Below are 68981 nucleotides of genomic sequence, written 5' to 3'. Positions count from 1 at the left end.
CAAGCACAGCCACCCATGGAAGCCTGATCCCCACATGGGCTCCCACCGCTAGAGCGGCCTCAGCGACCCGTGTAGGCACAGCAGCTTCCGGGCACAGACATGGTGCCTGCTTCCTCGGGGTCTCGCCTTTCAGGGTGCAGGGACCCTTCTGGAAACCCCTGCGGGTCTCACGCACGCTCCTGAATCTGTCCCCAGGAGAAGGGCTGCCTTGGGCTCGCCTGCTCTGCCCATGGGGGCTGGAGCAGGGGCCTGCGTTCTCCGGAGCCCCCGGCAAGCGGAGGGGTGGGTGCCGAACAAACCCTGGGCCTTGGGAAGAAAGTTGCGGGGAAAGGATGCCCTGCAGATGGTCTGCTGTGGCGTCTGTTATTGTATAACTTCAAAATTAAATTGATTTTTAAAAAATTAAAAAATATACCCTGCATGGTTAGAACCACCGTTGGGAGCTGTGTGGACGGGTCTCCTCCATCGATGAAACCTCACTGCTCCTAATGGAAAATAAACTTGGCCTAAGTGGGAATGAAAGCTTGTCCTGTTTCAGCTTCAGGACGTTTTGTTTTATCTCTGGGAAACATCAAGAATCGAAAGGGTCTCACCTGGCAGCCATGGAGCCCAAACTTCTTCAGGTGTGTCTGTTGCAGGGGCCGTAGGAGCCAGACCACTGGCTCGGACTCCGCGGCTTGGCCAGTCAGGTCCTCTCCTAAGCTGTCATGGCTCAAAATGAAGTGTCCTTAGCACGGAGGGCACAAAGGTTTTACCAGACGCGAGTGGGCAGAGACTTCTGAAATGTGTCAGGGCTGGGCCAAGATGAACGAAATGGCCTCGAAGGTGACTCGGACCCCAGCATCGCACACCTGCAGGGGGAGGGTGGTAAGGCCGCCACCGGGAGGCACCTCGGGTTTCCCTGAGTTCACGGACGCTCTCAGCTTCCCTCCAGCAGGTCTGAACCCGCCGCAGGGAGGTCCTTGGCTCCTTTCAGCTTGTGTACAGTGGCTTAACTGTGCAGAGCAAGGGGCGCAGCAACCAGGACAATGGGCTCGATGTCCTCCGTCAGAGAATAGCCTCACTTTGTGTTTAGACCCAAGCTGACCTTGCAGTCTTTGCTGCTGGGACGCAACCGTAACTGGATTTAAAGAAAAAGAAAAGAAAAGAGAAGAAAAAGCCCCAATCTATTCCTTTCACCAAGCTAAGGGCACGTTTAATTCGGCCTTCTCAAACTCAAGCTCGGTCCCTGGCTTTCGAAGGTGCCGGGCTTCCCCCCACATTGTGTCATACGCTCGGCACCCGGGCGCTCCCTTAGTCCTGAGCTCAGAACAATAAACGGATGAAGGAATAAATGGGCCATTAAAGAATCGTACAGGTTATCACCACTTGCTATTTAAAGAATTTATGAGTCCAGCCAATTCAACCTTTCACAGGGGCCACACGGGGATATTTTAAGGCTGGATATGTTCTTGTTTTGTCAGCTCAGCAGAGTGTCCGGGAAAGCAGAGGGACCGGCACTTACCAGGAGCCCGCGCCTGGCCCGGGGGGCCGGCGCCTGGGCCTTCCACACGCCATGGGGGTGCCGGTGGGGGTGGGCTTTTCCCCACGGCACCTGCATGTACTGGGGCGAGGCAGCCCTAAGACAAGGGGTGCCTGGGGCCCCAGAGACTGTGAGAGGCAGGAAGCGTCCTCCCCTGGAGCCCCGGAGGGAGCACAACCTTGCCACACCTGGCTTCCACCTCTAGGATGTCTGGCCTCCAGGCTGAGAGAATAAGAGTTGGGTTGTTCTCAGCCACCCAGTGTGCGGCAATTTGTTACCATCGCCCCAGGAAATAAACGCGCCAGCGTGGGCGCTTCCTGAGCCCAAGTGGAGAAAAAAAATCCCCTCTCCCTGCCATGTCAAGTTCAAAGGTGTGCCCTGGGACGCAGAGGGTCGCACAGGCTCTTGGTTTCTGAGCCAGTGTAGCTGCCCGTTTCTGGCAGCGGTGGCGCCCAGCTGATGTCCTGGAGGCAGCTGTCGGTCCTGCCTCGTGCTGAGCACATGCCTGTCGAGGCCACCGCGGGAGGCAGGGCTGGCCGGCGGGTCCCTCTGAGAGTCAGGTGTGCTCTTACGCTTCGGCATTTCAGAGTCGGGTGTGCCCTCTGAACTCGAGGGTGGCAGAGGCTGCCGGGCCCAGCTAACCACGATGGCGCTGTCTGTGTGCGTCCCCGACCCCTTCAGGCCCTGGGTGGCTCGTGGTTACAGCAGACGCTTTACCAACCGGGACCCCTGAATTTTTTTCAGCGAGCCTGTGTGCGTAGCCATTCGAGGGTGGACTGGGCTTTTGATCAACACTCCTTGTATTATTTTTCTTTTTAGGGGAAATTTAAGATAGGGAAGGACTTATCTACAGAAATAGAGGATGATGCCAGTAACCAGCAAGAGGGGTAGACAGGATAATAATCATCTTTGCTTACAGAACATTCTGGAGACAGAGCTATGGGATCCTGGCTGTGGGAAGCATTTATACAGAGCCTAACCACTTACGAGGTGTTTGCAGAAACGTTTTCTATGCAAGCTGAGCAACCCTGCGAGATATGTTTTCTGACACCGAATATCGTCAACATTCACTTTAAAACAAAGCTTTCTCTTTTCCTTTAGCGAAGTCCTAAAAAGCTGCGGCGGCTCCTGAGACGGCTCGGTCAGGCACACGGGCCCCGCCAGGGCACGGCATGGGGGGCGCTGGGATTCCCAGCGAGGCGTGATTGTCAGAGGGAGCCCACCGAGCGTTCTGGGGGCAGAGCCGAGGACGCCTGGCTGTGCGACGCACCCCGGATAAGGAACGGAACTGAAACACTCCCCTCACGGTCGAAAGTATCTGGAGTGACAAGAGATTTCGGGGCGGAGGTGGCCCTCTCTATCACCCACGTCAAGGACAAAGCGGGGAGCTCGGGGCTCTGATGACCCGCCCGCCTGTTTCCCGTGTGGTCCAGTCTGTGCCCACAGAACTGAAGGTGAGGCAGGACTTTCTCGTCCGTATTTACTGTTGAGAAAATTGCTTTACTGCTGGATTTAGGGCTCCCTGCTCCCTATTCCTTCCAGTCCCCCTGTCTGTGGCCTTCGGTCTGTCCCCGTGAGCGCTCCATTCCCTTGGCAGGCCACCCCCACCTCCCGTGTGTGACGGGCAGTGGAGCAGCCCGGGGACAGACTGCTGACTTGCTAACCTCGGTCCCTCTCCGGCCTGCGAAGGGCCTCACAGCTGCATCGCGGGGGAGGGAGCGCGCTGGTGTGAGAGGCAAGCAGACCGCAAAGCAGTGAGGCTGGGCGGCTATTTTGCTTCCTCAGAGCCGGAAGCTGAAAGGCCTCACGTTGTCCTCGGCCGTGCTGGACCCCATGGGATGCGTGCTGGGCTTCCCAGGGCACGCGGCAGCAATCTCCTCTTAGTCCTGGCTGCTCCCCCGGGCTCCATGTCCTCGCTTGGCGGCACCGGGGACAGGACGGAGGGGGTGGGAGCGTCACTTCCAAGGATGCGTCAGCTCGGTCCAGGGGATGGAGAAACATGTTCAGTGCACTCAGAATAAAGGCCTAATCGAAGGCTCTCACCAACATTCAGCGTTTAACAGGGTTCTAGAAAACGCCAAGGGCTGCGATACGTAGAAGACAATGAATGGGTGCAGCCCAGGACCCAAGCAATATACAATCCAACGGGAGAGACAGAGCTGGTCCTTTTACAATCTCACTTCAGAAGATGCCTCCCAGTGGAAGCACCCAGGGCCCAGGCGCACTGGAAAGGAGGCGGTGAAGGAAGGGCTGGGGGCGGCAGGGAGGGGCACAGAACTCAACGGCTGCGTGGGCCCTGTGTACCGAGCTGTGCAGAAGGCCGGGCACCTGGAAGGAAAACCTGCTTTTATGCAGTGTTTCTTCCCACACTCCTGTCCTTAATTATGGTGTCTGAGTAAATCAAGAGGCTGAATGAATGTTTGCTGAGCTAACAAAAGAATGAGTAAGTGGACAGATAAAGTGGAGATGACAATAAAATCATTCTGGGCAAAGGAGAGCTGGGAGCAAGACTTGAGGAAGAGCCTGGAAGGCAGGCTCAGACGCCGAGGTTTGTTTCCACTGTCAGTGTGGCTTTTGAGCGAAGGAGCGAGTTCGGGTTTGAGTTTTTGAAAGAGAACCCTGCTGTCAGGGTGGACAGGGCCAGGAAGAGGGAAGACCTTTAGGCAGGAAACCGATTCAGATACGGGAGCTTTGCCTCTCCAGACTGGAACGAAATATTTCAGGAATGTGGAAGCCTGGATGATGGCTTCTGCAGACCTGGCTTTGCGGCCAATGATTTCCCAGTGTGGGACGAGGCAGCGGCATCGGCCCCGGGCCAGCAGGCGGCGGGGCCAGAGCCCGCGAGGAACGCGTGCTGAAGGGTAACCTACGTTCTCCTCCTTTCCCGGCTGGAAATGGTGCTGGGTGGCCCATGTCAGGAGAATCTGTCATGTCTTGTAAGGCTGTCTTTTACCCTTTACCACCAAATGAGAATGTAGCCTCTTCTACTGCGAAGGTGATCTGACACATCCGTGACTGACCAAACTGTGCAACCCAACTGTCAGGGTAGGTAGGGACACCGGAGGATAAGAAGTAGGTGCCACTGGGTCTCATGGCACGACCCAGACACTGTACCTCGCCCTGAGGCTTAGTGAGTTTCAAAGGGGTCACTCAGGCTTACCTGCTGTTTCTTTTGCTTTTCGGGGGAAAGAGGTCAGGCTCTGCAGGTTGAAATGTTAGCTAAGACTGTCACTTGCCTCCCAATGTCTTTCCTGCAATGACTGTCCCCTTAATCCATACCCCCAATCCTCTTGATGTCACCAACTTCCCACGCTTTCCTTGCAATGACTCTTAATATGGCACCAAGCGCAATGGAGGAAGTGTGGCCGGAAGGACCAGGAATGGCATCCCCAGCTCAGGTGAACGCTATTGGGGAAGACAGAGCAGGCCCCAAGGCCAGGGCCCAGGCAGAGGCGAGCGGACACGTGGGGCGGCAGCTTCGGACTCGGGCTCCCGGCGGGGCCTTGGCCCGCAGCCCGAGGAACCAGGGCATCTTGCTGTGGGTGCCAGGACTTGCAAATCCGCGGTCTCCAACTCAAGGCACCTGATAAGTGTGGCTTTCACGGAGAACCTATCACGGCTTCCGTCCACCAGGAGAAAGGCAACAACAGACAGGTGAGGCGCTTACGAATAAAAACGCTCACCGAGCTCGGGGCTCAAGGTTTCGGGATCCTCCCCCAGCAGGACCTTGGGGAGAGTCTGTCTGAAGAAGGGAGCAGGCATGCCATCGAAGACAGGGCAGCGCTCTCCCTGCGGGAGCCCTGCCGGTCCGTTGCTCTGACTGTCACACGCACGCCGCTGCGTGCACACGCACACTCCGCTTCCACAGAAGCGGCGTTTGAGGAAGGACGTCTGATCCTCTTCCCACTTCCCCCCGACTTGCTGGCTGGAGGCGGACAGCATGACGATAACGGCCGAGCCGCAAGAGTGGGGGTCGGGGGGTGGCCTCGCGCTGCTGCTGCTGCTGCTGCAACGGGAGGCCACCTGCACCGCAGGCCTTAACCAGCAGGGCTGAGATCTGAGACCCTCTACGTTCGCGCCACTTATTATTTACCTGGGAAAGCCTCCTTCAGGAAGACAAGGCTGTAAACCTGTACACAACTTCGCTGTTTGCTTCAGGAAATCATGAAAAATAATTTCTGGCTCATCTTGGCAAGCAGCCCCCTTCTCAGGATGATAGACAGCTCACTCGGGCGCCAACAGCCCATATATCAAATAACGGCTTACTCGTCAAGGCTCAAATATCCAAGACTTGTGTCCACCAGGCCTAAACTACTACATTGCAAACTTGGCCTGGTCCTTCCAGCCTGGAGAGACTCGCCGAGAACACCTGAGCTGAGACCCCGCCCCACTCCCCAATCCAACTCCCCCTCCCCCGACACCGGGCGGCAGCTGGTTCCATCGCCTTAGCTTTGGTTCACTGGCAGGTTTTTCTGGCGGTCTTTTGGGGGGAGCTGGCAGTTGACAGCGATCATAGAGGCACCGTACCAGCCCTGGACTTTGTCCACACGAGAGGGACACACCTTTCTGTCTCGTCTCGATGCTTTTCCTTTGGGGTTTTGGTCACTGGCAGCCAAACCTGATCCAGGACACTCCCCACGTCCCCGCTACACCGCACTCATCGTTCTGCGTCAAAGTGTCTGACATGCGCTCAGAGCTCCCTGTGGGAAGGGCGCAGGCCGGATCCTGCCCTTTAACTCTGTGGTTTGGTGCTCAGATTTTGGGCACCTGCCTGATGACTGTTTTTAAAAACAATCAAACACACCCTAACCTACACATTGAAACAAGTGCTGTGTCCTTCAGATTAGTCACCTTGGAACTCTGTCCGTGTGTCTCAACGATACGGCTATTGCTTGAGACATTTTCGAAAACCTCTTTTGTCATTATGCCTTGATTTCCTGTCCCCAGTGGTGACAAACCACCTTTCTGTGAAAATTGCCTTATTATGTATAATTTCAAACACATACGAAAGTGGACAGAATAATACGATGCACAATGACCAATTTTGGACAAGTCTTATTTCATCCAGACCCTTTCTTCTTCCTTTCTCCATCTGGGTCACCTTGAAACTGATCCCAGAGATCACATCTTCTCCCTCAGAAATATTTCAGCTTTCCCAAAATATAGGCTTCTTTAAAAAATATTAACCATAATACCATTTCCCCACCTGGAAATTAATAATCTCTTAATATTAGTATATGATCAAATAGCCTTTACACTTCCCTGTTTCACGTTTTTTAACTATTTCATTTGTTAACATCCATGTGGAAATAGACTTCACTTATTCTAATGGCTTGATGTCTCAGGTCTGTTTTTCTTTAAAATTTTACCTGAACTATAGCACATAGAGAAGAAAGCATATGAGTCCTAAGCGTAGGGCTCAATGAATTTCCCAGTGTCTTTTCATCTACAGGTTGGTCCTTACCCTCTTTTTTCGCTAGAGTTTGTTTGCTAAAGAATATGTTTGTCATGTACAGTTTCCCACGGTCCATCCCTGGCTGGTTGTTTGTCATGGTATCATTTGGCATGTTCCTCTGTTCTCTGTTTCCTGTAAATTGGTGGTTACAGCTAGAGGCTTATCAGATCAGGTCAGTTTTGGGCAAGACCATTTCCCAGATGCTACAGTTTCCTCCCATCAGTAGGCTCATTATCCCTGGGTCATCTCTTTCTGAAAACAACTTTTGAAGGTGGATGTGACATTACAAACAGGCAAAAGTCAGTCCAAGCTGCCTAGTGTGCAGCAAGGGTGAGCAAGCAGGAAAATGATGGTTTGAGTTGAAAAGGTGTGACCCAAGTCATGAATGATTTTCTTGTGAGGTTGGTAGACTGGCCCTGAAGGAAATTCCAAAACAGTTCCAAAAATATCCTGTGCAGTGGCAGCATCGAAGGTACAGCCACCCAGGGTGACTAATGCGAATGGAACAATAGTGACACTGATGGAGAAATTGCATGTTGGTTATAAAACCAGCCTTGCTGTGTGGGTGGACGCGTGTGGTGTCCCTCTCTAGTTACTAGCTCCTCTTAAGGATCCCTAAATGTCACGGAGTGCATGCCTCACACTTCGGTTTTAAAGTTGGAGCGGGAACGGCTGCTTTCTGGCTGAAAAGCAGCCCACATCTCCCCGAAGGGCACCCCTGGGGCCTGTCTTAGTTCCCTCGCACAGCCTGGACGTGTTGACAGGTTGCTGCTGGGTCGCACCCCGCCCCTCCCCAGCCCTGGCCTTTGCTTCATCTGCGGGAATGTGGTCAGGGCACTGCAGGGGAAGCCGGCTGCTTCTGAGCAGTCAACAAAAAAATGAGGAAGCGCGAGGGGCGCCGCCAGCTCCGGCCAGACTGGCGGCAGGGGCTCAGAGCACGCGGGCCAGCCAGAGGGCCTCCGCTCTTTCGACATAAGGCGGACTTCCCTGTTGCGATTCAGCGGAACTGCTTTCGGCCCTCCCTCACAGCCCCCTTTGTGTCTCGCCCCGCCCTTTGCCCTGGCTCCGCCCCGTGACGCAAACTAGGCGGAGTCAGCGTCCTTTACGCGAGACGAGCCGCTCCTCAGAGCCGACCCGGAGTCGGCGCCTGCGCAGGTCGGCCCGGCCCCGCTCGTTCGTCCCCTTCCCCCTCCCTAGCAACCGTCGTCGCTCCCGCCGCCACCCCCGCGGCCGCGTTCGCGCACGCGTTCGGCTGCCGGCCGCTCGGCTCCGCCCCCCGTCACCCGTAACAACCACTGGAGCCTCGCCGCGCCCCTCCCGCTCCCGCCCCCTCCCCCGCCCACTCTCCGGAACCGGTGGCAGAGCAGCAGCAGCGAGCAGTGCGACGGCGACGGCACCGCGGAGCCTCCGGGATGATCGCCTCCCGACGCCCCGCGTCCCGAGCCCGGCTCTTTTGATAGAGGTAGGCGCGCGTCGCCGCGGCGGGCTCCCAGAGCGCCCCCGGCGCGGACCCCCCGGCGGCGCGGGGCTCTCGCGGCCGCCTGCGCTCCCAGCTCGCTCTTCTGGCCCCCTTGGCTCCCCTGAACGCTCCTCAGCTCCCCTCGGCCCGAGTGCGGAGCCCCGAGCCGGCCCTCCGGCCGTCCCCGGCCCGCTGCCGCCCTCACCCCTCGCCGCTCCTGCTCTGCTGGTCGTCCCCTCCCCGCCCCCACTCCGCCAGTCTTCCCATCCGCGACCCCTCTTGCGGACAGCAGGGTTTGGGGGCCGAGCCCAAGGGATGGGCTCAAGGTCGACCGGGGCCGGGGGCCCGCCGGAGCCTCTGCGCTGGACCCGCTGACCGATGATCCAAGGGCCCGGCCGCCCCTGGAGCCCGCTCGAGATGGACTCACTGGGTCTGGCCCTTGGCTAATTTTTAAGGACCAACTGTCATGCCATAGAGGCTGCTCTGGGCCCAAATGCCGCTTGGCCGGGGTAACTCCGGATTCCCACGTAGGACTTGTCTCTGGACCAGAGCATCCGAAGCTGGGAACTGGCAGGAGTGCAGAAGCTTGTGAATTGACAGGTTCTTCAGCGTAGCCACTTGGGGTTCTGCCGGGCACAGGCATCCTGAATGGATGTCACAGTGCCTCACCAAACGAGCATTCTCGTTTTTTTACATCCCCCCACCTTCGCCTTTTATATCCATGGTCACCCTCCTCATCAGGAGATACCCTAAAATAATTTTCCCAGTTAAATTTAGAAAAGATTAGTGAATTCCTGCTGTGCACCAACTAACTGGAACGTGGTCCCGGCACCCCAGGATCTCCTGGTCCCGGGATGGAGAGTAATGACCGCTTCCTGCTGAGCGTGGCTCTGAGTCTCAGGGATTTAGAACTGGAAGCCTACCTCACCCCGGATCTCGTTCTACAGAGGTGAAACTCAGTCCCTGCGAAGTCACAGAGTTACTTGCTTGAGGTCACCCAGAGTTAACCCGGAGCACTTTGCTGAGTGCTGGTGCCCTTTTCTATGATGACCTGTTCCTTGTGAGCGGGTTGCTAAAGGGACGCCTCAGACAAAGCTCAGACCTGTTTAAATGTAACGCTATAGAGAGGAATGTTCTGACATTCCGAAATAAAGGCTGGTTTTGTAATTGCTTTTTTTTTTTTTTTTTTTTTGCATCTAGACTTCGGGCTCCTTGAGGACATTCCATTTCTACTTTGAGTCTCCTCTCACTATACTCAGCGTGAAATAACGTTCTTAATGATTATCCCCTGCAGGACAGGTAGGCTCTGTGGCTGCATTTTTCTTCCTCCCTTTTACACAGGAAAGTAAAAGTTCCAGCCGAGGACCCAGATAAAAGTGTGTTTTCAGAAAAACACCCATAGGCTGGGATAGGAGCGTGACTCCTAGGGCACGTGAGGCCGGGACAGCATGTCATTGATTGCGCTGTTTGAGGCCAGCGCCTCCGGGGAGCCTCTGGCCGGAGTTCGGGTGTTTCTGTTTGAAGGCAGGTCCCTGACCTTGTGCTCTGTGCAGCTCGAAAGTGGGATTGGCACGTTTCCTTTGAAGCGAGCTTTTGAGGAGTATTCCGTAATTTGAGATAACAATGGAATTTTTCCTCCTTGGTTTTTCATTTTGCTCCCCACTTTTAAATTTCTCTGTGGCCCCGCACTTAATATCTTAAAAGTGCCACCATTTCTCCTTGACTTTTGGTAGAAGTTGTTGAAGAGAAAATCATTCAAGAACCAATTGTATCAGTTATCAGAATAATCGGACCTTGACATGTCACTGCTGGCAGGGACTGTAACCCAGGGTCGCGCTGGGAGAGGCCGGCGAGGTGGACGCGGCAGGGAGGCCTGGGGCCTCGGGCCTCGCGCCTCTTTCCCCCAGGAGTCCTCCCTTCTCTTACTGTCCTACCTCCCCCTGCCCTTGCTGCAGGTTGTCTTTTGTTTTTTGTGTGCGTAGAATTATGACCCGTCGAGGTTCCTTTCTACCCTTAGACTGTAGTATGATGTGTAAATGCAGGCTTACTTGTTTCCCCATCGTGGTTATTTGTCACATATGTTTGTATTTTGCAGGTGTGACAGGATTGCTATTATATTACAATCATGGTGCAAAAATACCAGTCCCCGGTGAGGGTGTATAAACACCCCTTTGAGTTAATTATGGCTGTAAGTACTTCACTTTGCATTTTACTCTTTGGCTTCTTAGGTTTTTTAAGTATTTGGATTTGATGCTCTATAAACTCATGTTTATTTTGTTGTTTGTCTCCATTATTCCACTTGTACTTACCTTTTTTTTTTATGCTTATGTACTGGATGTAGAATTTGTGAAATGTTTTTAAACTTTAAGTCTTTGGAAATCAAAATCTGCTCTTTTGTTTTTTAAAAATGCACCTCAAGGTAATGTGTGAATTTGAGTTCATTCTCCCTTTGAAAACACGGAAGTGGGATTGTGAGTAAACACGTCTTCCTCTGGATTTGCTGATTTTTTGTTTGTTAAAGGAGAACAAGGATGTGGAGAGCAGGTTCCTGCCCCCCGCCCCCCCGCCCCGCCCCCGCTGCCCCTGTGGAAGAGCCCCCTGGTCATGGGCCAATCCACCTTCCCTGGAACCGAGCACTGGGCCGGGGGCGGGGGGGAGTTTCAGTTTACATTAGTCTCACGACTCTGCTGAATTAGTTTATTCCCCTAATATCAAAATCATGAGTCATACTAGAATTCCAATAATGGGGTCCCAAAAGTCTTAATTTTCTTTGTTATTTACCTTAACGGTTTGGTTCAAAATAAGCATTTCACTAGCTGGAGACCAAAACAAACCCACGTCTGGTCCCTTGTAGACCACTCTAGGGTAGTCTCTCCCTTCCCGCCTCTTCTGGGTTACTGCTGAGGTGTAATGTGTACACAGGAAACCCTTCAGTCACGAACAGACCCCCTGACGGAAACGTCAGATTGAAGGAAGATCAAGAACCGCAACAGATCAGCCCAGGAACGAGTTCCGCTCTCTCCTTTCAGCCGCTCCCCCGCCCCCTCCTCACTTTGAACACCGTGGAAGAATGTTACCTCTTTCTGTTCTATATATAAATTGAAACTGGGGTGGTTTTGCATCTGGTTTCTGCTCTGCATTGTTTGTGAGATGTACCCAGATCAATCTAGTTTTGAAAATCAAAACAAAAACTCAAATCTTCTCCAGGGAATGATGTAGATTTAGGGAGTTTTTTTGATTGAGGTATAATTTGCCTAGAGTGAAACGGTCCCGTGGTAGGCGTACAGTCCCATCAGTGTTGACAAAAGAGTAACCCGTACCTGCCGAGATCAGACCCTTCCCTCCCATTACGTCAGGGGGTTCCCTTGTGCCCCGTCCCTGTTGGGTGTGAGCCTTTTTTCCTCTGTGGGGCGGTGGCTTTAGTTCTGTATGTCCCTTAAATACCGAACTGCCCAGCACTTCACGGTAGTGATTTAGGAATGGCTTCTTTGCTGCTCGCACGTTCTGCGAGCTGGTTTGCTTTTGGCTGCGCAGAGCAAGGGCCCGCTCCCGTCAGTGGGCGCTACGTTGGCCAGGCCGCGGGCATGGCACAGAGACGCGGGCACGCCAGCCGGCGCAGCCCGAGCTCTGCCACCGGGCATTGGAGGGTGGCTCCTGGCCCCGCCGGGGGCCTCAGCAGCAGTTGTCCCTGGCACTTCCCATCCCTCCGCGGGCCGCGGCCTCTGTCCCCACCGCCAGCTGGCCGCTGTGCTCATTCCTAGTGCCCCCTCCCCTGCGTCAGCCCACGTGCATGGTCAGCTGGCCGAGCCCTTTGGCCCCAGTTCAGCTTGGTGGCACTTGTTGCATCCTTTCAGTTTCTAAATGAACAATTCTTGTTGTATTTCCTAGTTCCCATTCTAGAGAGAGACCTGATCTGGCTCTCCTGCCCCTGGACCGAGACTCCAGGGGACTGGCCAGCCTGTGAATTATTTGCCTGGTAGTGGAAGCGGAAGGGCAGCGAGTGCGGGATGGGGTGAGGGGTCATGGGGCGGGGGCACCACGCCTGGTACGTTATGTTTTCCGGAACATTCACTGTAATTTTCAAAGCTCGGTGCGGGATAGTGTGAGGCGAAGGTTTGGATGGACTCTGCAAATGCTGGAAATTTAATAAGGAGGCGTTTGGAGTGTCTACAGTCCCCATTCCAACTTCCTCATTTTTCTTACATCGCTGTTTTCAAAATGGTGAAATTTGCCCTGCCAATATTATGCATGGATTTACAGAAGAATTTGAGATTCAGAACCACTTCCTCAATTTCTAAAAACTAACTCAATTTTAATTGTCTTTGTTTTAAGGCCATAGTAGTTTTCTTTTAAATTGTTAGGAAATACTTGTAATCTGAAAATGAAGTATATTACCTTTTTCCTTCCAGAATTAGAAATTACGGTGTTAAGTCTTCAGCGATTTTGCGTGGTGTCATTTCCCACTTTTCTGACGGCAGTTGTGTGACAGAAAATTCCCAGTCTTCCGCTGACCTTGCTGTAGCTTTCCGTCATTGAGGAAAAAGGGCAGGGGTGGGGGGCTCTGTGGTCGTCCTTGGAGTTCGTCCGGAGTGGGGGGAGCGGCGGGGAGGGCCGGAGAGAGCGGAGCTGCGCGGAGCCTCACCTGAACGTGTGGAGAGCCCCAGCGGCGGTCACTGCGCGTGCCAGTGACCACAAGAGAGTGTGGCCGGTGGGGCCGAGCGGCGTGTCCACGGCCGAATCCACGGGGTCCCCGGGAGGAGGAAGATCGTTGGAGAAAAGGCCCCTCAGTCAGCTGAACGCCTTTGCTTGTTTGGACTGCGCGGTTTCTGTGATTCATTATTGCTAGAAAATCCTTTCAGCAGCAAGTACCCAGCGTCGGGGGGCACATGGTGGGCATCAGGTATGTTCATTGGATTTTGATGGACAATGAAAAATGATTTGGTTTGGGGTCGACATACTGCTAACATCAAGAAATGATATTAATATTATCATTAATTTCTTTGAATTAAGAAACGTGAACAAGTAAAGTGGAAGTGGAGGTTTTTCAACAGGCTTTTGTGGCTTCGTAGGGGCCTTCTTTTGTTAGGTGCTAGTCCAGAGACCGAGTGTCACGGCTCCTGTGCGCCGTGGGGTCCCCTCACTCAAGCCGCCTGTGAGGCGAGGAAGCTGAGCCAGAGTTCAAGCTGGCGCAGCGGCCAGCGGTCAGGCCTCGAGTCTGGAGTGGCGTGTTCCCTGTGTGCCCTGTGTGTCCCCGGGCCCGCCCTAGCGCTCGGGTCCTGGAGTGGTTTTATGGAATGTTTCCTGTCCTTGACGATGTCTTTCTCGGCCGAAAACACCTCCTGGGGCTGCGCTGCCTGACGTGGGGGGAGGAGAGTGGAATCCGTGAAGGACGCTCCTCCCGACGGAGCCCTGAAGGATTTGTGGTCGGGGCGGGGGGGGGGGGGGGGACGGGACGCAGGCAGAGTGACGTGACCCGCAGAGAGGGGCCGAGGGGGCGGCAGGGCTCTGGATGCTGGGGTTAGAGTGCTTCATTTTGAAATTGTAAGCGAAACACAAAGTGGAAAACTGAAACATTTTCAAGGACAACTTTTTCGCTCTCGATGTTAGTGAATGACATAGAGGAAACCGAAGCAGACCGTAAGTGGTGGGGTGCAGTGCAGTGGGCGCGGCGTGGGCGAGGATGGCCGTGTGAGGGAAGACAGCAGGCTCTCTCCCTCCGGGACAGAGAGAGCTCTGGTGACCGTTGCCAGGGAGGGTAGGACTCGTCTCTGATCCTTTGACAGCCTGAGGACAGCTGTCATTTTGACTAATAGGAGCACGTGGTGGGAGAGGCTCCATGACTCCCTGTAACATCCCGCAAGCCGTGACCTTGCCTGGTCCCATTCCTCCGTGGGTTTTCCGTGGGTTCAACAAACCGTGACATGTTCTGTCCTCTCTTCACCCACCCGCTCTCCCCAGTTTCCCTGCTCTCAGTAGTGCGGTCCCTGTCCTGGAACCCCCTGCGCCGTCTGTGTTCCCGACAGACACTGCCTTCCTGTCCCTTTCTCTCCCAGCAACACCACCATGGCTCCAGCCTCAGCGTCATCTCTCTGGAGGGAGAGACCCAAATTTGCCTGTCCTCCCCTTCCCTCCCTCTCTCCTTCGCTCCCTCCCTCCCTCCCTTCTTTCCTTCTCGAAACCACAAAGATTTATTATTTTGTAGCCCTTGAAGTCACACGTACCCAGTGGGTCTCCCTGGGCTAAAATCAAGGTGTGGCCATCGCTGGAAGGAGAACGCCCCTGCCTGTCCTTCCCAGTTTCCAGAGGCTGCTCTGTGGCTCGTGTCCCCTTCCTCCCCCTTGGAAGTCAGAAGTGGCAGTCAGGTCCTCGCCACACGGCACCTCACTTAGCTTCTTGCTTTCTTGCATCCTTTGTCTTGCTAGGTGCGTTCTTCTGCCGGACACGGTTTCCGTTTGCCCGCCCTCCGTTCAGGTGGCCTCCTGTGACCTGTCGTAGCCTTCTCACCCCTCCGCCTCGTCTTCCAGGCCCTCCACGTCCTCCCGCTCGGGCCAGCCTTAGTTCACGTGTTATGCAAACTTCCTAACATGGACATTTAACACGGACGTTTAAGTCTTTTTCTGTGCTGCCGTGGTTTGTCACTCACAGCGTCTTCTGTCCTCTCCACCTTTCTTTCTTTTTTTAAAAAATATTTTACTGATTTTTAGAAAGGGGGAGGGGGGAGAAAGAGAGGGAGGGAAACATCAGTGTGTGGTTGCTTCTCATGAGCCCCCAACTGGGGACTTCGCCTGCAACTCGGGCACGTGCCCTGGCCAGGTATTGAACCAGTGACCTTTCAGTTTGTAGGCTGGCACTCAGTCCCTTGAGCCGCACCTGCCAGGGTGCGCCCTGTCCCCCTTTCTGCTGGTACTTCCTTCCCTGCCCCCCACGTTTGCCTTTCCCGTCTGTCTGGGAACCTTAATCGTACTGCCCGCCCGCTTCCCGACGCGCCCAGGGGCTTCCCTTTCCTCCGGCTCCGCGGTGTGGTCAGGGTGGTCCTTGCACTTGTAATTAGAGTTATTTTTATTCTGAAAGATTCCTGGCTTTTTCTGCTCTTTCTTTGTATCTTTATAAATTAGGCTAAACTCTATTGACAGGCACCACAATAGTAGCCTAAGTGAGGTACTTTTGTAGATTGAATCACCAAAAAACCTGTTTGCCAGTGTCCCCTTGATAAAATTGCCACCACGACACAGGGTGCTGTTTTGCTCTTCTCGTTCTCTCGTTTTATTTTTGCTTTTTTCAGTCTCTGTTCTTTTAGCCCCTTTGTTCTTTCCTTTCGGATATATCATCATGTCTTCCACCGAAGCCGGAGGATCAAAGGAAGGGAAGGGTCTGCCGTGGGACCAGGCACAAATCTGGACCCTGCCACGGGCCAGCTCTGTGACCTAGTCACTCGGCCAGGCAGTGGTACGTGACCGACGTGAGGACCGACAGGATGGCGCAGAGCGCGGAGGCGGACGCGGGCAGCCAGGGCCTGGTAACATCCACGTCCCCTCCTTTCTGGTGTCCAGCCCTTTTCCCACCTGCAGTTACGAGGTGAAACGCGTCAGTTTATATGTAAGTATAGCTATTTTTATGTAAGCACCATTTCATCCATTCAGATTACGTACTTTCAAACGTCTGGGGAGACACGTGGGATCCCTGGGGTGGACGTGTGTGTCTGCATGCAGGCGGCGGCGGGGTGAGGTGTGCAGAAACCTGAGAGGCGGCGCGCCCTCCCGGGGGCGTGCCTGGCGCCCCGGCCATCCCGCCTTTCCCGCCGGCCCGCCAGGCGGCTCGGGGCAGAGGGGCACCGGTCCGGCCCCAGCCCGTCCTTGCCCTCTCCTGCCTCCCCGCGTGGCCGCCGGCTGCCCCCTGAAGCGCCCCAGGGCCCTCCCTTCCCTTCCTTGCCTGACACCTCGAGTGCCTTCTCCCCTTTTCTCTACCTTTGTTTCTTCCTCTGACCTGCCTCCGTGCGCACTGGGTAGTTACCCAGTTCGGCTACAGTTCGGCGCACCTGTAGTTACGAAGTACTCCCATCTTCTCGAGGCGCTTCCTCTTCCTCTCATTCTAGATTTCATGCCTGGGCTCTTTGTGTACCTGACTCTGGTTTCCAGGTTTTCAATGGTGAGGTGTGATATTGACGTACAGTTTTTTGTTAGGTATTGTTAGATCTTCAAGCAGCCTAGTAGGCAATGGAATTTATTTTTGCTCCGGGGAAGCAGCAGCCTGCATTGGGGTGGCTGACTGTAAACCCAGTTTTATTCAAGTGTAGGGGTGGAGGGAAATGACCCAGTTTCACTGATATATTAAGGATCCTGGTCAATTCCTAGTTGGAGGAGCAATAGTACTCTTCTCACAAATTTCTTTAATGCCATGGTGTGAGTCCTGTTGCGTTTAATAGAAGCTGGGGCGTAATCAGCCAGCTCACAGCCAGATCCCCTGTTTGTGAAACCGGACAGTGGTGTGTGGTGTGCTCTCACCGTGCACCAGTCTGTGCGGGGCACCGGCCTCCCGCCTCTGTCCCAGCTGCCCCCCGCCCCCCGCCAGCACACCGCGCATTCGGGATTGCTCCCGTGCGCGAGGGCGAAGGCAGCTGTGCTTCAGTGGGAAATATTTCAAGGAGAAGTAAAGAAGGACCTGATTCTCCTCCTTGCCTCTTTGATTTACTTGTTTTTGTTTTAAAAAAGGGTGGGGGGCAAACCTTGTATCATGGAAAGCTGCAAGCACGCACAGAGAGAAAGGCGCAGCGGTGCCTGAGGACCCACGGCCCAGTCCCAGCAGTGTCAGCATTTTGTCGGCATTGTTTCTTCTTCTCCCCACTTTTTCCCGCGTGTATGGAGATTTCAGACGTGCTGATTCACCAATAAAGACCCCAGCATGTGTCTCTAACCGGTAAGGACCTCTTACGCATGGCCGTTGGGCCTTACCACAGCCAGCAAAAGTACTGACCCCTTCTTGATAGCATCTCTTAGGGACTGCACGGGTGTTTTCAGTCGTTCGGATCCTGCCTCCAACGCAGCCGTTGCATCCCATTCGGTCCTTGTGGTTCTGCAGGCTCCTGCCTCCTCCCGCAGTCCCTCTCCCTCTCCTTTCCTCTCATGCCTTCACCTTGTTAGAGAAACTGGGTCATGTGTCCTGTTCAATTACCTTAACCTTGTGCTGATTTAATTGTTCGGCGCAGCAGGTAGGCACAGGGAGAAAGCGCAGCCGCCAGCCGGTCGGCTCAGCGGCGGTGCGCAGCCTCCGTGAGCGCCGGCCTCGCTGCGCGCCCTTCGCCCCTGTGCTTGCCCTGCGCAACTCTGAGTTGCAAATACGGTGCAAAATCTTTTTCCCAAGTTAAACTTGGTCTTTTATTTATAGTTACTTTTTTACCCACTCCATCAGTCCTAATATTTTATACAGAAAGCAGTTAAAAGGAGGCAGTTTATTGGCAGGTCCGATGAAGAGGGCTTCTGTGCAGCACGGGCAGCAGCGCCTGCGGAGGTCTGGGCCGGGGCCGGGAGGTGGGGCTGGCGTTGGGCCGAGGTGCCCGGCTGTGCTGGTCCTTCGGTCGGCCCTGTGTCCTGCCCCTCCCCCAGAGCCCCGCATGGGGACAGTGGGCCAGGGCGCTGGCTGGGAAGTGCCCACGCGGAAGTTTACTGAAGAAGGGGGGTTGGGTTGGCCGCTGCCGTAATTGATTGTTTTTTCTTGACTTTTAACATTTACAAGAATGAAACAGTTTTGTATATTTGTAGTGGAATAATGTTACGTGCTGTTGACAGAACGCATATCTTGCATTTGCAGTTCTCTTGAGAGGTACACTTTGATGTTAGGAGTTCTAGCCTTTTGTGTTTTTAGGAAAGCCTGTATATGTCATCATCGTTCTAGATCAGATAGTTGCCCTGTGTATCCTGACATGTACCGAGTCCCTCCTCCACCCAGAAGCCTGCCCTCGGCGTTCCCTCCACCTCCTGCGCGGTTTTGCGCGGGAGCGCCCACAGCGCCCTGCCCGTGAATGTCGTGCGTGCCGATGAGATGGCTGCACCGTCGCTCTCGTCCTCTCAGGCCTCTGGCCTCCCCCGAGCTCTTGCCCTTCCACCTCGGCCCACCTGCCTCCTTGCCTTCTTGGGTACAGATGGGCTCTTCCTCTGACGATAACTTGTTTTGCTATTTTGGTAAAAGGCGAAAGATTTGTTCGTTATGAAGAGAAACCAGAGTATGCTGTTTTGCTATTTTGGGACCTCCGGTTATGCACCTTGTGTCTTCTGGCTACAACAGGTGTTTAAATGGGTAGTTCCTTCTATTTCAGAAAGTCCCAGCTCTCTCTCACCTGACTCCTCCTCCTGGGCAGCCTCTCTTGAACGCGTGGCCTCCACCGTCACTTTATACACTGAAGAGCTCAAAGCTTTTTCTTTAGCCAAGGCGTCTCAGGGGCTTCCCGACTCCTGGCCGGCAGCTGCCGGGATGGCTCCACATGAGCGTTCCGGGCAGGTGTGGCGCCCCGTAGCGGTCCGCCCCTTCTGCCTGCACAAAGCGCACGCCCAGCAGAGTGGACCCACACACTCACCACTCAGGTGCCGCTCGGGGCTCTGCTTCCTTCTCTGAGCTGCCGCTTCTGATGGGCGCCACCGCCGCGGGCTGAGCCTCCGATCAGAAACCTGGCTTCCCTGCAGCCTGCCCTCCTGACCCCGGACCTCAGCGACGGCCAGACCTCACCTGTCTGGGATGTCTCCTGGATTGTCCCGAACCTGCCCTTGTGACGGGGTTGCTGTCTCAGGTGACCCCTCAACCTCTCCTGTCCTGGCAGCAGCCTCCGGACTCTGAGCCCCAGCCTCCCAACCCGTCTCCCCCGCCCGTCCTTTCTCAGGGCTGCTGCTGGGTCTCTAAATTGTAAATCTGAATGTGCTGCTTGCTAGTTCAAAATCCTTAAGTGGCTGCACCTCCCTTTCAAGGTGAAGTCCGGATTCTTGAGCTCAGTCCTAGTCCCCAGACCCGTTCCCCGTCAGCCTCCGACCTTTGCCTGCTGCCTCACGGCCACATGCAAGGCCCCCAAGGGCCCACGCCTAGCCTGCCACCAAGTTATCTGGGGTTCCGTGCCATTTCCCAGGTTCACTGTCGTTTGCCGGGGCCTCCGCACTTGTATAGCGCCCGCCGGGGGGGCCTGCGCCTCTGTCTCACCCGCCATACCCTGACTGCTCACCGGAACCGAGCAGACCCTGGTCTCCCCGCTGGAGTTCCCCCGCTCAGGGGGGCTCACTGTCACCCCCCTGGTCGCTTCGCCTTGCCCGCGGTTGCGGGGCTTGTCGGCCTCCCCTCCACGCAAGTGTCTTGAAGGTGGGAATCAAACCATCTTGCTCTTTATCCTGAGTGCTCGGTAAGCCCTCAAAGATAGTTTTGTCCATGGAATCAGTGAGTCTTGGAATGTATGCATGTGTTTCTTGTGTTATTTCTGCTTTTGGTAATGAAAATTTTGACAGAAGGTCACATTGGAACATAATCTTTTGGTTAGAGGTATTTACCAATAATTAAACCATGGTTGGAAGGAGTCTGATGCAAATTATGTTTTGTGAGTAAAACAGAGTTTATGTTCAGTGAACTGAAGCTCATAATTACTGTAGTTGACTGAGAACTATGTCCTGGTTTACACACTGCTGGGTGTTACATGTTTTGAACGGCCCTTCTCCCACAGTGGTGAATACCTAGGGTTTTTAAAAGTTCAGTTCTTCTGGTTCTCCTGCAGTACATAAAATTCACTAAATTTTTTAGACTCTGATAGAATGGTATTCTATTTTTCTTTTTGACATCTCTGTAGGTTCAAACCTGAGAAGTTGGTTATTACATGACTATTTTTTTCTTAATGGATAAATTATTCTACCTAACATTAGGTACTCCTAATTATAAAATATGTGTGTTTCTTTTCCTAGTTTAATGCCTGTGTATGTTTTAAAAACCACGTCCAGAACTAAAATCTGCAAGGTACATATCTTGAGGAGTAAATTGATTTGAGAGATCATTTGCTGTATTGCAGGATTTATGCTATGACTATTTAAAAAGCTCTTTCTCAAACACCTGTTACCTTTATTTGCTTTTCTTAGCACAAAGGTAACAAGTCAGGTCTGTAGGGGCAGGCTCAGCGGCCTGGTTCGGCAAGCGCCCCCTCACTCTGCCCCTGCTCTGGCCCAGGCTCCGCCCCTGCTCTGGCCCTGCTCTGGCCCAGGCTCCGCCCCTGCTCTGCCCCTGCTCTGCCCCTGCTCTGGCCCAGGCTCTGCCCCTGCTCTGCTCCTGCTCTGGCCCAGGCTCTGCCCCTGCTCTGCCCCTGCTCTGGCCCAGGCTCTGCTCTCCTCAGTTGGAATTTGTGGCAAATGGAAGGGGAAGAAAGGAAGTTAGTTTCAGTTATAATGTCTTTTAATGTAAAGGTTTTGAAAGGAATAGGTTCTTCAGCAGGCTGTGTAACAGAGGCTCTGTTCCATTATGCTTCCTTTTGAAGGGTTACTGTCTGCTAAGGCTGCTTGTCGTGTGTGCTCCTCCAGGTCACTGCTGTTCTTGAGATTATCTAGTGACACCTGCGTTACGTTTACAAGCCTGTGTGTCCTTGCACTTGTCTTAATTATTTATGTGACTTCGTTTCCTAATTTTCAGGTAACGTTGATTTGTACTCTATTTTTTTATTGTGGTAAAATATACGTAACAGAAAATTTACCATTTTAACCATTTCCAGGTGTCCAAGTCAGTGTTAATAAATACACTCACGCGGTTCTGCCACGTCACCACCACCACCTCCAGATCACGTTAGTCTTCCCCACACGACACTCTGTCCCCGTGGAACTCTGCTCCTCACGCCCCCTCCCCAGCCCCTGGCAAACACCTCTCCCTTTTCTTCTTCTGTCCCTGAACATGACTGTGATTATCGCTTACATAAGTGAGATCATGCCATTATTTGTCCTTTGGGACGTCCTTATCTCACTTAGCACGTCCTCACTGTCCCCGTCGGAGCGTGTGTTGGCCTTTCCCCTCACGGCTGGCGGAGCGGTCCGTTTGGTTTCCTGTGCACGCCACATCTCGTTTGTCCGCTCATCCGTCGGTGGCGCTGGGGTGGCCTCCCTTTTAGGCCATTCTGTTTACTGTGCTTTTTAACCATCTAATGTTTAACTGTAATGTCAACCAAAAATAATTGTGTCTCTCTAAATACCTCTTTAGGTTTATTTTTTTTGTCTTTTGTATTTGGTAGATTGCAAATCTAAAAGACAAGTTCCTTGAGGAATTCAGCCACTGTATTTTGCCCCATCTAGTCAAATATTATCGTTAATCACATCTCAGCGTTGCCATTGCTGCTGGTTTCCTAATGGAACGGCGCGTACGAGCAGGTGTAGACTGAGTGAGGCGGCCACCGACCGAAGTCAAAGGGCGGGCTCCCGCCAGCAGGGGGGAGGTGGCCCAGGAAACAGAGAACCGAGCTCCTCAAAGTCTGTGAGGTGCACCTCGCGTGAGAGGCGTTTAATCAATAGCACATGACAGATATTTTCCTGATGGATTAAACCAACTCTTCCTATCAGCCTCCTGACGGTAGAGTTTTTATTCTGCTTCATGAAGCCAGATAATATTTCCATAGCTCATTACATTCTTTTATGTGGGCAAACACATGGCATCCTTAAAAGCTGACAGCTGCAGTTCCCTGGAACACCAAATGCTTCTCTGAGGTCTGCGGGTTTATTTGCTGTTCTCTGGAGAGTGAAACAGCGCTCTCCCAGGGCCGCTGCGCGCGGGCAGGAACGCGCAGAACTGCCGTGTTTGTTGTCACGTAAAAGTTTGCTCTTTATCGGACAGAAAATCTTACGGGTTAGGAATGGTTTTAGAAAATCATGGCATATTGTGGATACTGTTCAGTTAAGCGATTGTTTGAACACAAAATTAAGCACATGAAAAACTAAGAGGGACTTTTCATAATGCTCCAGACATTCTTGTTTGCCTGGGGCCTTTAAGAAACTGGCCAGTGAAACATTTGACCTTCAAGGCTTATTGGCAGAAATAAGATACCTTAAGGATCAAGATCTACTTGGAGATGTGCATACTTCCAGTTTTTCTGACTGGTGCCCTTTAATTCTCTGACAAGGCGTAGTTAGTGCTTTAGTTTGACAACCTAAACCGTGTGGAACGTGGCGATTGTCTGGGTGCCTGTCATTGATGGGTGAGGCTCTCAGACAGTATGTGGTTGGTTTTTATGTTTCTTTTTGGGGCACTAAACAATACTATTTTAATGGTTGAAAGCAAGTAAAAATAGAATAGAGGTGAATATGTAAATGATGTGTTGGAGCCCAGTGTGGGCGAAGTTGCCTTGCACAGGGGAGCTTGTTTGGAGTCAAGACTGAGAGAGAAGTGGTGGGCGGGAGAACCACCAGGCCTCCCTGGGCCTGTGGCGGGGGCGGGGGCCTGGCCGTCCGCTGAGTCGGCCCATCAGTCCCCTGTTCGCAGGGGGGGAGGGTTCGTCTGCGACAACTGTCCTCCTTCCCCTTAAGTGTATGCAGTTAGTTGGTTTTATCATTGTATGTGTTTTTACTTAGTTTGTACATGTTTAAGTAACATTATAATCAAAATGACTGGTCAACACTAAAGGTCCCAGGAAACTTTGTCTTTGGAAAGGGCTTTGTCAGGTATGCAAGCCTTGCAAGCCTTGCAAACTGCTTCTCTGAGTTGGAGATTTTGCTGCGCTTTGATTAATTCAGATCAGTCAGTTCCTTAGATCGGGTTTTGTTTGAAACCCAACCGGAGGCGGGGAGGGGAGGGTGAGGGCTCTTGTGTTTCTCTGTGCTGCCCTTGAGTGGCGCGTTGGCGCGGCTGTCTCAGTGGCAGCCCGCGAACTGGTAGTGCCGGGCTTCTCCTCCTTTCAGCTGAGCTTTGATGGGGCGGCCGTGAAGGAAAACGGGAAGCCTGCTGCCGAGCTCTGGCTCTGACAGGTCTGTGGGGGTGCACACAGCAAGGCCGCTTCGTCGCCCTGCACTGGAAAAGTGTTTGTGACTCTCCTGGTCATGTTTCCTTTTCATGAAGAAAACTTTACAGTCTCTTTTAAATGATCCTTAATACAATTGTATCATGTCTTTAACAATTTAAAACTTTTAAAGCAGTTTAATTTGAGACTCTTAGTCACGTACCCAGGAGGCACAGCAGGGCTGGGTGCCCTGCGGGGCCAGGGGGAAAGGCCTCTAAGACAGCTCCGCTTTCGGGCCTCTGGCCGCCGGAGCCGGCCGGGGGCAGCCGGAGCATCTCCGTGGGCTCTGCTCGCGCCCGGCGTGCCCTCCAGTGTGGAGACCCGGCGGCCTGGGGCCCTGCGGGCAGGCGGGTCCTGCTGGGGCGCTGCCATTTAGAAGACACTGAAAGAGCGCAGGGAGGCCTAGGAAGAACGGCGGGCCTTGAGGAGCCCCGGCCAGCGTCTTGTGCGTCCGTCGCCCACACTGACCTTGTGGGGCAGGCTCTCCCCCGCCAGCTTTGTGAGAAGCCGTTGACATGCAACATTGCGTAGTTTAAGGTGTACACGTAATGATTTGACATATGTTCCTACTGAGAAATGATTGCCAGAGTTAGTTAACACCCATCACCTCACGCAGGCCCACCTTTTTTCTTGTGAAGATAACCTTTAAGATCTGCTCTCTCGGTCACTTTCAAACGCACAGTCAGGCACTGCGAACTGCAGTCCCCGTTCGGTGCTGCATCCCCAGAGCTGACTGACAGCTGGAAGCTTGTGCCTTTTGTAGGCTCTTGCCTTATCTGCAAATGCAGAACCAGGTTTAAATGCTGGCCAGTGGCTGTCCCTGGCCTGGCCGCCTGGCCCGCTAGCTAGCGGTGGCGCAGGGTGCCCGGCGAGGTCGTTCCGAGCCCGCGCGGCCTGCCGCCTGCCGGGGCGCCCACCTCCCGCGGCCCGCGCCGGCCCGCTGAGCGGCAGCACGCGCCTGGGCTCTGGGCTCTGCGCAGGGCTGGCTTGCGGTCTTTGCCCGTTTCCCTCCCCAGCCGCGCCCCCTCTGACCTGGCTGTGGTTCCCTTCCGGGGACTGCAGCCCCTCCCCCCAGCACATGCCTTTGGTGGCTCACAGGAGGGCCGGGCGGTGCCCCTGGCACTCTGCCTGGTTTGTGTCTTGATCCTAAGGTGACTCTGCTCCAGGAGAGGGGTGGGGGGGACCCTGCTGAATACCTGGCACCTGGGAGGTGGGGTGGGGGCGGGAGTGGGTGGCCAGAGGAGAGGAAGCTGGGCTGGAGCTTGTCGGTGCGCGCGCTGGTGCCGTGTGGCATCTGTGGAGGGCGGTGGTGCCAGATAACCCCGGAAGGCCTTGGTCCGTAGGCCGGTAGCTGGCGCTCCTGGGACTGTGGGAACAGCAGGCTCATGTTTACCTTTATTCAGGCCGGGATGGGAACTGAGCGATTAGTTTCCTGACACGAGTTCTTTCCCTTCGAGTATATTGTGTGTCTTCGTTCTGTGGAAAATGTTAATACCATCGGCATCGAGCCTGTCGGGGCGCCCTGTAACCGAAGCCTCTGCCGAGGGCACCTTGTCGCTCCGCCCTCCCCTCTCCCGCCTGTGTGACGGAAGAAACCTCTCCCTGGCTTCGTGGTGTTTACCTGGGGGGGCCACGTTGTCTGCTTCCGGCAACTGAGCACTCGGCTAATCAATGAGTTATGTAATTAACTAGATTCACATACTTCTTGTATTCTATTTCAAAGGGAATGTTTTACTCTTAGTACATAAATTGAAATAAGATTATTTCTATATCTTTTTTCCTTTTCCTTTTAAAAGGAAGGAGACCTCTATGATATTTACAACTAGTTTCTTTTAAATACATTTTTTAAGTTGGCTAATAATAAACAAAATAATTGGTTTCCAACAAAGCCTCATGAGATTTACATCTTGTGTTTTTTTGGGCCATGGACAATCAGTTTGGTGAACACCTGGATTTTTGGGGGGGTGGGGGGTGCGTTTTGAAAATTCAGTAGCAAAGAAAATGTGAAATGAAAACTTGTAGTTTTACAGATGTTCACATGACAGAGGTTCCCTCTCTGGTTTGGCGCCAAGCCACGGGGGCTCCCAGACAGTTGGGCGGCCGCGCCTTTACCTGGCCGCTGTCCCTTTTTACCTCTGGGAGACGTTCACATGCAGCACAGGACAGCGGCCATGCTCAGCACTTCCCGCCTTCTTCCTTCGTCTTCCACAATTCTGTGCAGTGAAGAAACTGGGACTCGACGAGATTAAGTGACCTGACCAAGGACTGCTCCCGATGGCGGCACTGGGACTCCCAGCCAGGCCCCCTCCGCCCCACGCAGGGCCCGAGCCCTGTGGCGCAGCAGCAGCGCGCCTGCGTCTGGAGTGAGACGAGCGGTTCCGTCCCGCACCCGACCTCTCTCTCAGCCTCTGCCTCCTCCTCCCTCAGCGGGAAGGAGCCCAGCGACCACGCTCCTCCTTGTGGGACTGCGGCGCTGGCGCCCAGCGGGCTGTCCGCGCGCAGGCGCTGGGGTGGGGGCTGCCTCCGCCGCCCCGGACTCCAGGCCGGCCCTTGCTCGCCGGGCCTGCCATGCGGGGGAGGGCAGCCTGGATAATGATGTCGAGAGCTCCTCCGGGGTCTTCCTGAAAGAAGTTTGCGTTTTGTTTTCTTAGCGCACAAGCAGTTAAAGACATTTTTACCTTTGGTCAAAGCATTATGGATGCCGTTTTTTCATACTTAACAGATTTCATCTTTTAGAGCAGTTTTAAGGTTCACAGGAAATTGAGCAGGTGGCAGAGAGAGGCCCTGTGCACCCCTGTGCAGCTCCCCAGCATCAACATTTCGTGGGGTCCGTCGTTGGTGAGCCAGTGGTAATACTTTATTATTAAATCCGCCCATTGTTGTATTAGGGTTCACTCTGTGTGGTACAGATCTGTGGGTTTGGACAAGTGCATCTCACATGTCCCCCATCACAGTGTCACACAGAATAGTCTCACTGCCTGGACGTCCTGTGCTTCGCCCACTCACCCCTCCTGCCCCCACACCCGGCGGCCGCGGCTCTCGTTAACTCTCCGCAGGCTTGTCCTACCCAGCACGTCGCGCGGTCGGAATCAGGCGGGATGAGTAAGCTGCTCACGCAGGCTTCCTTCGTTCCACGGTGACAGCGATCATTAAGTTCCCTCCGAGTCTGTCCTGTGGCTTGAGAGCTCACTCCCCTCCGGCGGTGAACAGCACTCCCGCGTGCGGACGCGCTGCGCTCTGCTCGCCCGGTCATTTTCGTAGGACGTCCTGGTTGCGCTCAGTCTTTGGCAGTTACGAGTAAAGACTTCTGTGCTGCCTTTCTTGAGATGCCTCTCGGATTTTCTTGCTCTGTGCTGAATGGTGGTGAATCAAGTTTCTTTACCAGGAAATACCGGTCACCACTAGAAATCTTCCCTGAGCAGGCCCGCCACTTAAAACGGTATTTATGGTTTAATTGTTTTTTCAGCTGTATTGCGGTATAAATGACAACTAATAAATTACACATTTCTAAGATACGTAGCTGGAGAAATTTGGACATGTGTGTACCTATGAAACCATCACTGTCATTGAGAGAATGATCACATCCATCACCCCAGAAGTTCTCTGTGGCCCCTGGCACTTCCTCCTCCACATTCTTGACACTCGCCCCGCCCCCCCCCCAAGTCACCACCCATCTGCTGTTACAGTGCATTAGTTTGTATGCTCTAGAATTTTACAGAGATAGAATCTCATATACGTTTTTGTTTGCTCAGTCTTGTGATTCACCATAGTTATTTTGGATTGATTCACATATGCATGAATAAATAGTTCATTGCAGTGTTTGCTGAAGAGCATTCCATTGGCTGGATATACCACAATTGCAGCAGAAAACATTGGCGTTTAAAAAAAAGGTAATACTTGATTCTATAGTGCCTAAGGTTTTAGATCTGTTAGAATCGAGTAAAACCTCTAATTTATTTTAAAATCTGTATTAATATCTGTAAACTAGAAGACAAAAGGATACTTTTCAGGCTAACCACAAAAAGAAAGGGAAGGAGGGAGGGAGAGAGGGAGGGAGGAAGGAAAACACTAAAGTTATAGTCCAGGCAGAAAACAAAACTAGATCTGTGTATCTTGGGACCAAAAGAGGGGAGGGATAAGTGGGTACGGTTCGGGGAGAGTTGAGCCGGAAGGGAGCTTGCCCTTTGGGGGGGGCGGTAGGGGGAGCTTCCGGAGCAGAGAGGGACTGATGGGGGCCCTCTTCCTCCAGGTTCTCTTCAGATGAGACCTTTGGCCCTCAGGAAGCTGCCCTTGAAAAAATTATCTAATATTTACTCAGGTTAGCGTTAGAATTGCTGCGAGTTCAGAGACTGCTTGTTTATTCTTAAAAACTCACTTCAGTACCAGAAGTTTTTAGAGTATATAGCCTTTTATTCTGTGCCTAGATGTTTTTTAAAAAGATGTTTTTTAAAAAGATTTTTTAATTTGTTTTTTTTAGAGAACAGGGAAGGGAGGGAGAAAGAGGGGGAGAGAACCGCTGATCGGCTGCCTCTCGCGCGCCCCCAGTGGGGGCCCCGGCCCACAACCCGGCCACGTGCCCCGACCGGGAGTCAGACCGGCCACGTTTCTGTTCACAGGCCGGCGCTCAGCCCACGGAGCCGCGCCAGCCGGGGTAACAGAAGGTTTCACAAACAATCCTAGTTGATAAAATAGATTTGAAATCCTACTAGTATAATTAGCCTACCAGTGAGTGTCAGAGTCCCCGGGTTTGACAGAGGAGAATGTCTCCTAAGATGCGTTTAGGGCATCAGCCCCACAGCCCCACAGACATGCGAGGACAGATGGGCAGCTGTCAGCACGTTTGCTGCAGAGCCAAGGCAGTCACTGTCCAACAGGGAGGGACGTCAGCGCAGCTGTCTGAGCAGAAAAGTGGACAGTGAGACTGAGGGACTGAATTTTAGTTGTTCACTTTTAATTAAGTTTAAAGAGCTGCCAGTTTAGACGACAGAGCTCAGGAGCCCTCTTCTGTTCACTGAGTGGGATAGAGGGTGTGTTCCTCTCATGCGCGTTCCCGTCCTCTCTCCCCTCCCCAGTGTCTGGGCGACGTGTCCGTTGTCACATCTGTGTCTGTAAGCAGACGGGCGTTTGCGGGGCCCCGCTGTGTAACGGAGAACAGGCTGGTCCGATACGAGTGTAGTGAGTGACAACCCATAGGCTTTATATTCTTTCTGTTTCACTTAAGGAATTTTGTTCTTCACAGTTTTGACTGGTGGCATTTAAAATAGCTCTTGAATTTTTGCGAGAAGGTAACTCAGTGGAACCCGTTACAGCTAATCTGTTAGATCGGGAGAGGACAAACTGTGACATGCTGCCTGTTTTTGTGCGCAGACGAAACATGGCCCTTACATTTTTAATGGTTGGGGACCATTGAGAAGGATACTGTTTCGTGGCACGCGAAGGCCTGTGACATTCGGACACCGGTGTCCATGGACGCAGCGCCGCCGGGAGGCAGCTCGGCTCGGTCGCCCGCTGGTTTCCCCGCGCGTGTCCTGCGAAGGCGGGGCTCAGTGTCTGCGCAGGCGGAGACCGGCAGGCCCACTGCGGCGCTGAAAACGTGTCTTCTGTGGCCTTTCCCTCGCCGAAAAGACGCACCCGCCCCTCGACCATTCGACGATTGGATCGCACTGCGTGCCTTTGTCTGGAGTCCAGTCTTTGTGCAGCTGGTTTGCGGGGGGTGCCGTGCAGGCGCCCCACAAGGACAGAGGGTCCCAGGGTGCGAGAGAAGCAGCGCGCTCGAGGCTCCCAGGCCGGGCCGGGCCTGAGCGGGGCGCCCATCCTCATGGGCAGCAATGGTTCCCCTTCAGCCTCAGGGGTACTGCTTTCTCACGTGGTTGCTAAGTTACTGGGGCACAAAGACTTTCTACCTCGCGTGGACCTTCATTTAGTAAGTGCCGTTTCTTTGGCCTTGGCACGCCCTAAAAAGTCACCGAGGGGCTGATGTTTGGAGACCTGTGGTGTGGAGTGTCCTGCGATGGCGCCCAAGGACGCGTGATCTCCCGCACCAGCCGGAAACGCCGGCAGCGGTTGTCTTCCTGACACAGGCAGACTGAAAGCATGGAGCTCCAGGCGCTGTCTGAGAGGTCCCTCTGGAGGTCTTTGAGGAATGTGACACAGTTGAGTGGCGTGGGCCTGGTTTTCTAGCTAAAGGAAGGAACAGAAGATACAGTTAATCAAGCACACTGGGTTAGGCTCCTTTTTATTTCAAAGCTCTCGAACTTTGTCAGTCTGTTAAACGGTGTTAAGTTTCCAGGTGGGCTTGCCTGGCAATTCTTCCTTTAAGGTACCATAGTCTAGAAGGCCTTGGAAATTGAGGCTCTGGCTGTGCACAGTTGGTTCAGCAAGGACAGGAGGAATAGCCTGTGTTTGCCTTTAACCAGAAGAAACTTCACCCTGAAATGGCCCTCCTGTTGTGCATGTGCCTGCAGTAGGATCTGGACGGGGGCCTTGCCTCCGCTGCACGGAAGCGCGCGCGCCCGCCATAGACTTGGGTGGCTTTTTCTGCTGTGCCCAACGCCGTTCTCCTGCTTGGTCAGTCCTTGCAGCGGCGGTTCAGACACTTAAAAGCCGTGGTGCTCTCTACTGTGAATATTGTAAAATACTGATTGATATGTAGTCACTTTTCTCCTAAGAATCAGAACAGGTGGCTGTCATACGTGCAGCATAAAACCAGAACGCCAAGTTCGCTACCCTCTGAGAGGAGCACGCAGAGTGGGGCTGCCGTCACCGCACACCGTGTGGGCGACGCCTCCACGCTGGGCTGAGTCCTTGCCTGCTGCTCTTTGTTCCTTCCTCGCTGGTGTTTTAATCACTTGTTTGTGGGACCCAAGAGGGTTGGGAAAATCTTCAAGTGGGCAGAGCTCCATGTAGCAGTGACTTGTGTTGCTCGTTGTTAGGAGGGGGCCCCTCTCGGTGACTTGGGGAGGTGCGCTCTGTCCGCCTTTCCTCCTGACCTGCGGGAGGCGCCCTTTCGGAGTGGAGTCAGGTGTCTGCTGGGCGTCACTAGCCTGAATTACTTTATTTTATTTCATTTTATTTTCAATTTATTTATTGATTTTAGGGGGATAGTAAGGGGGAGAGAGAGAAACATGGCTTTGTTGTTCTACTTGTGTACTCATTGGTTGTTTCTTGCACACACGCTGACCGGGGATCGAGCCCTCAACCTTAGCTCATTGAGATGATGCTCTGACCACCCGAGCCGGCTGGCCAGGGCTAACCTGTGTTACCTTAAAAGGTCAGGAAAAAACCCCACTACTGTGTGGTGTTTTGGGTCACTATTTAAAATACTATGGTGTGGATAAATCAGGTTAGTGATCTCTCTATGGCATTAGAATTTTTTACTTGTGAAGTCTTTTAATTTTGCTGGCAATTTCCCCCAGGTTCTTGAGACTTGTGTCACTGGTGCCTGCTGATAGTCACCTGAAGGCCAGCTAAGACCCGGTAGGGAGGGCGGTGGAGCCCAGTGCTGCCGAGGGGCAGGGCACACGGGGGCGCTGGAAGGGGCACGGCCTGTCCCTGCCGCGGGCCCGGTGCCCACTGGCACACGTGCCCTGAGCCCATGGGCTTTTCCTCAGGGAAAAATGTGGATTTGAGAAGAAATTCTAAAGTTCCTTCTATCCTTGAACAAAAATAGCTCATGTTTGGAGGTCAAAGGAATGGAGACGTGAGTGGAAGAAGCTGTGATAGATGATAGACTGGTGACAGATTCCTCACCTTACTTGCCGGCGCCCATCCCGCTCCGGGTGTAGGCGGATGCGCATTGGAACGGCTTCTTCACCGAAAGAAAACGCAGCTGGTTTATAAAATGGTGGGGTGACTGCGGGAGTGGGTGTTGGGAGGGACGCACGGTAAAAAAACGGAAGGATTTGGGAGTGCGGATGTCTTGGCCCACGGCACGCAAGCAGCACAGCTCCCGCCGCTGCTCAGCTCTGGGGTGCCGTCCGGCGGCTGGCACGCGCGCACTGCGGCGAGGAGGTCCTGGGAATGTGGAGGCCAAGGGGCTGGACCTGGGGCGGTGAACACCCAGCGCAGGAAACAGACGCGTCCCAGAATTGTCCCCCAAGACCCGTCTGATTTCATTAACCATTGCCACCCCAATAACTGCAATAAAAAATAAAATGCAAAAAAAGAGAGAAGACATCAAGCCCTCTCCCAGGTCCTCGGGCATCCGTCACAGTGCCCTTGGGGAACCTCTCCGCGGTCCTTACCGCACCACAGGCTGAAATCACACCTTTTCCAGATGGAACTTATCTCCGGGGGGAAGACAAGGGTCATCAGGACCCTGGAATTGGAGGTTTTCTAGGGTGACATTCCTGCTTTCAACTTCAAGTGTGTTTGACCTCAGGGGGCAGCGGCTTTGGGTCACATCCCACTTTTCTGCGCTTTCTTTTCGGTGTCAGTGCGGTCCTGTGCCCGTGTCTGCCCCTGCCGGTGGATGCCCCGTCTGCTGCCCTGACGTGGGGCGCTGGCTGTGGCTGAGGCGGCGCGGGGCCGGGGCGGCGGCTGTGCGCACGTAGGTGCCACCGGCCCTCGGCCGCTCCCAGGCTTGTGCTGGTGCAGCCGGCCAGGCTGGGTTGTCAGTAGGTATGCGGGCGAGTGAAGCGTATCGTGGCTGGCTGCCCTAAAACGTTCTCTAAAGGGCTCAAATTTATACAAATTTTAATTCTTAGGAATAGCTGATTACAAACACATTTGATAAAAAATAGCATGTAATTTGGAGCCTCAGTTTACGAGTGGACTAAAGAGGAGTTTCTCTGGTGCCAGCAGAGGTGGGGTCAAGCGCCCATGAGGACCGCACTGTGGTGCGGAGCGGAGTCGGCACAGCTCCCTGGGCACTGGTCACGTGGGCACCCGGAGGCGGCCTCGGCGGCCACGGCCCGTGTTCGGCCGCGGACCGCTGTGCCCCGGCGTCCGCTTTGGGTTTCGCTCAGTTTCCTCCGCCCAGGAACGCCCCCTCCTCCCACGCTCCTCCGCGTGGCCTCCTCTTCTCGGCCCCGGGGAGACGTGCGTCCCCACAGAGCCTTCTCTGCCGGCCCAACATGGAGGGATTTCCCCCGAGTGGCCTCTGTTTGTTCGTTGAATTTATCGGGGTGACACTGGTGAACAGAACCACACAGGTTTCAGGCTACAGCTCTTAACACCCCCCGACCGTCTTGAGCGACTTCATTGTCCAGGCAGTGTTTGAGGCGTTTCGCCCCGGTCTTCGGTTCTGCTGTCCGCCTCTGGGAGACGTGTCCACGCCTCGCCTCCCCACGTAGGCTGTTCCTGCGGTTCTGCCTGCGTGTCTGCGGGAGTGTGGGTGTGGCGCCTTCGGGGTCGGCCCTCCTTACGAAGCTGTGAATTTGATAGTGAATGAGTTACAGAGTTTTACCTCTGAGGCACTTTGGTCAATTTGCCACATTTTCTTGACACGCATTTTTCTTTGAGCCATTGGCAAATTCTAAGAGAGACTTAAGCCATAGTTAGTTTTTTCATGCACTGATTTTCCAGAGTGAAAACAGATTTATTTATAAATGAGCTGATGGTCTTGTCTAGTGCCATAGACGATCCAAACAGGAAAAGCAGCTGCCTTGGTTTGTTGGCTAAATTGGATATGAACACAGTTCATTTTAAAGGTAGGTCCTTTAAATGAAATTCCTTTCAAATGGCTTTTCCTGGCAGGACGCAGCATTAAGCTCATAATTCTCAAGTTGAAATGTCTTCACTAAAATACGGTTTTATTTCACACAGTACAAGTTTTTAATGTCAAAATTGTGTTAGAAGATTGGTGAAAACCTGAAGGTACCCTTGCCAAGCTCCCAAATTGCAGGCTCAGAGGTCCCTGTTGAAAAAGGAAGAGGGGGAGAAGGAAGGTGGGAGCAGGCTGTCCTGGGAGGCGGCTCTCCTGTGGGGGCAGGTGGGCGAGGCCCCAGCCTTGTTTTTATTGTTGAAACACTTGTTATGCTGAACAAAAGACTGAGCAAATGATTACAGGCGTTGTTTTTCTTACAAAAGCAGTTTTTCTTTTAAGAGGGCACATCAAAGAATGTTTCTCCCTCTGAAGAAACCACTTCTGGAGGAGTTCGTTTTGTTTGGCCTTTTCTTGATTTCACAAATGTTGAGTGTGATTAGGAAATTACTTGATAACATTGCAGATAGCGTGTGAAAGAGTAAGGAGGCGTTTGGAAATTGTCGCCGCTCTCCCGATGAGTGATCTGAACCACGGGGACTCCTCCTCGGCTCCCTGGGAGGGAGAGGCTCTGTAAGACAGAGGGGAGGCCTGCTGGTATGGGCTCTCCGGCCCAGACAGGGTTGGAAAACTAGGGAGGCCTCCCTTAAAAATCGCGATTGCTGGCCGCCCCTGGAAAACCAGACGCTGAGCGCTCTGGGCCTGCGTCGCCTCAGAGCCACAGCGGGCGGGAACCCCCGCGGGAGGCGCGGTCCCTGTTGGCTGCACACCTGGTGCGCCACCGTGGCCTGAGCGCTTCGGGTAAACCTAAAGTTTGTATATTTTCATGTGTAAAATGTGACAGTGTCATATGTAAGCAGTTAGTTTACCTGTGGTCTCCCCCCACCCCCGCAGAGTTTTCCTTTTCTTAACATTTTCCCCACCTTTTTATTTTGAGAAACTTCTCTTTTTAAAAAGTTGAGAAGAAGTGAACGCCTGCATGCGTCTCCCCCAGCGGACTGAGCGCACCGTCGTGTCTCTCCCGCACGCACCCCGTTTCTCCCTGCAGAACCATCTGAAAGTGCCCGGCTGGCCTAGCGCTTCGGCTCTCAGCACTAAGGCAGGCGTTGCCTAAGAGTAGCTTCTCTCCTAGGTGCACGGCTCATGGTGAGCATGCCCAAGACACTTAGCCTTGATGGAGTGACCTTATTTAATATGTGACGCGTGCTCACATTCCGTTCGTTCTTCTTCTTGGCCGTTTTTGCTTTGCTCTGAGATCAGTGCATTTGCTAGTCCTGGCTCTGTGATTGCCGTTATTCTAGACCATTCCCTGCTTTTTTGTTCACATTTCAAGGCACTGCCATGTTTTCTCTTCAAAGAGTCCGGGTGGCAGTTCCGTAGTGCGTTCCCTAATTTGGACCTGCCTGATCACCGCCCATGTGGTTGGCGTCAGTGGTGTGTGGTCCCGTCACACCACACCGAGGTGTCAGGTTGTCCTGATCTCCGTCGTTCAGTGAAGGTGGTATCTACTAGGTCTTTCCGCTGTGAAGGCCCTCGCGTCCGTCTGGGACTGTCCCTTTTCTCCTCTGTGAGAATCTGCAGGAAGATCTCTGGGGACCGCAGGGTCCCTCCAGCAGCCACCTTGCCGAGGCCACTGCTGCTCCGGCCTGGATCCGTGGTTGTGACCTGGCCCTGATGGAACAGGGGTTTCCTAGTGCTGTCCTTCCTTTTTGTGGTTAGTAGATGACGCTTTGCGCAAAATTTGCTTCCCCGCACATTTTTCTTGAGCATCACTGTGTGGTTTATACTACTTTACCATCTTTTTTCTTTCTGGTGCTCAAATTATTCCAGAATTGGTGAGTGGAAGCCCATTCAGGTTCATTCCTATGTCCTTTTGACATGATTGCATCAAATTATTTGACGTTTCCTTGTTTCTGGTAACAAATGCTTCAGGCCCACCTTGACCTTCCCCTCCTCCAGACTTGTCATCAGCCATCTTGCGAAGAGGGTTCCTTTCTCGTAGGGAATGGTGTTTAGAAACCAAGGTCTGATGCCGTTTGCTCTCGGCTGCTGAGTTGTCACCGCTTCCAGGTCTTTCCTGTGGGCAGAGCCGGGACATGCGTTGATGTCTTTAACGAGATTGGAATGCTTCTGTTTTGTCAGAGGCTGCAGAAACTAGGGGGCTGGTACCTTTAAGGACTTCAGAGAGTGAAGTTAGGTCGGCTTCTTGCAGCCTGCCTCCTCCCTAACCCTCTAGAAAGTTGGGATTTTCTGTGCCAGCAGCGTGCAGCCTTCATTAACCTTAGTGTCTCTGACAGGTAGGCCACGGTCAGTGAGCACAGAAACAAGACGCCAGATTCATGGTTTACTTAGTAAGCTTTTATTCCCTAATTCAAAACATGGTTATGAGATGGCACCTTTGTTTTAGTCATTGGGTAAGGTCCTTATTCTCCCTGGGACACAGGGCGATCCGGGCTCGTGCTCTGCCCTGCGGCCGAGCCGCGTGTCTGGCGGCAGGGTGACTGGCAGACGCCGGAAGGAGCGGGGCGGGAGGCAGGTGCGGCTGGCTGCTCTTTTCAGCGACAGAGAAACACACTGGGTTCCCGGGTCAGTCGCTCAGTAGCCTGCAGACCCTGAACGTCATCTGTTCGGGGCTCCCAAGGCCGGCGCAAGCAGTCTGCAAACCCCAGCCTGCTGGGGCGGCCGCACCGACCGGGATGGGAAGTTTTTACTCTGTTTTCATTTCAAGGCTGGGCTCTGTGGGCAGGGCCTTATCCTGGCCACTGTATTTCAAGAACTTAAATGATGTTGCAGGTGTTTTGGAAATGATCTAGTAGGTACTTAACAGGAGAGAGCCTAGCTGAGTTTCTTGGTAAGTGTCTGCTCTACACGTTATGTAACTTAAAAACTGTTTTTTTTAAGGCCTTGTATTCTCAATTCCTTAGTACGTCATAGTGCTGGAATGTATCGTACAAAACCAGTTTTTTTGTTGTTTTTTTTAATGTAGTACAATTTAGAAGTCAGTCTAGATGGTTTTCAGTGTCAGTGTGTAGAACAAAGGACAGCATTTTCCCTAGAATTGTCCGTGGGTGCAGTACTTCATACTGACACATTTGAGGGCCTCATTGAGACTCATCTGTGGTATGATCTGAGCACTTGAATAAACTTCTTAAATGCTGTTTATTATAAAAGGCATTGAGACAAATACCGTGTGATTTATCAAGATTAAAGCAGTCATGGGATTCAGAATATACTATCTGAGTGGAGGAAGGGAGTTCAACTCCTGAAGTAAAACCTTCTGGAAAACAAATACAATTGTCATCATGTGGGTTTTGCCTTCCTTCTAGACCATCTCGTGCAGACCTCTCTGCACCGGTGCCTCTGGTCACGTGGGAGGGCCCCCCCTTCCCCGCCCGCCTGCTGAGTAGATCCCCTTCCTAAGGGCAGGGCCTCCTGCTGGTCTAGGTCCCCCACGGGGTCAGTGCCCAGGAGGCACGCGCCCCATCACGGTGCCACCGCACGCCATCAGTTCCCTTCTCTTCGCGCCGTGAGTCGCTGCTCAGGGCCTGAGGCGTCCGTGGCGCTGCGCTCCTGGTTCTCTTTCCTGGGATGCTCTCCGCTCGCTGCTGGCTGTGCGCAGACCCTCCCACACGGGGGGCCCCGTGCCAATGCCGCCTCTTCCACGAAGCCTCCCCAACCGCCACCCCTCGGGCCCAGGGTGCTCTCTCCCCTGAAGCGGTTGGAGCGCCTGCTTACCCTGGGTCACTCGGCACCTCCCCGACTCCCTCTCCGACGGTCTGCGTCCCCATCCCTCCCTCTCCGCTTCCCTCCCCGCCCAGTGCCCAGCACGGTTTCCTGGCTTGCTGCGTGGCTCGCAGGAGCGCAGCTTCAGATGTCAGATCGGTGTGGCCCTGTGATGTTATGGAGAGAGGATGAGCTACGTGCCAGAGACCCGAGCATTCCCTGGGTTGGGGCGGGAGTGAAATTCCTGGGGGGCGGCGTTAGTGGCTGAGCTGCTTCGGGGGGTCTGCCGCGCCTGCTCTTGGGACCTGAGTATCGCTTGGAGGCAGACGGTCAGGCCCGTTCAAGGGGGGTCTCCGGAGACTGCTCCCTGAAGGCAGAGTTTTTTACTGTGATGGGTGTTCCGAGGCTGCTTGAGCCCTGTTAGAGGTAAAATCAGGGCAGTCTGTGTCATTTCCACTTTGTCGTTGATCTTTTCAATACCATCCGTTTCTTCCCTACACCTGTGCTTGGTTTTGATGAAGATGACAGTCCCGTCCATTTGCCGCCACTCTCAGGACAGCCTCATGGAGGAGCGACAGCCGCCAACGCAGCGCGCTCAGCTGGCAGCCCCTTCCTGGGGAGCCGGGGCGCAGCTGCTGAGGCCAGCCCGGCCCCTCCTTCCCGCTGGACTCACCCCGCACCCGGGGCCCCCGCTCGCCGGAGCCTGTGAGGCCCTGCATGGCCTGGGTGGGGGGGTGGGGTCAGCAACTGCTTTGGTTCAGTGACCTGCATAGATGGCTACAGGGTGAACTAATAATCTGGAACCTGTGTGTGTTTTCCAAAAGCTCAGATGCATTATACGAGGTCAGTCCGGAATGTATCCAGCCATGTGACATGAAAAACAGAGATATTTATTGAAGAAGATACAAGAAACATTGTACATAGGACAATGATACCTCTGTCCCCTTCAAAGTAGGCACCTTGGGACCTCACACAGTTCTCCCAGTCGCCATCAGCTGCCCCATCATGTTTTCCTGAGTCTCATTGATGGTCTGAAATCGCTTCCCTTTAAAAAAAAATTATTTATTTTTAGACAGAGGGGAAAGGAAGGAGAAAGAGAGGTAGAGAAACATCAGTGTATGGTTGCCTCTTGCATGCCCCCTGCTGGGGACTTGGCCGGGGACCTGGTCTGCAACTCAGACAGGTGCCCTGACTGGAAATCAAACTGACGACCCTTTGATTCGCAGGCCGGCGCTCAGTCCACTGAGCCACGCCAGCCAGGGCTGAAATCTCTTCTTTTTCAAAGGTGATTTTAGGTTTGGGAAAAGCCAGAAGTCTCAGGGAGCCAAATCTGGGCTGGTGGGGGCTGAGTCACCTGGGTGATTTGATGTTTCACCAAAAAACTGTGCATGAGACATGATACATGAGCGGGCATGTTGCTGTGATGAAGCTGCCAATCACCAGTTGCCCATAGTTGCGGCCTTTTGAATCATCCAAATAGTTTCCTTAGAGGAATGTTTAAGCTTGACGCAAAATTTGATACAGATTCATTGCTCTACTTGCTCAGTCATTTTGAATGCGACAGCCACACAGTACACAGGCTCACTCAGTGGCGTCTGCCGGCCCCACTGACTACTACAGTGAAGTCGTCATTGTTCACGCATGCGCGTTCCAGGCCCCCCTCCTTGGCTGCCAGGTTCCATCATGTCACACAGACTATCTTGTTATATTGACAATGGCTGCACTTTTACCACACAGACCTTGCATGTATGGTAAATTGTTTAATTAAATTGTTTATTTCCAGATAATTAGGTTCACGATATGTTAGCATTGCTCTCAAGGAATAATGTGGAGAGATCCCATGAGCCCCTTACCCACTGCGCCCAGTGGAACCCTCCTGGGGAACTGCAGTGCATCCTCACAGCCGGGTGTTGACACTGAGCCCACCCGGCTACGGGGGCTTCGCAAGCCTGTTGCCCTGTTACAGCCACACCCACTCCCCCCAGCCCTGCCCCTTCCTTCACTCCTGGCAACCACTAATATATGACTTCTCCATTTCTATAGTTTTGTTAGTTCAGGAATGTTACAGAAATGTGTAAATGGGTGATCCGTTTTGAGTTCATCTTTGTTCCAGGTGGACGGGGTTCAGGCCAAGGCTGGTTGGTTTTGCCCGTGGGTGTACACTTCTCCCGCGATGCTCGTGGGAAGGCTGTTCTTCCCCTCGCATTGCCTGTGCTCCTCTGTCGGAAGCGAGTTGGGCCTGTCTGTGGGATCAGTTCATGGCGGCCGTCCGCTCTGTCCGTCGGCCCGTGGGGCGCTGGCAGAAGGGCAGGCGCACGTGGCGTGAGCCTGAATACTGGCTCCAGCGGCCCCTCCCTATCGACTCTTTCTCAGAAATTGTTTTCGTTCCTTTTCCTTTCTGTATAAATTTTAAAATAATCTTGTCTCTAGCTACAAATAAACATCTAGCTGGGGTTTGGATAGAATAACGTGAAACCTCTGTATCCACGTGGGGAGGATCGGCCTCTTTACTCGAATGTCGAGCCTCCAGTCCATGAACGTCGAATGTTCTTCATGAAGGCCGGAGGCGTGAAGACGAAAGTAGCAGGAATGTGTCGGTGAGAGATGATTTGACCCCAGTGGCAAGCTCTCAGTTCCTTTTTTTTCAAATTTATCCATAGGCCTATGAAAGGAGGTTCCCGACGTGTCCTTTGATTCCGATGTTTGTGGACAGTGACATTGTGAATGAATTCAAGAGTGAGGATGGGGCTGTTCACGTCGTAGAAAGACGCTGCAAGCTGGACATAGACGCACCCCGGCTGCTGAAAAAGGTGACCGCTGCGCCCCGCGGAGGTGCCCCCAGACCAAAATGAATTGTGTTCCACTCCTACTGCAGTTGGGTGGTACTAATATGTCCTTTTTCTCTTTATTTCTCCTTTAAAGATTGCAGGAGTTGACTACGTTTATTTTGTCCAGAAAAACTCATTGAATTCTCGGGAACGCACTTTGCACATCGAGGCCCATAACGAGACGTTCGCCAACCGGGTCATCATCAAGGAGCACTGCTGCTACACCGTGAGTACCGGCACCACGTCGCTACGCAGGGCGCGCCCGCACCCGCCACGAGCGCCCGTCCCCGCTCCCCACCGCACAGCGGGGCAGCAGGCCGCCGCTGCGGCTCCCTGCAGAGGTATTGCTTTCCTGTGACCTGCTTTTCTGGCTTGCACCGGCGCCTCGGCGACGCGCACTGAAGGACCCCCACGCCGCGACCTCCGGGAGCGGTGCCTTGCGTGGGTCTGCCCTCCGTCTTCGCTGCCCACCATCGCTCCCGGGGCGCCTGTCAGCCGGTTATGGGAGCGCCTCCTGGGTGGGGGCCTCCCCCCGCCCTCCCACAGTGTGTCTGCGCCGACTCCAGAACGGCCCCGATGGTGTGTCACGCCACGTCACACTGTCTCTGGGCTCCAGACCCGGCAGCGTCTCGGCATTTCACTCAGAGTAAATCACTCCTCTGCCGTCCCTGTGCACACGCTCTGCTGACCTGGCTGGTCCTGCTCATGGGCGGGGGTGTGGGGCGCACCGCCCCTAAAACAGGGAGCTCTGCTGCGCTGCCCCCGCCCTCTGCCCAGCTCCCGCCCTCTCTTCCTCGGGCCTCTGCTCGGGTCTCCCTCCCCCTAGGTCGGCCCTGGACGCCCTGTTTAACCCTGCAGCCTGCTCCCCCCGCAGTCGGTGTTACCATATCATGAGGGAGATTTTAACCCCGCTCCGCCCTTTCCCTTTGCCCATCGCACATCTTCCAACAGGGGTACAGCTTCTTGCCGGTTATGTTTGTGACCCGTTGTCTCCTTCCACTGGGCTGAAGCTTCATAGCCAGGGATTGTTGTTTTGTTTATGGGGGAGAACACAGCTCAGTAAATATGGTGAATGAATGAACCAAGAAAGGCAAGGAAGCTCTTTCCTTGTAAAGTCAGGTTTAGAATATTTTAGAAACACTGTTTTGACCCTTTCATGATTTTGAACTTAATTTCTCCATCGGCTGCTCATGCTAAGAGCACTGTTAGTAAAATCGGCATTTTCCCCGGGGCGCGGTTGCTTGAGGAGCAGACAGATGGTACTCTCAGCTGTTAGTTCATGGGGTGTGTTCTCATTTGCCTGCAGGTTCACCCTGAAAATGAAGACTGGACCTGTTTCGAACAGTCTGCAAGTTTAGATATCAAATCTTTTTTTGGTTTTGAAAGTACAGTGGAGAAAATTGCAATGAAACAATACACCAGCAACATTAAAAAAGTGAGTCTGTCCTGGGTTCCGCAGCAAGGGGGAGGCAGGCGGCCTGGGATGATCTGCTCTGGCGGCCCCCTGGGGACTGGGGTCCCGGCCGTGTCTCCAAGAGAAGCCCCAGTTGCCCCCGCGCCTTAGATCCCCGGGAGCGGAAGGCTCAGGTCCAGGGGCTGGAGTGCCGGGGCCGTGGAGGGGAGGAGGGGCCTGCAGCCCGGCAGAGGTGGGCGGGGCCGGGATGGCTCGCGGCAGCTGCAGTCCCAGGGGCCACCTGGGGGCCCAGCCTCCGTCGTGTGGTCCACCTGCCCCAGGAGAACTTCTTCTTGGGTTTATGCCACTACTCGTATTGAGGCGGGATTTGGGCTTTGAAATGTATCGGTGTGGGGTGTGAGTGCTTTCTGAAGGCTACTTAAATTTTTTGAGGCTTTGGGAAGAATTTGGATTGAGACACAAAGTACATACTGAGTGCAAGTGCGGTAAATCGGTGCTTTCAATTAGTCATAAAAATTCTCTCTCTTTAGATGGTATTTCCTAGGCCTTTGGAAAAGAGGAAGTAAAAGGTGAAAAACAAACGCAAAGGCATTCGGCTTTTTAAAGTTAATTCTAAAGGTGTTTTTAGTAGTGTTATGAAAACCCATGAGGGATGAATAATTTGAATGTTTACTATATGTTAACCTTAAAATTGGTTTTGTTTTAAAGGGGAAAGAAATAATTGAATACTACCTTCACCAGTTAGAAGAAGAAGGCATCACGTTTGTGCCCCGCTGGACGCCTCCGTTGCTCGCGCCCTCCGCTGAGACATCTGCCTCCTGCAGGAAGCAAGCAGCGTCGCTGGCGGTTGTGGCCCCAGAAGCCGCTCAGAAGGAAGGGCTGGGCAGCGAGGCCTTGGGCACCCCGAGCGGGGCCGCCGAGCCTGCCGCAGGGACCCCTGATGGTGAGTCCAGGCCACCAGCAGGACCGGCCAGTGGCGTGCCTTTATGTCCTCTCGGCTGCTCTGCCTGCTCCGCGTCCCTTAGGACGCCGGGCGCTGCATGAGAGGTGGAGGTGGCTCGGTGCTGGCCGCCTCCTCTAGCTTATGTAACCCAGGCGCTTGACTGTTTTCTTAGCATGAAGAAACCCAGATTGTTTAAACGAGCAGGCAGGGCTGTGTGAAGTTGTGACAGCATGTATTCCACAGAGCGGAAGGTGTCTCCCCCGAACACGAACACGGGGCGGCAGCTCTGCCTCTAGCACGGTCCTGGCGGTGCCGCTCCCCGTGCTCGCCACGTGCCGGGCCCTGTTCCCAGCGGTCTGTGTTCTTACCCTGCTCCACGTCACGGTGTGTGAGCGCCCGTGTGATGGTGGCCCCCGTCAGGCTGGGGACACCACACCGGGGCCCCGGGGAGCAGGGCGGACTCGCCAAGGTCACAGCCGTTGGCGGCAGGGCTCCTGGCCGCCGTGCTGCGCGCTCTGTCCTCTGTGAGCCCCCCGTACGCCCGCGCCCCTTTTCCTTTCTCAGACTGAGGCCCGTTGTAAAACGCAGGAGAATCCTGCACTCAGGAGCCTCGTTAAACTGCTGGTGCCTGTCTTTCGCTGCGTTCTTCTCTGCAGCTAGACCAGCCCTTCGCTCGCTGTCAATGGGCGGCAGCTGGCAGTGTGTCACTGGTTGGGGGGTACGTGCTGTTTTTGCACCTTGTGGGTTTTTCTTTGCTGTGCTTCATTTTATACCCCATTTTGCAGTTTATGTTACCGTATCATGAAAGAGGTTTCTTGTATTCTTGAACAGAGCTGCATTCAAAACAGGTTTAGATCCATTGGTTTGTTTTATTTCATAGTTTTATGTATATGGCTTAGAATTAAAAGTCATTGGGTATCTGGTAGTGCCATCATTCTGTCAGAATGTGTTGAGCTTTTGCAAATGGAGCTGGCCGCTGGGGCATATGCCAGACTCAGCAAGCTCCCCTGGGGCCCGGCGTTTGGTTGGCAAGGCTGTCCTCGGGGGCCCTCGGGGGGCCAGTTTCCGTCTGCAGTCCCTGCGGTGGCGCCGAGTCAGACCACACGTCAGCGTCCCTGAGCAGGACTCCGGAATACTTCCGGTTCCAGCCTTTTTGTGGTAAGTGACGTTGTGTGACTCTCGTTCCAGACAAACTGGATGCAGACTACATCAAGCGGTACCTGGGCGACCTGACCCCGCTGCAGGAGAGCTGCCTGATCCGGCTCCGCCAGTGGCTCCAGGAGACCCACAAGGGCAAGGTGAGGATCAGTCCCCCGAGCGGGGCTGCCATCTGAGGACCCGGGGACCCGGTCCTGTCCCCAGTCACTCAGTTAATGACCCCTGTTGCCGTAGCTGGGACTGTCTCTTCCAATCGAAAAGTCGCTGCCTCTGTGTCTCTGTTTGGTATCAAGTCTCTTGTGGCAGGTTTGGTGCCCTCTGCGTGTTATTAACGGTGTTTCCCTGGGCTTTACAGAGTTACCTTCCTTGAGAACAGTGACGTGCACAGAAGGTTTGGAAGGATTTGCAGGTTGTCCAGAGACTAGAAAGGCCCGTGCTTGGACGGGGAGGTCTCGGTAGGGTTCCAGCCACACGAGGCACCAGGCACAGTGACGAGCCTCACACCAGCGGGGACCAGGGGAGAGCAGAGGCGCGTCTGTGTGCCCAGCTCGTGCCGGGCCTCCCTGAGAAAAGAGGAGCCAGGCACTGCGAGCAGCTGGCTGCCCCCCAGCATCACCTGCCTTGGCTGGTGCCCAGGCCTGAGGGCCCAGTGCCACCTGCTGAGAACACGGCCACAGGAGCACCAGCTGCCGTGTGCCGGGCCCTGTTTTAAGGTCCGTCTTAAGTACTGCCAGCAGCCCTGTGAGGCAGGTGCAACTTTCGTCACCCTGTTGTGCACGGGAGGAAAGTGTGGCACAAAGACAGGCAGTGACGGGCCCAGGGTCTTCCAGCTGGTAGGTGGCGGGGCCAGGGTCGGAGGCCGGGCCACTGGGTTCCAGAACCCGTGTTCTTACCCACCTCCACGTCACGGGGTTCCTTTCTGAGTGACGGCGTCTCAGTGCCGTTTCCCCAGGAGGCTGGACCTCCCCCCATGGCTCCGCCCCGGAGACCAGACGTGCACCAGCGAGCGTGTGGCCCTGGAGGGGGCGGCACGGGCTCGGCCTTGTGTCCGCTCACGAGGCAGCCTGCTGGTTGCCCGCGGTGGCCTCTGCCCCGGGCAGGTTCCTATGCGTCAGGAGCGCCACCGCCGTGAGCAGAACCAGCGCTTGCTTCTGACTTTTTGAAGATGTGCACACACACTGGAAAGTGCACAGGCCACAGTAATTCCTAGGTCAGCTCAGTGAATTTTGAAGCATTCTCTGTTTGAGAAATTGATGCTTCACTTTACTTCACTGAAAAGAAAATGGGATACTGTAAAGGTTCTTCGGGCTAACAGTGCTGCTTCGCTGAAGCGCCGAGGCTGGTTTTACATAGGGCAGCGCTGCAGCCCACACTTGATGAGAAGTGAGACTTTCAGAGTCTGGTTCCCATAGTAACTTGCTTTTCTTCCCTTAGCAACTTTTCACATTGCTCAGAAACCTCTCTCTCTCTCGCCACAGATCCCAAAAGACGAGCATATTCTCCGGTTCTTACGTGCCCGGGACTTCAATATTGACAAAGCCCGGGAGATCATGTGTCAGTCGCTGACGTGGCGGAAGCAGCACCAGGTGGACTACATTCTGGACACCTGGCACCCTCCCCAGGTCCTGCAGGACTACTACGCGGGAGGCTGGCACCATCACGACAAAGGTGACCGGGGACCGGGGCCTTCAGGACCGCTCAGAGGCTGCCTTCCACAGGGTTCGGCGGGTCCCTGCGGGCGTGGCCCCCGCCCTGCCCCCGCCCTGCCCCTCCCCAGCCCGAGCAAGTGTGAGCGCCCAGCCCACAGCGCGCTCACGCGCCTGACCTGCTGGAAGCGCCCGGGGAGCTGGAGGAGCGGGGGCTGGGGCTGTGTGCGGCGGCGGCCTCAGGCCTCCGGCTGCCTGTGGGTGTGTTACTGCCGTTCCTTTCTTAATCCAGTGGAGTTTGGGATTACGGCACTGAAGACACGAACCTTGAAAGCAGTCTTTTCTGAGCGCAGTGCTAGTGAAGGGACTCTTCAGTGCCTGCAACCCCTACAATTACCTGCAAAAATGTATGGCCAGGATCATACATCAAAACAGTGGAGACCTCAGCTCCGTTTGGGGCGTGAGGAAAACATAAGGCAAGGACAGGGACACACCCAGAGAACTTCTGTGTGACTCCTTCTATCCTGCGCCTTGCGGGGAAGCTTGCGTTGTCACAGACGTGCTCCCTGTGTCCCAATGCAGAGTGGCAGTGGAGGCCACTGGGGTCGCCCCGGAGCGCCCTCTCCTGCCTCCAAGCCGGGCCGAGCGGCTCTGCCTGGGCCCCCTCCCGACTCATCCTGCCTGCCTTCTCCAGCTCGGTTGTAGGTTGTAGCCGTGTTGCTTTTTACTAGGAGTGCAAATTCGTTCCCCTTTGTGACTCTCAAAAGATTAAAAAGTTTGGCAGTAGGACATTAACAAACGCATCTCATTAACGTTAGGAGAGACTCTAAATCTCCCTTTCACCAAGGCTCGGGAGCACAGAAACGCCCTGTGGGTGCAAGCGGGGCAGACGGGGCCCACAGGCGGCGCAGCGTCCCCAGGGCCCTGTGTCAGGGTGGCCGCACCGACGCTCCGCCGACAGCACAGGGCGTCTCAGGGCGTTTGCCGGGGCACAACCCATCCCTGTCTCCCCTGCTGCTCTCCTGGGGCTGGGGTCTAGGAACCGCTGGCTCCAGGGCGCACTGGCTGCCGAGGCCACTTGCCCCTCTGTGTGGCCTGCTCACAGTGACAGGGGTTTGTATGAGGTGTTAGCGTCCTCTCAGGCTCCACCCATTACTCCTCCAGGCTGTAAAGAAGTAGAGCCAACATGTGCTGCTGTTACTATGGTTTTAAGAGTAAGATTTCTAGAAAGTACTTGTTTATTCTGGTTCTGAGGGTAGAAACCAGGGAAGCTGGGGTTGTAACACTCCTGACCCCGAACTTGGGCCCGCCTGTGAAACACGAGAGAAATGAGTGTCCGGCTCCCGGGCCGCCCCAGCTGCGGGCGGGCCTCTGGGCTCTCCCCGTCCCGCCTCCAGCTGTGTAAGCGGGGACCGGGCTCCCTCGGCCTCCACCCTGCAGAGCTGTTTCCAGGTCCCTGCTGACTGCTCGGTTGGTGGCTTTTGTGTTTTCCCTTTACAGTCTTTTTGGGGGAAAGGTTGGGGGGACCCCGTACACACGCCCAGAAGCCAGCTGCTGCTGCTCAGGAGGAAAGCGCTCGAAGCCCACCCAGAAGACAAGGGAGCGGGCTTCCTTGTCGGGGTCCGAGGCCTGTGTCCCCGGCTCCGCGGCCGGACTGGTGCCGGTAGTAATGCCTTTCGTTTGTCCCTCCCGCAGACGGGCGGCCCCTCTACGTGCTCCGGCTGGGGCAGATGGACACCAAAGGCCTGGTGAGAGCCCTCGGGGAGGAGGCCCTGCTGAGATACGTAAGTGCCGAGGCCGGGCGCCAGGCCACGGTTGGGCTCCCTTCCTTTCTCCGCCAGCGGGGCGCGGAGTGACTGTTGCTCTGTGATAAGAAGCCTGTGCTGCTTTTGTAATTAGAAAGGAGAATCTGTTCATATATTTGAAAAATTTCAAAAGCGGGCCCAGAAGTTTCAAGAAAAATCACTCTAACCACTTGAGGCGACCGCTTGGGAGCGGGCTCTGAGCAGTCGTCTGTGACCTTCAGCCCCACAGAGGCGCCCTGTCCCGTCCCTGTCCCGTCCCCCCCCCGCCCCCCGACCCCAACGACTCTCCGAACAGGCCTCCCTGCAGCGTCCTCCGCGCTGGCACTTCCTCGGGCCCGGCTCCGGGCACCCGCGGCGCGGGCGTTCTGAAGGGAGAGCGGGCTCCTGAATCGCAGCAGAGCGGCTCTGAAGGGCACCTCGCTGAGTCAGTGTCCCTGTGACAGCCCCTGGTGGCACTCTGAGTGGAGTAGGGGCCCCTGCTGCTGTGGGGGCCCGGTGCGCGCCGGCCCACCCCTGCGCACGCGTGTGCAGGGGGAAAGAGCAGCAGGCGTGGAGGGGCCGCTGGCGCGGGGCCGGCGGCCCTGCGCACAGTGTCGCGGCGCTTCGCCGGCTCTGGCGCTGCCCTCCCCTTGGCTGGCCCATGCGACACCGCAGTGCCCCCGCTCCACAGGCCCGCGCCTCGGCAGCTCCAGAGGCGCTCGTTCTGAAGACGCGGCAGCGGGCCGCGCCCTCCCTGCCGGTCAGGGGCCGCCTCCGGCCTGGGCCCTTGCTGGGTAGCAGGCGCTTTTGCCATAGAGGGCAGGGCTCGCCCCCTTTGCAGAGGGAGCTGTTCTTTGCCGGGGCGTGGTTGTGTGTATCGGGGAGCCTCAGCAGAGGACTCTGCGGTTTGCATGCTTGCCTGAAGCGTGCTGCGTTGCTGATGTGGCCGTGTCGCCGTCTTGAGACTGACACCGGGCTTCGCGGCCTTTTTGCACGCAGGTGCTCTCCATCAACGAGGAAGGACTCAGGCGGTGCGAAGAGAACACCAAAGTTTTCGGCCGGCCCATCAGGTAGGTGTGCGCCTTTGTTCTCCCCTCCAGCCTGTTGAGAGTAGGATTTACGTATTTTTAGTTGATTTTTAGATCTCAAATCTGGTTAGATTTTTAGGATCAAGTCTAAATAGCTTACTGTTTCCCATGCTTGAAAAGGTAGAAAACAGATAAGCATGTAACGTGGTCAGTTTTGAGGGGCAGCTGCTGGGTCTCGCTGTTTGCCACCCCTGCGCACTGCCGCCCCCGCAGGCCGGGTGCGGTGGCCCGTCTGGTTAGCCTGTGTGGTCCCCGGGAGCTCACGGTTGCAGGTTTTACCGTGTCTCCTTTTTTTGTTATTTGTCTGTCTATTTTTGGTGGGGGACGGGGTACAAACACCACCTTGTGCTCGTGAGTCATACGGCGGGTGCGGGTGAGCTGCGCTGGGACGTACGGAGGGTCTGAGGTCGCCCTGAGAAGGGTGTGTGCCGATGGGCCCCTGGGGTGGGCCTGAGGTTTTGTGCCCGCTGTAGCCCCAGCTCCAGAGACGGTGCCGACTCAGTGAACACTTCCTGAGCCATAGCTTGTCGCGGTCCAGTCACGCTGCGCGTCCAGGGCGGGTGCCGCCCCGGGGTCAGTGCGAGGGGCCCGGCCCGGCAGGCGCACGTGTGCCTTTCTGCTGGATCGCTGAGCACGTTGGACCGAGGGTTTTGCTCATTGTCCCTCAGCCCCTGGTCCCTCTGTGAGTACAGGGCTTGGTCCCCCACGCTGATCCCATGTGCTGCATACAAGCAGGCGTCAGCGTGGCTCATAACGCGGCAGTTTTCAAAACTGGCATCTTTGGGGAACGGCTGTAAGTGACTGACCCGGTTTGCTGTGTGCCGTGTGTGGAATAACACGTCTGCGCGCCTGCAGTTCGTGGACCTGCCTGGTGGACCTGGAGGGACTGAACATGCGCCACCTGTGGAGACCCGGCGTCAAGGCCCTGCTGCGCATCATCGAGGTGGTGGAGGCCAACTACCCCGAGACGCTGGGCCGCTTGCTGATCCTGCGGGCCCCCCGGGTGTTCCCTGTCCTCTGGACACTGGTGGGTTAGATGGCGTCGCCCAGCGGTCGCTAGCACTTGTAAGGCAGACACGCAGCATGCGTGCACGCACACATTCACGTCCTTGTGTCTGTGACTTGAAGTCTCAGCTAGTTAGGGAAAAAAGTTAACTTGGAAAGACATGAAATTTCTCAAGCGGTTTAAGGGGAGAAAGAATTCCTGTGTGTCTAGCGCCATGCAGATGGACCTCACAGAAGGAGTGTCTCGAACTCCAGTTCCCCTCCCGCCCTCGTAGCACCTTGTCGTTTTAACCTCTGAGGGCTGACGGCCAAGCAAAGGGGAGTACAGGCTGTTCTCTCGCTCGCAGGTCAGTCCCTTCATTGATGACAACACCAGAAGGAAGTTCCTCATTTATGCGGGAAATGACTACCAGGGTCCCGGAGGCCTGCTGGACTACATCGACAGAGAGATCATCCCCGACTTCCTGGGCGGGGAGTGCATGGTGGGTCCCAGGGCGGGGCCCGCGCCGTGGGGGAGGGGCGGGCGCTGGCTTGTACCAATGATTTCCAGACCTTTCGGTTTGGGTTGTTTTTGTTTTTATTATTTTTGGCTGGCATCTCTCTGATCCCCCAATTGTTTAGGTAATTTTTGATCACACATACATTTCCTCATTGTTAAATCTCGGGAGAACTTGTTTTAGAGTCTCATCTAATCGCAGCTTGCTTTATTCACTCAGCTGTGTGTGAATCGGATGTTTTCACTGTTTTGGAGGAGCTGTGCATTTTTTTAAGTACACTATTAAAAGAAGTGATTCTCAGAAATATTTTCCCATTGACAGTCAGGATAATGTATTAAAGGGGATAAAGTCAGGGAATACTCTTTTACGTAATTTGGGATTTTAAAAAAAAACACGGAATCAGTAGATTACCAGGCGAACGCCTCCGCTTCTCTACCCTGTCCTGGGATGAGGGAGTCGGAGGAGTTCAGTCCCCTGAGGACTCCCCGCCGCTGAGGCTCCACGGCCGGGCGCCAGGGCCAAGGCAGCCGAAGCCTGGCGGGGCCCGTGGCTGGGCCGCAGCGGTGGCCGAAGCCCCCTGGCATCCAGCGCCAGGGCCTCATGAGAGAAAGGGCTCTCCCATTCTTCACAGCGAATAAGGTGGTCTTTTCAAGATGTGTACACGTGGACCTGACTCACGTGTTCAGCAAATGAATCCGGCTTTTAGGAAACTGGACGGTTAGGGGAATCTAAACAGCTTTTAAACTGAGCTCCAAGTGCAGCAGTTCTGCTGTAAGGAATCGCAGGTAGGTCACAGGGCTGTGCAAAGGAACAAGTACATTTTCCAAGTGCCCATGATGTTCACGCTGAGGTCAGATTTGGCCCACAGACGACTTAGGTTACATTGGAGGACCGCGCACGTGGTTGTTGCTCGTGAGGGCGAGAAGAACCAGGCTGGAGTGGAAGACGTGCTTGACTCACGACTGGCGGGGTCTGTGTTTGTCTCTCTGACCACCGCGATACACCCACAGTGGGAGGGTCCCCGTAGCTGGTGGAGGTCTTCACACTCTGGCTTTGAGGCTTCTCTCCTCTCTGCTGCTGTTGAACAGTGGTGCTCACTTCTGTGTTCTTGTACAAGAGGGTTTAACCACGCGTTGGTGTGGAGTCATCTAATGTGATGTCTTGCGCGACAGGTTCCCAGTCACGTTTGTTTTCTGTGTGGTCACTCCCCAGGGCTGATCACACCGAGAGTGCTCGGGTTTACGCGCTGTGGTGTGAAGTCGTCCTACAAGGTCAATTAGGAAATGTATGGAATGCACAAATTCTAATTCAGCTCAGCTTGTTTCATGCAAATTCAAAAGCTCCCTGTTATTTTTTAGTGAACATGACTGACCATGTAACTTGAGGTAGACACGAAGCTTGCCTTGTTGATTATGTATCTTTACATAATAAAAATAATTCCTGTAGCTGCTGAGAATAATCCTTTTCTTAACAGAATGTTTTTCCTTTACGGTGGAAAATACTGTAATTCTTATATAAACCAGCTTTAGTAATTGAGTTGGTGCCTCATACATGTTAGCATGAATTCTGTGATAAATCACCTTCAACGTGTTTCCATTTATTAAGGCAAGACACACGTATTTCAGTGGGTTTTTAAAGTTACATTGCCAGGCCCTACAGAGCGAGTGGTGGCATCGCCGGCTGCCCATTTCCTCGGCGACCTCGGCAGTTGGCCGCCGGCTGTGGCGCCTGGCGTGCCGTTGGGTGACTCTCACCGCTGTGTTCCCCTTGTTTCCAGTGCGAAGTGCCGGAGGGCGGACTGGTTCCGAAATCCCTGTACCGGACCGCGGAGGAGCTGGAAAACGAGGACCTCAAGCTCTGGACCGAGACCATCTACCAGTCTGCCAGCGTGTTCAAAGGAGCCCCGCACGAGGTGCGCAGCGGGCGGGTGCCCGGGCTGCCGGGCCCATCCGCTCCCGGAGCGTCGTCGGGGGTCTTCCCAGTTGGACGTAGATGAGAAGAATCGGTGCTTTTGCTGGTCTTTGTCTGTAGACCTTTGTCGAACAGACATGGTGGAGTAGAAAGCAGCGGCGCCCGGTCAGAGCACCTGGAAGGGACGCTCGGTCGTCCCCTTCCCCGCTGCCCGCCCGCCCTGCCCTGTTTTGCAGAGACCCGGCCGCGGAGCCGTGTGTGGCAGGTTGACTCTCAGGCTTAGTTTCTTTATGGAAAACTAGGACCACTCTCACTTTCCATTTTTTTGACTGCATTTTGGTTATTTATACTTTTGAAGGCATTGCCCCAGTTTTGTCAGTCTAACGGAATGAGGAGAAATTTCCCCTTTTGCTGTCACGTTGCGGTGCAGAAGCAAGGGTGTTCCTGGGTTATGACTCTCACTCTGTGTCCTGGGATGTTGTGGGTGGCCCGAGGTGTGAGGGACTCCCACTGAGCCGTCCTGTCCCGAGCCCCAACCGCGGAGAGGACGGTGGCACTCCGCGGTGGCCCTCAGAGGGGACAGGCAGCTGGCTGGGCCGTGGCGGTGGCCGGGAGTGCCCCGAGCTGCCTCTTGCCACAGTGGCCGCCCCGCCCGGCCCTGCTGCCTGTCCTGCCGCTCTGCCTCCTGGGACCGTCTGCCCATCAGCAGTGGGGCCGGGGGTGCTTTTGCTGCGGTTGGACCAGGCCGAGATGGAAGTTCGCTGGGCTTGGTCACAGATTCTGCAGGGACGTCTCAGAGTCTCACTGCTGTATCGGGAGGGTTATTTGTATCTCTTACTTGGGGGCTAGTTTTTTGGAGGCAGGGTTCTTGTTTGTCCCCTCCAAGGCCACTGTTGCCTTTGTCCACAGCAGAGAACCTGTGAGTCACAGAGGATCTCTGGAGATGGGTAGCCAGGTTTTCTACAGCAAGACAGTAGAAACTTCATTTCTGCCTTGGGGCTTAAAAAAAGCACCCATGGGGACAGCGGTGCCTGTAAAATGAAGGCCGAATTAAAGGCCCCGTGGTCGGCGGGAAGGAGGGGGCCGCCAGCCGGGGGGCTGCCATCCCTGCCGAGCTCTGCCCTGGGGAGCCGCCTGGCAGAGCGCGTGAGTGGGCCGGCCTCGGGGCCGCCGCTGTCGTAGATGCGACTGGCGGGCAGGACGGAGCCTGCTCGTTAGGGAGGTCCCGCGGCAGCGGTGCCTCAGCGGGAGACGCAGCGGTGTCGTGGGAGGGTGGGCGGCTCCCCGGGCGCTCAGGGGGAGGGTGCACATGGCTCCTGCTTCTGCTGGGATTTTTTCCTGAACACATAGCTCTCCCCAGCTGATTTTAATTCCCACGTTCCTCCCACAGCAATCTTTTGAAACTATAACTTTGATCATTTCCTGTTGGGAAACTTTAAATGGGCGCTGAATAAAGTGCAGATTTCAGATAGGCACTCAACCCCCTGGCCCTTCCCCCGGCCCCGTGCCACGTGGCTCCCTCCTCCCACACAGCAGCGGCTGCTGCCACTGCCCCGCCCGGGCAGAGGTGCCCCCAGGGAGGCTCCCTCCGTCCCCCGTGCCCTTGGTTTAACTCCCCCTGCTCTGGGCCTTCCCTGAGCTCGCCCGTCCAGGGCAGTCCACACACCCACTTGGACATGTCTTGCCTTTTTCTTTTTTTTTTTTTTTTAAATCGTCACTGAGGACATGCTTACTGATTTTAGAGAGAAGGAATGGAGGGGGACAAACATTGATTGGTTGCCTTCCGTATGCACCCCCGCCAGGGACCGAACCCACGACCTTTCAGCCGTGGGACGATGCCCAACCAACGGAGGCACACTGGCCAGCACTGTCCTTTCTGCATTGCTGAGATGCTTCTGACAGTCGGGACCCCAGTATTTTAGAGTGCCACCTAAAGAGCGGAGACCGCGGACCGTAGGGGTAGCTAATGACGTGCACAGAGTGGGCCCGTGACACCACGCAGGAGCCAGCGGGTGGGGACCTGGGCGGTCGCCGGTGATGGTGCATGCAGAGCCCGCAGAAAGGACACAGGCCTGCGCGCCCCCCGCAGCCGCAGGCCAGGGCTGCGTTGGCCTCGGCTGCTGACGCAGCCCCTCTTCCTCCAGATTCTCGTGCAGATTGTGGATGCCTCTTCAGTGATCACGTGGGACTTTGACGTGTGCAAAGGCGACATTGTCTTTAACATCTATCACTCCAAGAGGTCCCCGCAGCCGCCCAAGAAGGACTCGCTGGGGGCGCACAGCATCACTTCCCCAGGGGGAAACAACGTGCAGCTGATCGACAGGGTCTGGCAGCTGGGCCGGGACTACAGCATGGTGGAGCCGCCGCTGATTTGCAAAGAAGGGGAGAGCGTGCAGGTAGGACTGGCTGTGACGTGCCGCATGCTGGCCTGGTCGCGAGGAGGGGTCTGTCACCTCACTTCTGTCCTGCACGGCGATGCCGTCTTGTCAGTGGGAGGCCAGATGAGGGTGTGTGGTTCTAGTTCCAATCAGAATGATTCAGGGAGCCAAGTGAGTCTTAGGAGAAAAGGGACTCAGACCTGAAAGGGGCTGGGGACAGAGCCCGTAACTTCGGTCTTGAGCGCACGTGTCGTCTTCAGCGTGTGTCCACAGACGCGCCCGGGAGGGAGGGAGGGACAGGCCCGCTGGGCGTGCGCAGCCTGGGTCGGAGACTGCCGCCAGCACGCCCTTGACTGTTCCGCCTGTTTCCTTCAGAGGGAAATCGCCCTGAATAGAAGTGGGGGGCACCAGTGCCATGGGGCCGTTAGCTGTCATTGCTGAGCTTCTGATTTATGTGGAAATGCTCCGTCAGCCCTTTGGTAAAATTCTAGCCAGTTATTTTGAGCACTTGTGCTTGGAATGATAGTTCTCGGGTGCTCCTGGCCTTCATAATGTGCAGATTTGCTGCCTTTACAGTTTTTAGGGATGAGCCTCTCAGTGCCTTCGTGGTCTTAGAAGCAGAGTGCAAGAAAGTATCCTTTTCAGTTTTAAACTAGCGGACAGACGGACAGACGTTGTAAGCTACATCTTTACTTCCAGTCTTTACTTTGCAGTCTTTAATTCCAGAATTAATGGAGGAGGTAATTGTCACAGATTGGACATTTGGTTTTAGATGGACATCCTTTTAACCCAGAACACACTGGTCAGATCATTGGAACCGTGCCAAAGGTGTGACCTGGTCCAGATGACCTTTTTTGACCTTCTCCAGGTCGAGCGAAGCGCCCACCTGAGGTCTTCCGCCCTGGTCCTCGGGGCAGGCGAACTCGGAGTGTCGCTCCCCGTTAACCTTCCCAGCACCAGCAGGGGCCTGGCTGCGGCCGGCCCTGTAACGAGCCAGAGTAGCGGGCCGGTCACCTGTCCAGACGGTTAGGGACCGTGACTCAGTGCGAGACGGCCCCCGGCTTTGCCAGACCCTCCGTAGGACAGGGACCAGAGGGGAGGCCGCCTCAGCCGGCTCTGCCCAACTCGTTCCAGGGCTCCCACGTGACGAGGTGGCCAGGCTTCTACATCCTGCAGTGGAAGTTCCACAGCATGCCGGCGTGCGCCGCCACCAACCTGCCCCGAGTGGACGACGTGCTGGCCTCCCTGCAGGTCTCCTCCCACAAGTGCAAAGTGATGTACTACACTGAGGTGATCGGGTCGGAGGACTTCAGGTACGGGCCTGGGCGCGGGGGACGTGCGGCCAGGACGGTGGGGCCTGGTGCCGGCGGGAGGGGCCTGTGGGCCGCTCAGCGTTGCCAGTGCACGGGGTCATCCGGGCGCAGGGGCAGTGGGGAACCTCGTCCCTGGGGGCCCTGCTCTGCGAGTGCCGCGGGGGGCAGGGGTGCTGCTGCGGGGGAGGGGCGCGGGACGGCAGGGGTTCTGCAGGCAGGGCGGAGGGCGGGGGGCTCAGCCCTCACACGTGTCCCCGTGCTGTGCTGTTTGCAGAGGTTCCATGACCAGCCTGGAGTCCAGCCACAGCGGGTTCTCCCAGCTGAGCGCCGCCACCACCTCCTCCAGCCAGTCTCACTCCAGCTCCATGATTTCCAGGTAGTGCCGCGCCGCCGCCGCCGCCGCCTCCTCCTCGGACAGCCCGAGCGCGCCACCCGCCGGCGGCCCGTGTGCAGACGACTCTGCCCCTAGGTAGCAGGTAGCTCTCGAGATGGTAGATGTAGTTACTGATCCCGAAACCATCTCGGCAGGTAGTTTTAACTCTAACTCAATAGCCATAGATTTTGTCTACAGCGTGCACAAAATCAAATCAGAGCACAAGGGCTATCATGAAAGAAAGTAGTTTATATACTAATTAAGAGGTTGACTTTGTCTCAGACGTTGATGCAAAAAATGTTTCGCATAACCTCCACAATGTCCCTTAGCGGATGAAGTCCTACGCCGCCCAGTGGAGGTGGCCTCGCCTTCCCACGTGGAGCCGCAGCGGCCGGCCTGCCCCGCACTGCAGCCCTCGCTTCCTGCCCGCGGCTGGTGGCAGTCCGCTCGCTGCCCTGAGAGCAGGCACCGCCGAGGTGGCAAGGACCGAGGGGCGGCCTGTGGGAGCCCCCGGCCTGGCTCCGTGGCCGGATGGATTCCCGGTTCTCCGGTCAGTGCTGGAGGGCCGGGCCCCCGTGACGCCAGGACAGCACCGCCGTCACTGAACACGATTGTCCCCTTCCTCCTTTTCAGATCTTCTTCGCGCTTCCCGAGCAGGGCTTCCCGGGCGTTCACTGGGGCGCGGGCGTTCCTTCCCTTCTCCTTCTGCGTGTTGCTCTTCCAGCCTGCTCACGTCAGCTCTGAGCTCATTCCCGACTCACCTCCCCTGCGCCCTCCGAGCTTCACGGCGTCAGAGCCCCGGGGGGTCCTTCTAGTCCCTGGGGGGTGTTTGGAAGACGGTCATGTTTGCCGTGTTGAAACGGTCTGGCGTTCGTGTTGGCTAGCCGGGGGCCTCAGGATGTGGCTGGCGCCGCAGGGTAGCGTGTGGCTTGCAGGGGCCCCGCCTGCGTCTTTGTGAAAGGAAGTGGGCTCGGGGCGTGCATGTGGCGTGGCAGCGTGGGGCTGCAGGGCTGAGGCAAGGGTTCCTTGGTCCACGTGACGAGATTCCTCCTAGGAATCAAGCAAATAGGAAACTGGTTCGCCTCTTACATCTTTTTATTCCCGCTACCAAGCCTGTTCTGTCTTGTACTGGCCCTCAGTTTTCGGCTTTTTAAAGCTGGTTGTTTGCGAACCTGCCTGTGTTGCCTTGGGATAGTCTCCTTATCAGACGTGACGTGCTGTGTTGTGTGCAGCAGAGGCGGTGCCCGTGAAGCTAAGGGATGTGACAGGCACGGAAGCTCGGGCCTGCACTGCCGTCCTCCGCGCGGAAGGTGTTAGGCGGGCGTCCCTGGGGCCCAGAGCAGAGGCATCCGGAGGGCTCGGAGGAAGCCGAGCGGCCCTCTGTCCCAGTCAGGGAAGCGCCCATACCTGCCCGCGCCCCGCCGCCGGCCACGGGCCCTCCCGCGATCGCCAGCCTTTTTGGCACATGGCCGGGCGTCTCCTGAGGAAAGAAGCTCCTCGCGGGCACCTAGAGGCTTGTTTCCAGAGAGCACAGTAGGGTCAGTTGCTGCTTCCAGTTGGTGCGTTCTGCTTCCCAGTTATAAGGACCTGAAGACGGTCCCTTCTCTCTCTCTCTCTTTCTCTCTTTCTCTGTGTCTCAGATGGCGATTTTGCTGACAGCTGCCAAGAAGCTGCTTCCCTCAACCGTGCACAGCAGCCCAGGGATGTTTGTAGAACTATTTGAATCACAGCCATCCCCCTCCCCCAGTCTGAAGATCTGTTCTTTTTAAGTTGATTCAGAAGTGACCCTGTTTTACCTCCAAAGGGTTGAATGCGTCTTTAAGAGTTCAGAGCGCAGGACCGCGCAGATACCTGCGGGTTGCTCACGCGTCACTCCGCCGCTCTCCTGGGGCGGGAGCCGGGGCCTGCGCCTCGGTGATGCGGGCGAGCCCGCCTGTCCTCTCGGTGCCCTGCACTCCTTCAGTAGCTTCTGTCCCCCTGCCTTTCCCAGCACTAATGAGTCTTTGGGTTTCCCTCCGTGACCGGTGTCTTAATTCACTTTTCTCCCTAAATCCACTATTTACATGTCAAATTCTGTAAATGTTTTGTAAACATATTACCTCACTCTTGGTAATACAATACTGATAGTCTTTACAAGATTTTTTTATTGTTATCAATAATAAATGTGAACTGTTTAAAGAAAAGAAAAGTCTTTTTGTTACTGTGAGGTCCCCCTGGAAGAGTTGTCACTCTTCAGAGACTGCATCGCTAGAAGGCAGAAGAGAGGCTGGGGCCCAAGCCCTGTGTCCCGGCATCCCAGGCATGAGGCCTCGCCTGCCCGCGTTTCACAAGCACGAGGCTGCCCTGCAGGGAGGGAGCCCCCGGCTCGCAGTCCCCTCGCTTCCCGAAGACACGCTGTGGTTTTTCTCAAACTCCGCAAGACCAGCCCGATGCGATGTTTCTTTGGTAATAGAGCGGCTCCTTCAACCAGGTAGCCTCAGAGCAAATCAGACGGGCAGGCGTGCACCTGCAGAAACCTGGGCCGCCTTATCCGCGGTGCCCTGTTGGGGCTGCGGGGGAGGCATGGGGAAGGCGTAGGGGAGGCGTAGGGGAGGCAAGGCGCATGCCCGGCAGCGCCCCACCCGCCTGCCTCCCCCTCAGCAGCCACGACATCATTCGCTTTCCCAGTCGGTGGCTGTCTTTGGTGGGAGCCGGCCGAGGGGACAAGCTGGGGTGTGGGGCGGGGAGCAGGTGATGCGCCTCCGCGTCTGCAGGTAGCAGTTTGTCCCCAGGGAATCTAGATCGCTAATATGCTCCTTCTGACCTCAGCCCTGCGGTGACTCATGAGTTGCCAGGTTGTCCCCAGAGGGAGGAAGGTTTCTGCACGAGCCCCCTCTGTGCGCTAGCATGTCCCTCCCTGCCTGTTGTCACATGGGGCCTGCTTTCCCAAGCCTTCCATTTAGCATCGGGGTCTCACGTTCTCACGGTGACAGCAGAGGCAGCCTGAAAAACGGGAGCATGCGTTAGCCTGCTGGGCGCCCCGACTGTCCCAGAGCATGGCAGCGACGTCGAACATCCCGAACGAGGGTCACCGCGTCTTCCTCTTGGGCCACCAAACCTCTCCTCTGTTTATCCTTAAGTACATGACGTTTCCCAGACACAGCCTGAGCCACCGGCTGTCTTCCAGCTCTGAGCGGGGCAGAGGTGTTCCCGTCCAAGTGTCGGGAAACAGGCCCCCGAATCTGTGAAAAAGTTGGGGTCTGGCCAGCCGGGGACTCTGGGAGGATGGCAGTGGTGGCCCCGCGTGCAGACAGCAGCTGGATTGCAGAGCCTAGAGCCCACGGGCAGCTGAGCTCTGTGCGTAGAGACCGTGAAAGTCGGCTACGTACGTCCCACCAGAGAGCCCCTGGTCGTCATCCACAGCAGACCTGGGCGATGGTACGGGCACGCGGACTCCGGAGTGAGGCGCACACCGCGCTGGTTACAGGGCCCGCCTGACGGACAGCGAGCGTCCGGGCGTGGGGCCCCGCAGTGCCCGGGGCGTCCCGCGGGGGGCGCCGAGGGCTGCCGTGGAGAGGCTAAGTGGTGGGAGCCGTCTCGCCCCTTTGAAGTCCCCAAGCTGACCTGCCAGGGCTCCCTTCTAGCGAAGGAAAAACTGCGGGGAAGAATGAAAGGAAGGGGGACAGGACGGAAAGACCCCACAGGCGGAGGCAGGTGGGCGTGTTTTGTGAACACTTACGAAGCACCAGGAAAACATCAAACATCAGGTCTGTGCAGAGCTGAGAACGAGGAACACAGCGCCCTGTGGACCGCGGGAGCAGGCAGGGCGCGGCGGCGTGACAGGAGCCCAGGTGCGCGGCGGCAGAACTCGAAGCATTAGAAGTGAAGGGAAGAAACCGCTTCAGAAATTAAGACCGAATTACAGGCAACACAAAGTGAAGCGTTTCATAGACGGGGCTTAAATGAAAGGTACCAGAGAGGACGGGTGAGTCAGGGAAGGGAGAGGAGGCGGAGAAGGGCAAGCACAGTGGTAACGTGGAAGGGGCCAGGGCCCGAGGATGGCCAGTGCCAAGGGGCGTTTTAGAAAAAAGGCTAGATTTCATATTTTTAAGGTTTTATTAGAGGGAGAGAAGCCTCGATCAGCTGCCTCTCGCACGCACCCCGTCGGGGTGACAGCCTGCAGCCCAGGCGCGTGCCTTGGCTGGGATTCGAGCCATGACCTTTCACTTTGCAGGACGACGCCCGGCCCACTGTGCCATGCCAGTCAGGGCAAAAAATGCTGGACTTCAAAGAAAAAGTCGCTGAGGCATCTGGGGAGGGAAATGGAGCTTCTCAGAGGGTGAGCTTTATGCAGGGAGAAAATGGAATCGTTAAGACTTTCTGGGAAAGGAGGAGTGAGCCAGGAGTTGGTGCCCAGCAAAACTGACTCCCCAGGGTGAAAGGCACCCGCCAGGGTGTCGGAGAGCCCCAGTCGGGGTCCCGTGGTCCCCAGCCATTCCCAAGGAGGCGCTGCAGGCGCCAGCCCCGCTGGAGACGAGTGAGGGCCAGCGCGCTCTGCCTGCCCGGCCCTGCTCCTTCCCGTCCCTTTGAGGGGTTGGTCTGCACCCAGGACCAAGAGCAAACCCGAGCTCTGCTGGGGGCGGGCGGAGGCGGCGGCTTCTCTGCAGCCGGCAAAGCAGGGGGTCCCAGGCCCGCCTGGGGATTTCCTCCTTGGCGCCCTCTTGTGTCCTGCCCTGGGACAGGATGCGCACCGCCTCCCTGGGGATGCCATCAGCCCTTCAGCTCGTCCCGGGGGGCCGGCAGCTCTCCTGCCCGCTGACGCTGTGCCGCCGAAGGGGTGTGCGGTTACTCGGACGTGTGAGTGTGACTGGGCCAGGCAGCGAACACGGTCTTCAGTAACTAGAGTCACTTTTTAAAAAACAATTGGTTTGGATCATAAGAGCACACTTCTTTGCAGTGAAATTTCAAACAGAAGACGGGGGAGTCGAGTAGAAACAAGTCCCCTCTCAGCCTGCTGTCCCTCCCGCCGCCTCCTGGCTCCCTCCGCCCCAGCCCCACACCTTGTCCTGCGCCCAGAGATGGCCGTGGGGGTGTGTCTGGCGACCCGCCCAGCCCTCTCCCAGCCACACAGCACACGTGTGTGTATCCTTTCTCATTTTCCTCTGAGCGCGCCGGCCTGCCCCTGCTCGCTTCCCTTCCGTGTGTCTCATCGGCCTTCCCACGTTTCCCATGGCCTGGCCACCTCCTCAGTCCCTTTCTGGATCTGGCCGTCAGCCTTTTTGACTGGAAAGCTCTCCACAGCCTCAGCAGAGTGCCCTTTGGCCTTGCCAGGGGGCAGACGGTGTCCCGGTTACCCATTACTCCCTGGTTCCCGCCTTCGGCACCCGTGTTCCCTGCGGGCCCTGCATCCCAGCAGCATGCGTGGGCTTCACATCAGGGCAAGGCCTTGTCCTCACACGTGCGTCTGGCGCCAGAGGCCAGGTGGCGACAGGTAACCAACCAGGTGTGCCGGCCATGTGAGCCGGGCATTTGGCTCTGACCTTTTTCTTTTGGACAGAAAATTTTTAATTTTTATGAGGTCACGTTTGTTGTCCTTTCCATAATCGCTTCTAGGTGTTAAATCTTGTCAGAGAGGACTTCCCCATGTTAAATTCTGCTAAATTTTCTTGTGGTTCTCCCATGGTTTTGGGGTTTTTTGTTTGTTTGTTTTTAACACTTAAATCTCTGATGCTCCTGATGATTTCCATGTGCAGAGCAAGGCGCTGACTTTCGATGAGTCCTCAACGGTTCTCCAGATCCCAAGGCTGCAGGACAGAGCCCAGCCCACCCCCGTGACAGCCCTGGGATCGTCCTCTAGGGACTGATGCGGCGGGGAGGGGACAGGGTGCGGCAGGTCCCCGGGGAGGCCAGCGGGGCAGCCGCCCGGGCACAGCTGGACAGGTACAGGTGCCGAAACGCTGCAGGAATAAACGCAGCGCGAATGCCGAGGAACTGCGTGCTCTCCCGCACGCCCTCCCCCATGGCCCGCCACAGCCAGGGCAGCGGGCGGGGATGTAAGGAGGGGCCTTTGCAAGGGACCCTGTGTGTCTGCGGGCCTTTGCTGCGGTGCCCCCACAGGCACTGTGCAGCCCCCACGCCCAGCCGTCGGCTCTCCTGTGTCCGACATGGCTGTCGCCTGAGAGCGAGTGATTTATTTTGTCCCATTTCTAAACACTTCGGCACGCCTCCCAAGAAGCCGTTTGGATTGGAAAATCAGAGAAAGCGGACGAGGATGTGCAGACTGGAAGCAAGTGGGGAACGCGTTGCCGTCGAACACCAGCTCTGCTCTGCAGGAACAGGATTTGGGGCCTCTCATTGGTGGGCATTTCCTGGGCAGGTCTGACCCCCAGTGCCCACCTGCAAGGGGCACACAGGGTTTTGTGAAGAGATAATAAAGAATATCGCCTCTCCTGTCTCTGGAAATCCGTAGTGAGCGTCTGTGAAAGGCCTGTAACGTCAGCCTGCAGGGGGGCCGCTGCCTGTCTCCCAAAGCCTGGTGACAGGGCTGCCGATGAGGGAAACGCAGGCCTGTGCCACCGCATCACCGAACACGGAAGAGCCCTGACTGCCATGTGCCCAGCCACACGCACTCCGGGCTAGGCCACCAGCGCCCCCGCCCCCGTTCTCTGCTGTCCCCTGAGCGAGAAGCTTCTGTGGGCCCCCCCTCGGGATGATGCCCAGGGTTCGCTGGGAGGCCGCGAGGACAGTGGGGGACGGGCAGCGAGCCCCTCTGCCCCCGCGGTTGGCGTCCTGCTCTGTCCTCCGGACAGCCTGGCAGTGTCCGCTCGGAGTGGCGGGGATCTGTCCCCTCCAGGTTCCCCCACTCAGCCCCGTTTGGGGCGGGGTCGTTCTCTGCCGGGACGGGGGCGGGGGTGGGCGTCCTGGGTGGTGCAGGGTGTTCTGCGGCACCCTGGCCTCTCCCCTCCAGCTGCCGGCAGCACCCGCCAGGCGTGACGACCAGCACTATCGCCAGACATTGCCCCCTGTCCCCTGGGTGGGCAAGACCATTCCTGGTTGAGAATCCGTGTTACAATCTTAGTGTGATCAAATACTCGGAGGAAGACACGGAGGCCCAGAGAGGTTAAGACCTGGGCCTAGAGTACACAGCGGGTCCACGGCGGTGGAGCTGGGCGTGCTGGCCCAGGGCACCCTGATGGTGCACTGCTCGTTGCAAGTGCAGCAGCTGATAGACTTCAAGGTGCGGCTTGCATTCCTCTAAGGCCCAGTCTCCCAGGGAAGTCCCCGGGGTTGCCCATGGTCAGCCTGGGCGGGGATGAGGCTGTCCAAGGCCAAGTGCATTTGAACTCAGGCCCCGGCAAGGACACTCCCATCCGGCCCCACGCGGGGAGCGCAGCCTTCCAGGTCAGGAGCCAGGGCTCCCGGACCCCACAGGGCAGGTTCGCCTGCTGGCGATCGCAGCATTGGGACCAGCCAGCCGTTCTGCTGAACTGCGCAGGGTGCCCGCGTCGCCATGGCTGCCGGTCAGTACCCACTGCGAGCTCCGAGGGCGTGTGCGGTGTGTGTCTCGAGAAACAAGCAGGCTGCAGGCTGCTCGGTGAGCGCCCCGCACCCCAGCGACCCCGGCCACAGTTCACACGGGGTCAGGGAGGCCGAGGAAGGAGCCCCGGAGCGTGCCCTTCGGTGGGACCAGCTTTCCCGGGGATTACTTGCTGGTTTTCTGTCATGAGATTAGACATGCTGTGGAATTTCCTTAAAGCACAAGCATTTATTTGGAAGTGGGAATAGAAGCGCGCGTGTGTGTGTGTGTGTGTGTGCACGTGCACGTGTGAGAGATCGATTAATGGGGGGGGTCAGACACACCCTGAGGACCGAGTCTGTCTATACTGTCTATACTTGAAGAGGGCACACGAACTCGTTCGCACGCTTGATTTTATAATCCTAGAGTTAGCGACTCTGGCACAGGATATGCAAATTGGAGGAAGATTGCATGCAAATGAGCAGAACATTGGTTCTATTTTCAGCCCGTTCTTGCCTCCCTGGGATGGCATCTGACAGAGCCAGCTGGGTTCCTTTCTCCGCCCCAGCGAGTCCTGAGCCCTGGGGTCAACACCATGTCCTGCCCTGGACCCGGGCTGGTCGTCCACGGGCCACCCCACCCAGGCCGACCCCTCTGGGGCTGACCCAGGGCTCCAGCCCTCAGCCCGGCCGTTGACTGTTGGCTCGACCTTGGGGAGGCTCTCGGGCCTCTTTTAAATCTCAAGAGGGTCATCCTCTGGGTGACAGGAGCCGGCAGGCATGATGTGCTAGCACCAAGCCTGGCGCGTAATTGGCAGGCGCGCTATAAATACCAGCCGCCGCGGTGAGGCAGGCAATGATGCTGACTCAGGGCTGACGCGGGTCCTCCCGCTCACGCTCAGGGTCCGGCTCTGTCCGCGAGGTGTTCACAGCAGGCCCACCCACCAGGCCCCGTTCAGCTGGGTGTTGTCACCAGCCGTCTGCCCCGCTGTCTCGCTTGCTTGCTCCGGCCTTCACAGCCAGCCCTGCTTGGTCTCGGGAAAGACGGGAGTTGGGGAGCAGAACACTGGACAAGGCGCTCCGCCTGGCCGCGCCGCGTCCCCGGGAGTCCGCGGGTCCTGCGGCCGTGGTCCTGGGCAGGCCACGAGATGGGAACGTGGCCCAAAGCCCGCGCACGCAGCCTGTTGGGGCCCAGCACATGTGGGCTCCTCCAGACCACAGGCTCAGGCCGCCAGGAGGGTCGCCTGATAGGTAAGAAACCAGCTAAAGAAGCAAGTGACCATGTGAAAGTCTAAACTCCCTGGCCTACGTATGCTGCCAGATGACATTAGGTCATTGAAAAATCGCAACGGGCCCAGCTGCCTAGTCCAGCACCCCGCCCTGGAGACACTGCCCTTGGTTTGGGACGTCACACTTTACGCCGAGGGCGCCTCTGAAGGGCCAGCGCCAGATGTCTCAGTCCCCAGCACGTCTGAGCCTTCGGGAGGATTTCGGGAGGCAGACCCCCCTGAGCCAGCGGTGCCAACAGCCACGCACGGGGTGCTCCTGTCTGTGGGTCCGGCCGGCCTGGGACAGCCCGCCGCGCCTCCTGGGGACAGTGACTGCTGTGCTCCACCCACTGATGCTTCTCAGGGCCACCGTTTGTCAACACTTCCGGCGAGGCTCCCGCGCCGCTAGCCCTGTGGGCCTGCCTGGGCGAGAAAACCTCCCCAGCGCAAGCTTCTCGGGGAGTGTCCACAGGGCGCGCCGCCGCGGCCCACGAAGCCCTGCCGGCCTCCCACGGCAGCTTCTCTGCAGAAATGGAGCCAGTCCTTCAGGGAGACGGGAGGTGAGTCAAGGGCTGGCCGGCAGGGTGGGGGACAGGTCTGCAGGGTCATGTGACTCAAACACCTTGATCTTGGTCAAAAGCCCCCACAGGTGGGCGGCGCCCTGGCAGCCAGGAATGGCGCAGAGGCCTCAGAGCTGGGGTCTCTGACTCCCCCAAGCAGCTCGGGCAGTGGCGTGCGTGAATCCCGGACGAAAACACAACCCCCGAGGCCGCAAGGGCTTTGCCGTCTGCGAGCGCAGGGCCCCCAGGCGCCGGCGGGGACGTCCCCACGCGTGCGGGCTGCCCCTCACGGGAGGAGCTGCATGTCGCCGCCTCTGTACGTTGGTTCTGCACAGCGTGGCCTCTCCAGCCCACGCCCTCCATGTGATCTCTACTCGATTTTTATTAACAACCTAAAAAACCCTGCATTATGAAAAAAACTTAAACATGGAAAAGTACAGACAGCAGCATTAGGAACACCTAGGCACCCATCCCCTTTATTTAACAGTTGCTCACGTTTGCCGTAGGTGCTTCCTCTGGTTTCCCCTCCGTTCTTTTCAAGTCGCCACCTTCGTGACGTGTCCACCCTAGGTGTTCGAGCACCCATATCTTCACACGGCACGTTTTCCTACTTAACACAGTGCCAAGCGCTAACAAAACAACAGCGGTCCCCCAGCGCCACCTACGGGCCAGTCCACGCTCGGGCTCGCGCCTGTCGGCCGCCCGCTTGTCCCGACGAGGGTCCGACTGCGCTCGGTGGTTCAGCTCTCGCGTCTCCTGGAATCCAGAATGGGCCCCGCGCCCCCTTTGCTCTGCATGACAGTGATGGTGGCTGCCTGTCACCTCGTGCTGTCACTCAGCCGCGCGACATGGCCCGTGGCCTGGGGGTCAGGTCTGAACCAGGCGAGATGAGAAGCTTGGACTTGGGCTGAACGTCTTGTAGGTGGCGCATCGTCGCAGGGCGTGGCTGTGTGATCACCGAAGCGGGGCGTTTGGGGTGTGCACCCCGAATGGACGTGTTTCCAAGAGGCCAGCCCCCGAAAACCCAGGGCCGAGAGCGGCAGCCCACCCCCTCGAGGGCTCTTTCCAGGTGGCACGGGACAACGTACGGGAAAGGCACAGACGTGGAGCCCAGGACTCGCAGCGTCTCTGCGCCCATTTGAGGAGCAGGCCTGTTTCACGGTCCCGGGCCTCCCTCTGCCCAGCCAAGGCCTTTGGTCCAGCTGTGTGTTAGGGCGGGGGTGGGGGGCAGCAGGTGGCTGTGGGACGCAGGGCCACGGTGGCCCCGGATGCCTGCCCTCCATCTGGCCCCTTTGCCGCCCCCTCCACCACCACTAAGTACCACTTGTCGCTCCCCCTCTTCTCTGCAGTGAGGACAACAGGATCTCCCTCCGTTCAGATGGGACCATGCTGTTCTGACAGGCGACAGCGCCACCTGCTGGAGCAGGGGCACCACACCCCCGGGGTTTACGTGGCCTTTCCAGGGAGGTTCTGGCAAGTCCTGAGGGCTGAGGCCAGGAGACTGGGTGACGTGGGCGAGGGTCCGGCCCAGTGGTGGGCCCTGGGACCTCCGGCGGACACTCCCCAGGCTCCAGTGGTGACTAGCCCTCCGTCCCTCCTGAGGGGCTGTCCTCACCCAGGACAGCTTCCTCCTTTCGGGACTTCCTTTCCGCTTGAGGACTTCCCCGCGGCTCTCTCAGGCCAGGCCAGCGAGCCAACGCCCTCTGTCCGCCCCTCACGGGGTGTCCTTCCTGCCCCTTCAGCAGTTCTGGGGCCGCGCCTCTCGGAGCCGGTCTCACTTCCTGAGCCTTCGCGTGCTCTTCGGGTCAGCTCGGGGCGGCTGATGCCGTGGGGACGCAGAGCCGGGCCCCGGGTGCCTCGGCTGAGAGAGGGACCCTGACGCACAGGGATGCAGAGCTGTCCCTGCCGGGGCGTCGGGGGCGGGGCTGTCCCTTTGCCTCGGTGTCCCCCCTTCCCGTGCCAGGCCATGCTTCTGGGTAGGGAAGGAGAGCGGGCGTCCGGCCCCTTGTTGCCGGGGCCCTGGCCTGTCCCCTTGCCGGTCGGCCTGCAGGCCTCGTCTTGGTGCTCCTGGCCCAGCCCGGAGACGGCGGAGCCTGCCTGGCTGCCGCTGCTGCCAGGTCGGGGGTCGGGAAGTGCATGCCTGCCTCACCTTCTTCCCTTCTGGGGTGGGGGTGGGGGTCTAAGAGGCCCCTGCTGCTGATGGTCCCCGACGTGGCTGTGGCCGTGGGGTCCCTGGCAGTTCACACCTCTGTCACTCTTGGAGATCCCTGTGGCTGCCTCTGGCACGGTTCCCAGGGCTGACGCCGCATTTAGCAGGGGGAGCGGGAGAGCCTGGAGCGCTCCGCCGTGCCCGGACGCTGATTATCCGAGCGGCTGTGCCTGTCTGACGCGGAGTGCCGGACACAGGACCTTGGGCCGGGGAGGCCTTCCCCCGTGACAGGCGGCGTGGCTGCCCCGCGCTGCAGCCTGTCGCTGCCCCCAGCCCCGTTTTCGCTGGGCTTGTCCGTGGCTCCTGGAGGGTGTGACCTGGGTCGCCCGGGGCAGAGGCCCTGCCCTGACCCCCAGATTTCTGGCTTCGCTACCAACTCTGCTCCACTCGCCTCCCCCCAACGTCCTCCTGTCTTCTCTGTTGGTTTGGAGGCTGCGGGATGCTTCCTTCCGGCGGGTATTGAAATACGGATATTTAACCCTAAGTTCTTCTCACAAAGTTGAAAGTCATTCAGTATTTCTGTCCCCCTTCACAAGCTTGGCCTTCCCACTGAACATAATCCCCCCCAGTCTTTGTCATTGTTTTTAGAATTTCCGTCCCGCTCCTTGTAACATGAAATTAGTTATTATTGTCACAACCAACATGAACTAAACTAACCGACGCATCTCTCTGTTCACCCTTGTTTTTCGCATCGTGCATCGTGTCTTTTTCCTCCTGGACTGACTTCCTGTGGACGCTCGCCCTTTGGTAGATCTCTCGGGGGTGTCTTGCTTGGGGGGACTCCTGCCTAGACTCTGCATGGCTGAGAAAGCCTGTCCTTCGTGCCCGCCCCGGAGTGAGAGTCGAGCTGGCTGTAGGATTCCAGGGTGGCCGCTGGGTCCCTTCAGCTCTTGAAAATTCTAACCCAGACAGGAAATCTGCTTTCTGGATAATGTCTTTTGGCCTCAGGCAGCTTCTTAGACATTCTCTGTACCCTTGGATGTACTATGGTTACCGTATGAAGTATCTAAGTACGAATTCATGTTTATAGGTCCTGCAAAGCGTTTTGTTTGAAGATTCGTATCTTTTTAGGTTTTGAAAGATCGTAGCTATTATCTTGTAGAACATCATTTTTGCATCATTCCTTCCATTCCCTTCTTCTGAAGCACTTGCTGGATGCCCCCTGGGGCTCCTTGGCCCACCCTCGGCATTTCTGACCTGCGCCTCCGTATTTCTCTCTGTTTCATTTGTTCATTTCTGGGCCGCATTCTCAGGAGTAGCTTCCAACTAACTGCGTTTTCAGTGTGTCCAACCAGGTATTTTCTGTCTGCTGAGTTCTTCATGTTCACGATCACGTCTTTTGGGTCCAGGGTATCCGATTGACTTTCTCGAGCACCTGTGTTTGTTTCATTGAGGCCAGTTTTGCTTTCCTAATTTTTACTTTCTTTGATGATCCTAAGCATTCGTATCTGAAAATTACTTTCGGATTCCTCTGTGATTTCCATTTCCTCCGGAGTCACTTCCTGTCTCCATGGCAGATTTCTGTTTTAGTGTCTTTATTAGCGTCTGTTTTGCTCATGTTTTGGGGATCAGGTTGGTAGGTCCTTCTCAAGTAGATGTTTCTTTCTCTTCAATTTCTCGCCTTCCCCTGCCCCCCGCACCTTGTTCTCCAGCTGCCTCTGCTTGGCCTCCTGGGGCCTGGAGCACCCATGTCTCGGGGGGTGTTGGGGCGGTGGGGGCCCTCTCGCTGAGTCCCCGTGGGGAAGTTACCGTTGCCTCGCCCCCTTGTCCGGCGCTCAGCTGGGAGCCCCGCCCCGGCCTCGCATTGGGGTCCACCGAGGGCAGGCGGCTCTCTGGTTTCCTATTACAGCTGTGTCTTTTAAGTGTCTCCCTTTAGAGTTGATCTGTCTTTGCTGTATGGGATGACTTGAAAAATGACCTTAAAGTGCCATCTGTTTTTTAAAGCTTTGAATATTTCCTTTTCTTGTAAGTCCATTAAAAACAGAAAACCAGTGTAAATTTTCAGTTTCCTGGAATGCAATGGTTTGAAGGTTAATTTTTCAAAATAAAACCTCCTCAGACTGACCCGATGTGAGCTCCGCCAAACATGCTTTCCTCACGGTGGGGGCTCCCGGCTGCGTGCCGGCAACAAATAGCAAGTCCCTGCTCCCACTCAGAAGTCGGAGGCAGTGACGTTTCCTTGCAAGATAAATTGTGTCGGTTTCCCCCCATTGGAAGCCTTCTTGCCAGTTGAACTTGGTTGTTCATTTTCAATAAAATGCTTTGTT

General features: G+C 55.9%; 1 protein-coding gene across 2 annotated transcripts; it reads left to right on the top strand.

Annotated features, from left to right (window-relative positions):
* The first annotated feature begins 8313 nt into the window (after positions 1 to 8313).
* Positions 8314 to 61041, top strand: SEC14L1 (SEC14 like lipid binding 1). Of its 2 annotated transcripts, none has more exons than XM_054593134.1 (18): positions 8314 to 8439; positions 9637 to 9735; positions 10532 to 10624; positions 39506 to 39655; positions 39768 to 39899; positions 40980 to 41108; positions 41796 to 42030; positions 43219 to 43328; positions 44667 to 44856; positions 46530 to 46618; positions 47618 to 47688; positions 48562 to 48733; positions 49059 to 49193; positions 50986 to 51120; positions 53264 to 53515; positions 54632 to 54810; positions 55085 to 55186; positions 60916 to 61041. In XM_054593134.1, exons 3-18 carry the CDS (start codon positions 10562 to 10564, stop codon positions 60926 to 60928), a joined length of 2157 nt encoding a protein of 718 aa, XP_054449109.1. In that variant the 5' UTR covers positions 8314 to 8439; positions 9637 to 9735; positions 10532 to 10561; the 3' UTR covers positions 60929 to 61041. The 2 variants fall into 2 exon arrangements, with proteins under 2 accessions (XP_054449109.1, XP_054449108.1); XM_054593133.1 differs by lacking the exon at positions 60916 to 61041 and adding an exon at positions 56824 to 57371.
* The last annotated feature ends 7940 nt before the right edge of the window (positions 61042 to 68981 follow it).

This window comes from Pteronotus mesoamericanus, unplaced genomic scaffold (genome assembly GCF_021234165.1).
Source record: "Pteronotus mesoamericanus isolate MK-2021 breed Mesoamerican mustached bat unplaced genomic scaffold, CSHL_Meso_final scaffold_408, whole genome shotgun sequence".
Classification (NCBI taxonomy): domain Eukaryota; kingdom Metazoa; phylum Chordata; class Mammalia; order Chiroptera; family Mormoopidae; genus Pteronotus; species Pteronotus mesoamericanus.
This window is presented reverse-complemented; position numbering and strand designations above follow the sequence as displayed.

Excerpts from the sequence above, each read along its gene's own strand:
- SEC14L1 (XM_054593133.1), top strand. The coding sequence starts at position 10,562 with ATGGTGCAAAAATACCAGTCCCCGGTGAGGGTGTATAAACACCCCTTT. Across the intron at positions 46,619-47,617 it reads AGGAGGCCCTGCTGAGATAC|GTGCTCTCCATCAACGAGGA; the intron begins GTAAGTGCCGAG and ends TTTTGCACGCAG. Across the intron at positions 51,121-53,263 it reads TCAAAGGAGCCCCGCACGAG|ATTCTCGTGCAGATTGTGGA; the intron begins GTGCGCAGCGGG and ends CTCTTCCTCCAG.